Source organism: Idiotropiscis lumnitzeri, unplaced genomic scaffold (assembly GCF_059441095.1).
Source record: "Idiotropiscis lumnitzeri isolate Australia: NSW breed Sydney's pygmy pipehorse unplaced genomic scaffold, RoL_Ilum_1.0 HiC_scaffold_90, whole genome shotgun sequence".
In the NCBI taxonomy this organism is placed as follows: Eukaryota; Metazoa; Chordata; class Actinopteri; order Syngnathiformes; family Syngnathidae; genus Idiotropiscis; species Idiotropiscis lumnitzeri.
Window position 1 is genome coordinate 574,257 of NW_028283628.1, and position 72,089 is coordinate 646,345.

The 72,089-nt window shown below is 40.2% G+C and overlaps 1 protein-coding gene across 4 annotated transcripts; it reads right to left on the reverse strand.

Moving 5' to 3' along the window:
• Positions 1 to 28,139: 28,139 nt before the first annotated feature.
• On the reverse strand, positions 28,140 to 57,870 carry LOC148315584 (uncharacterized). Of its 4 annotated transcripts, XM_088287462.1 has the most exons (11): positions 57,779 to 57,870; positions 57,616 to 57,701; positions 54,289 to 54,389; positions 54,126 to 54,211; positions 43,386 to 43,453; positions 42,606 to 42,725; positions 41,835 to 41,998; positions 41,304 to 41,492; positions 38,938 to 39,033; positions 37,725 to 37,878; positions 37,253 to 37,617 (listed from the first exon to the last, which is right to left on the reverse strand). In XM_088287462.1, exons 2-6 carry the CDS (start codon positions 57,620 to 57,622, stop codon positions 42,721 to 42,723), a joined length of 267 nt encoding a protein of 88 aa, XP_088143588.1. In that variant the 5' UTR covers positions 57,623 to 57,701; positions 57,779 to 57,870; the 3' UTR covers positions 37,253 to 37,617; positions 37,725 to 37,878; positions 38,938 to 39,033; positions 41,304 to 41,492; positions 41,835 to 41,998; positions 42,606 to 42,720. The 4 variants fall into 4 exon arrangements, with proteins under 4 accessions (XP_088143585.1, XP_088143586.1, XP_088143587.1 ...); XM_088287461.1 differs by lacking the exons at positions 37,253 to 37,617; positions 37,725 to 37,878; positions 38,938 to 39,033; ... (2 more) ...; positions 42,606 to 42,725; positions 43,386 to 43,453 and adding exons at positions 30,160 to 30,202; positions 30,296 to 30,396; XM_088287459.1 differs by lacking the exons at positions 37,253 to 37,617; positions 37,725 to 37,878; positions 38,938 to 39,033; ... (2 more) ...; positions 42,606 to 42,725; positions 43,386 to 43,453 and adding an exon at positions 28,140 to 28,467.
• Between the last annotated feature and the right edge of the window lie 14,219 nt (positions 57,871 to 72,089).

A 72,089-nucleotide genomic window follows, 5' to 3' on the forward strand; every position in this document is an offset into this window, starting at 1 on the left:
TGCCTCACATAGCAAATGTGTACAGCGCGAGCTGAAAATGCATTTACAGCACTAAAAAACCAAACTTTTATAACAGCTAAACCAAACGTTTCCAATGTAAATTTCCACCTTTATATAGTGTAGAAAGGCATCCTGAAGCCTGGAAAGTGATTAATTTGATTGTCCAGTATTTCCTTCATGAGATATTGCAACACTTAGAAAAAGTGTACAGCGCCAGCAGACAATGAATTTTCAGCACTAAAAAACCGAAACTTCATTAACAGCTAAACTAAACGTTTCCAATGTAAATTTCCACCTTTATATAGTGTAAAAAGACATCCTGAAGCCTGGGCAGTCATTAATTTGATTGTCCAATATTTCCCTTATGAGATAATGCCTCTCATAGCAAATGTGTACAGCGCGAGCTGAAAATGCATTTACAGCACTAAAAAACCAAACTTTTATAACAGCTAAACCAAACGTTTCCAATGTAAATTTCCACCTTTATATAGTGTAGAAAGGCATCCTGAAGCCTGGAAAGTCATTAATTTGATTGTCCAGTATTTCCTTCATGAGATATTGCAACACTTAGAAAAAGTGTACAGCGCCAGCAGACAATGAATTTCCAGCACTAAAAAAACGAAACTTCATTAACAGCTAAACTAAACGTTTCCAATGTAAATTTCCACCTTTATATAGTGTAAAAAGACATCCTGAAGCCTGGGCAGTCATTAATTTGATTGTCCAATATTTCCCTTATGAGATAATGCCTCTCATAGCAAATGTGTACAGCGCGAGCTGAAAATGCATTTACAGCACTAAAAAACCAAACTTTTATAACAGCTAAACTAAACGTTTCCAATGTAAATTTCCACCTTTATATAGTGTAGAAAGGCATCCTGAAGCCTGGAAAGTCATTAATTTGATTGTCCAGTATTTCCTTCATGAGATATTGCAACACTTAGAAAAAGTGTACAGCGCCAGCAGACAATGAATTTTCAGCACTAAAAAAACGAAACTTCATTAACAGCTAAACCAAACGTTTCCAATGTAAATTTCCACATTTATAGAGTGTAAAAAGGCATCCTGAAGCCTGGGAAGTCATTAATTTGATTGTCCAGTATTTCCCTTATGAGATAATGCCTCACATAGCAAATGTGTACAGTGCGAGCTGAAAATGCATTTTCAGCACTAAAAAACCAAACTTTTATAACAGCTAAACCAAACGTTTCCAATGTAAATTTCCACCTTTATATAGTGTAAAAAGACATCCTGAAGCCTGGGCAGTCATTAATTTGATTGTCCAGTATTTCCCTTATGAGATAATGCCTCACATAGCAAATGTGTACAGCGCGAGCTGAAAATGCATTTACAGCACTAAAAAAACAAACTTTTATAACAGCTAAACTAAACGTTTCCAATGTAAATTTCCACCTTTATATAGTGTAAAAAGACATCCTGAAGCCTGGGCAGTCATTAATTTGATTGTCCAATATTTCCCTTATGAGATAATGCCTCTCATAGCAAATGTGTACAGCGCGAGCTGAAAATGCATTTACAGCACTAAAAACCCAAACTTTTATAACAGCTAAACCAAACGTTTCCAATGTAAATTTCCACCTTTATATAGTGTAGAAAGGCATCCTGAAGCCTGGAAAGTCATTAATTTGATTGTCCAGTATTTCCTTCATGAGATATTGCAACACTTAGAAAAGGTGTACAGCGCCAGCAGACAATGAATTTTCAGCACTAAAAAATCGAAACTTCATTAACAGCTAAACCAAACGTTTCCAATGTAAATTTCCACCTTTATATAGTGTAGAAAGGCATCCTGAAGCCTGGAAAGTCATTAATTTGATTGTCCAGTATTTCCTTCATGAGATATTGCAACACTTAGAAAAAGTGTACAGCGCCAGCAGACAATGAATTTTCAGCACTAAAAAAACGAAACTTCATTAACAGCTAAACCAAACGTTTCCAATGTAAATTTCCACATTTATAGAGTGTAAAAAGGCATCCTGAAGCCTGGGCAGTCATTAATTTGATTGTCCAGTATTTCCCTTATGAGATAATGCCTCACATAGCAAATGTGTACAGTGCGAGCTGAAAATGCATTTTCAGCACTAAAAAACCAAACTTTTATAACAGCTAAACCAAACGTTTCCAATGTAAATTTCCACCTTTATATAGTGTAAAAAGACATCCTGAAGCCTGGGCAGTCATTAATTTGATTGTCCAGTATTTCCCTTATGAGATAATGCCTCACATAGCAAATGTGTACAGCGCGAGCTGAAAATGCATTTACAGCACTAAAAAAACAAACTTTTATAACAGCTAAACTAAACGTTTCCAATGTAAATTTCCACCTTTATATAGTGTAAAAAGACATCCTGAAGCCTGGGCAGTCATTAATTTGATTGTCCAATATTTCCCTTATGAGATAATGCCTCTCATAGCAAATGTGTACAGCGCGAGCTGAAAATGCATTTACGGGACTAAAAACCCAAACTTTTATAACAGCTAAACCAAACGTTTCCAATGTAAATTTCCACCTTTATATAGTGTAGAAAGGCATCTTGAAGCCTGGAAAGTCATTAATTTGATTGTCCAGTATTTCCTTCATGAGATATTGCAACACTTAGAAAAGGTGTACAGCGCCAGCAGACAATGAATTTTCAGCACTAAAAAACGAAACTTCATTAACAGCTAAACCAAACGTTTCCAATGTAAATTTCCACATTTATAGAGTGTAAAAAGGCATCCTGGAGCCTGGGAAGTCATTAATTTGATTGTCCAGTATTTCCCTTATGAGATAATGCCTCACATAGCAAATGTGTACAGTGCGAGCTGAAAATGCATTTTCAGCACTAAAAAACCAAACTTTTATAACAGCTAAACCAAACGTTTCCAATGTAAATTTCCACCTTTATATAGTGTAGAAAGGCATCCTGGAGCCTGGAAAGTCATTAATTTGATTGTCCAGTATTTCCTTCATGAGATATTGCAACACTTAGAAAAAGTGTACAGCGCCAGCAGACAATGAATTTTCAGCACTAAAAAAACCAAACTTTTATAACAGCTAAACCAAACGTTTCCAATGTAAATTTCCACCTTTATATAGTGTAAAAAGACATCCTGAAGCCTGGGCAGTCATTAATTTGATTGTCCAGTATTTCCCTTATGAGATAATGCCTCACATAGCAAATGTGTACAGCGCGAGCTGAAAATGCATTTACAGCACTAAAAAAACAAACTTTTATAACAGCTAAACCAAACGTTTCCAATGTAAATTTCCACCTTTATATAGTGTAGAAAGGCATCCTGAAGCCTGGAAAGTCATTAATTTGATTGTCCAGTATTTCCTACATGAGATATTGCAAAACTTAGAAAAAGTGTACAGCGCCAGCAGTCAATGAATTTTCAGCACTAAAAAAACGAAACTTCATTAACAGCTAAACCAAACGTTTCCAATGTAAATTTCCACATTTATAGAGTGTAAAAAGGCATCCTGAAGCCTGGGAAGTCATTAATTTGATTGTCCAGTATTTCCCTTATGAGATAATGCCTCACATAGCAAATGTGTACAGCGCGAGCTGAAAATGCATTTACAGCACTAAAAAACCAAACTTTTATAACAGCTAAACCAAACGTTTCCAATGTAAATTTCCACCTTTATATAGTGTAGAAAGGCATCCTGAAGCCTGGAAAGTGATTAATTTGATTGTCCAGTATTTCCTTCATGAGATATTGCAACACTTAGAAAAAGTGTACAGCGCCAGCAGACAATGAATTTTCAGCACTAAAAAACCGAAACTTCATTAACAGCTAAACTAAACGTTTCCAATGTAAATTTCCACCTTTATATAGTGTAAAAAGACATCCTGAAGCCTGGGCAGTCATTAATTTGATTGTCCAATATTTCCCTTATGAGATAATGCCTCTCATAGCAAATGTGTACAGCGCGAGCTGAAAATGCATTTACAGCACTAAAAAACCAAACTTTTATAACAGCTAAACCAAACGTTTCCAATGTAAATTTCCACCTTTATATAGTGTAGAAAGGCATCCTGAAGCCTGGAAAGTCATTAATTTGATTGTCCAGTATTTCCTTCATGAGATATTGCAACACTTAGAAAAAGTGTACAGCGCCAGCAGACAATGAATTTCCAGCACTAAAAAAACGAAACTTCATTAACAGCTAAACTAAACGTTTCCAATGTAAATTTCCACCTTTATATAGTGTAAAAAGACATCCTGAAGCCTGGGCAGTCATTAATTTGATTGTCCAATATTTCCCTTATGAGATAATGCCTCTCATAGCAAATGTGTACAGCGCGAGCTGAAAATGCATTTACAGCACTAAAAAACCAAACTTTTATAACAGCTAAACTAAACGTTTCCAATGTAAATTTCCACCTTTATATAGTGTAGAAAGGCATCCTGAAGCCTGGAAAGTCATTAATTTGATTGTCCAGTATTTCCTTCATGAGATATTGCAACACTTAGAAAAAGTGTACAGCGCCAGCAGACAATGAATTTTCAGCACTAAAAAAACGAAACTTCATTAACAGCTAAACCAAACGTTTCCAATGTAAATTTCCACATTTATAGAGTGTAAAAAGGCATCCTGAAGCCTGGGAAGTCATTAATTTGATTGTCCAGTATTTCCCTTATGAGATAATGCCTCACATAGCAAATGTGTACAGTGCGAGCTGAAAATGCATTTTCAGCACTAAAAAACCAAACTTTTATAACAGCTAAACCAAACGTTTCCAATGTAAATTTCCACCTTTATATAGTGTAAAAAGACATCCTGAAGCCTGGGCAGTCATTAATTTGATTATCCAGTATTTCCCTTATGAGATAATGCCTCACATAGCAAATGTGTACAGCGCGAGCTGAAAATGCATTTACAGCACTAAAAAAACAAACTTTTATAACAGCTAAACTAAACGTTTCCAATGTAAATTTCCACCTTTATATAGTGTAGAAAGGCATCCTGAAGCCTGGAAAGTCATTAATTTGATTGTCCAGTATTTCCTTCATGAGATATTGCAACACTTAGAAAAAGTGTACAGCGCCAGCAGACAATGAATTTTCAGCACTAAAAAAACGAAACTTCATTAACAGCTAAACCAAACGTTTCCAATGTAAATTTCCACATTTATAGAGTGTAAAAAGGCATCCTGAAGCCTGGGAAGTCATTAATTTGATTGTCCAGTATTTCCCTTATGAGATAATGCCTCACATAGCAAATGTGTACAGCGCGAGCTGAAAATGCATTTACAGCACTAAAAAACCAAACTTTTATAACAGCTAAACCAAACGTTTCCAATGTAAATTTCCACCTTTATATAGTGTAGAAAGGCATCCTGAAGCCTGGAAAGTGATTAATTTGATTGTCCAGTATTTCCTTCATGAGATATTGCAACACTTAGAAAAAGTGTACAGCGCCAGCAGACAATGAATTTTCAGCACTAAAAAACCGAAACTTCATTAACAGCTAAACTAAACGTTTCCAATGTAAATTTCCACCTTTATATAGTGTAAAAAGACATCCTGAAGCCTGGGCAGTCATTAATTTGATTGTCCAATATTTCCCTTATGAGATAATGCCTCTCATAGCAAATGTGTACAGCGCGAGCTGAAAATGCATTTACAGCACTAAAAAACCAAACTTTTATAACAGCTAAACCAAACGTTTCCAATGTAAATTTCCACCTTTATATAGTGTAGAAAGGCATCCTGAAGCCTGGAAAGTCATTAATTTGATTGTCCAGTATTTCCTTCATGAGATATTGCAACACTTAGAAAAAGTGTACAGCGCCAGCAGACAATGAATTTCCAGCACTAAAAAAACGAAACTTCATTAACAGCTAAACTAAACGTTTCCAATGTAAATTTCCACCTTTATATAGTGTAAAAAGACATCCTGAAGCCTGGGCAGTCATTAATTTGATTGTCCAATATTTCCCTTATGAGATAATGCCTCTCATAGCAAATGTGTACAGCGCGAGCTGAAAATGCATTTACAGCACTAAAAAACCAAACTTTTATAACAGCTAAACCAAACGTTTCCAATGTAAATTTCCACCTTTATATAGTGTAGAAAGGCATCCTGAAGCCTGGAAAGTCATTAATTTGATTGTCCAGTATTTCCTTCATGAGATATTGCAACACTTAGAAAAAGTGTACAGCGCCAGCAGACAATGAATTTCCAGCACTAAAAAAACGAAACTTCATTAACAGCTAAACTAAACGTTTCCAATGTAAATTTCCACCTTTATATAGTGTAAAAAGACATCCTGAAGCCTGGGCAGCCATTAATTTGATTGTCCAATATTTCCCTTATGAGATAATGCCTCTCATAGCAAATGTGTACAGCGCGAGCTGAAAATGCATTTACAGCACTAAAAAACCAAACTTTTATAACAGCTAAACCAAACGTTTCCAATGTAAATTTCCACCTTTATATAGTGTAAAAAGACATCCTGAAGCCTGGGCAGTCATTAATTTGATTGTCCAGTATTTCCCTTATGAGATAATGCCTCACATAGCAAATGTGTACAGCGCGAGCTGAAAATGCATTTACAGCACTAAAAAAACAAACTTTTATAACAGCTAAACTAAACGTTTCCAATGTAAATTTCCACCTTTATATAGTGTAAAAAGACATCCTGAAGCCTGGGCAGCCATTAATTTGATTGTCCAATATTTCCCTTATGAGATAATGCCTCTCATAGCAAATGTGTACAGCGCGAGCTGAAAATGCATTTACAGCACTAAAAAAACAAACTTTTATAACAGCTAAACCAAACGTTTCCAATGTAAATTTCCACCTTTATATAGTGTAGAAAGGCATCCTGAAGCCTGGAAAGTCATTAATTTGATTGTCCAGTATTTCCTTCATGAGATATTGCAACACTTAGAAAAAGTGTACAGCGCCAGCAGACAATGAATTTTCAGCACTAAAAAAACGAAACTTCATTAACAGCTAAACCAAACGTTTCCAATGTAAATTTCCACATTTATAGAGTGTAAAAAGGCATCCTGAAGCCTGGGAAGTCATTAATTTGATTGTCCAGTATTTCCCTTATGAGATAATGCCTCACATAGCAAATGTGTACAGTGCGAGCTGAAAATGCATTTTCAGCACTAAAAAACCAAACTTTTATAACAGCTAAACCAAACGTTTCCAATGTAAATTTCCACCTTTATATAGTGTAAAAAGACATCCTGAAGCCTGGGCAGTCATTAATTTGATTGTCCAGTATTTCCCTTATGAGATAATGCCTCACATAGCAAATGTGTACAGTGCGAGCTGAAAATGCATTTTCAGCACGAAAAAAACCAAACTTTTATAACAACTAAACCAAACGTTTCCAATGTAAATTTCCACCTTTATATAGTGTAAAAAGACATCCTGGAGCCTGGGCAGTCATTAATTTGATTGTCCAATATTTCCCTTATGAGATAATGCCTCTCATAGCAAATGTGTACAGCGCGAGCTGAAAATGCATTTACAGCACTAAAAAAACAAACTTTTATAACAGCTAAACCAAACGTTTCCAATGTACATTTCCACCTTTATATAGTGTAGAAAGGCATCCTGAAGCCTGGAAAGTCATTAATTTGATTGTCCAGTATTTCCTTCATGAGATATTGCAACACTTAGAAAAAGTGTACAGCGCCAGCAGACAATGAATTTTCAGCACTAAAAAAACGAAACTTCATTAACAGCTAAACTAAACGTTTCCAATGTAAATTTCCACCTTTATATAGTGTAAAAAGACATCCTGAAGCCTGGGCAGTCATTAATTTGATTGTCCAATATTTCCCTTATGAGATAATGCCTCTCATAGCAAATGTGTACAGCGCGAGCTGAAAATGCATTTACAGCACTAAAAAACCAAACTTTTATAACAGCTAAACCAAACGTTTCCAATGTAAATTTCCACCTTTATATAGTGTAGAAAGGCATCCTGAAGCCTGGAAAGTCATTAATTTGATTGTCCAGTATTTCCTTAATGAGATATTGCAACACTTAGAAAAAGTGTACAGCGCCAGCAGACAATGAATTTTCAGCACAAAAAAAACGAAACTTCATTAACAGCTAAACCAAACGTTTCCAATGTAAATTTCCACCTTTATATAGTGTAAAAAGACATCCTGAAGCCTGGGCAGTCATTAATTTGATTGTCCAGTATTTCCCTTATGAGATAATGCCTCACATAGCAAATGTGTACAGCGCGAGCTGAAAATGCATTTACAGCACTAAAAAAACAAACTTTTATAACAGCTAAACTAAACGTTTCCAATGTAAATTTCCACCTTTATATAGTGTAGAAAGGCATCCTGAAGCCTGGAAAGTCATTAATTTGATTGTCCAGTATTTCCTTCATGAGATATTGCAACACTTAGAAAAAGTGTACAGCGCCAGCAGACAATGAATTTTCAGCACTAAAAAAACGAAACTTCATTAACAGCTAAACCAAACGTTTCCAATGTAAATTTCCACATTTATAGAGTGTAAAAAGGCATCCTGAAGCCTGGGAAGTCATTAATTTGATTGTCCAGTATTTCCCTTATGAGATAATGCCTCACATAGCAAATGTGTACAGCGCGAGCTGAAAATGCATTTACAGCACTAAAAAACCAAACTTTTATAACAGCTAAACCAAACGTTTCCAATGTAAATTTCCACCTTTATATAGTGTAGAAAGGCATCCTGAAGCCTGGAAAGTGATTAATTTGATTGTCCAGTATTTAATTCATGAGATATTGCAACACTTAGAAAAAGTGTACAGCGCCAGCAGACAATGAATTTTCAGCACTAAAAAACCGAAACTTCATTAACAGCTAAACTAAACGTTTCCAATGTAAATTTCCACCTTTATATAGTGTAAAAAGACATCCTGAAGCCTGGGCAGTCATTAATTTGATTGTCCAATATTTCCCTTATGAGATAATGCCTCTCATAGCAAATGTGTACAGCGCGAGCTGAAAATGCATTTACAGCACTAGAAAACCAAACTTTTATAACAGCTAAACCAAACGTTTCCAATGTAAATTTCCACCTTTATATAGTGTAGAAAGGCATCCTGAAGCCTGGAAAGTCATTAATTTGATTGTCCAGTATTTCCTTCATGAGATATTGCAACACTTAGAAAAAGTGTACAGCGCCAGCAGACAATGAATTTCCAGCACTAAAAAAACGAAACTTCATTAACAGCTAAACTAAACGTTTCCAATGTAAATTTCCACCTTTATATAGTGTAAAAAGACATCCTGAAGCCTGGGCAGTCATTAATTTGATTGTCCAATATTTCCCTTATGAGATAATGCCTCTCATAGCAAATGTGTACAGCGCGAGCTGAAAATGCATTTACAGCACTAAAAAACCAAACTTTTATAACAGCTAAACTAAACGTTTCCAATGTAAATTTCCACCTTTATATAGTGTAGAAAGGCATCCTGAAGCCTGGAAAGTCATTAATTTGATTGTCCAGTATTTCCTTCATGAGATATTGCAACACTTAGAAAAAGTGTACAGCGCCAGCAGACAATGAATTTTCAGCACTAAAAAAACGAAACTTCATTAACAGCTAAACCAAACGTTTCCAATGTAAATTTCCACATTTATAGAGTGTAAAAAGGCATCCTGAAGCCTGGGAAGTCATTAATTTGATTGTCCAGTATTTCCCTTATGAGATAATGCCTCACATAGCAAATGTGTACAGTGCGAGCTGAAAATGCATTTTCAGCACTAAAAAACCAAACTTTTATAACAGCTAAACCAAACGTTTCCAATGTAAATTTCCACCTTTATATAGTGTAAAAAGACATCCTGAAGCCTGGGCAGTCATTAATTTGATTGTCCAGTATTTCCCTTATGAGATAATGCCTCACATAGCAAATGTGTACAGCGCGAGCTGAAAATGCATTTACAGCACTAAAAAAACAAACTTTTATAACAGCTAAACTAAACGTTTCCAATGTAAATTTCCACCTTTATATAGTGTAAAAAGACATCCTGAAGCCTGGGCAGTCATTAATTTGATTGTCCAATATTTCCCTTATGAGATAATGCCTCTCATAGCAAATGTGTACAGCGCGAGCTGAAAATGCATTTACAGCACTAAAAACCCAAACTTTTATAACAGCTAAACCAAACGTTTCCAATGTAAATTTCCACCTTTATATAGTGTAGAAAGGCATCCTGAAGCCTGGAAAGTCATTAATTTGATTGTCCAGTATTTCCTTCATGAGATATTGCAACACTTAGAAAAGGTGTACAGCGCCAGCAGACAATGAATTTTCAGCACTAAAAAATCGAAACTTCATTAACAGCTAAACCAAACGTTTCCAATGTAAATTTCCACCTTTATATAGTGTAGAAAGGCATCCTGAAGCCTGGAAAGTCATTAATTTGATTGTCCAGTATTTCCTTCATGAGATATTGCAACACTTAGAAAAGGTGTACAGCGCCAGCAGACAATGAATTTTCAGCACTAAAAAAACGAAACTTCATTAACAGCTAAACCAAACGTTTCCAATGTAAATTTCCACATTTATAGAGTGTAAAAAGGCATCCTGAAGCCTGGGAAGTCATTAATTTGATTGTCCAGTATTTCCCTTATGAGATAATGCCTCACATAGCAAATGTGTACAGTTCGAGCTGAAAATGCATTTACAGCACTAAAAAACCAAACTTTTATAACAGCTAAACCAAACGTTTCCAATGTAAATTTCCACCTTTATATAGTGTAGAAAGGCATCCTGAAGCCTGGAAAGTCATTGATTTGATTGTCCAGTATTTCCTTCATGAGATATTGCAACACTTAGAAAAAGTGTACAGCGCCAGCAGACAATGAATTTTCAGCACTAAAAAAACGAAACTTCATTAACAGCTAAACTAAACGTTTCCAATGTAAATTTCCACCTTTATATAGAGTAAAAAGACATCCTGAAGCCTGGGCAGCCATTTATTTGATTGTCCAATATTTCCCTTATGAGATAATGCCTCTCATAGCAAATGTGTACAGCGCGAGCTGAAAATGCATTTACAGCACTAAAAAAACAAACTTTTATAACAGCTAAACCAAACGTTTCCAATGTAAATTTCCACCTTTATATAGTGTAAAAAGACATCCTGAAGCCTGGGCAGTCATTAATTTGATTGTCCAATATTTCCCTTATGAGATAATGCCTCTCATAGCAAATGTGTACAGCGCGAGCTGAAAATGCATTTACAGCACTAAAAAAACCAAACTTTTATAACAGCTAAACCAAACGTTTCCAATGTAAATTTCCACCTTTATATAGTGTAGAAAGGCACCCTGAAGCCTGGAAAGTCATTAATTTGATTGTCCAGTATTTCCTTCATGAGATATTGCAACACTTAGAAAAAGTGTACAGCGCCAGCAGACAATGAATTTTCAGCACTAAAAAAACGAAACTTCATTAACAGCTAAACCAAACGTTTCCAATGTAAATTTCCACATTTATAGAGTGTAAAAAGGCATCCTGAAGCCTGGGAAGTCATTAATTTGATTGTCCAGTATTTCCCTTATGAGATAATGCCTCACATAGCAAATGTGTACAGTGCGAGCTGAAAATGCATTTTCAGCACTAAAAAACCAAACTTTTATAACAGCTAAACCAAACGTTTCCAATGTAAATTTCCACCTTTATATAGTGTAAAAAGACATCCTGAAGCCTGGGCAGTCATTAATTCGATTGTCCAATATTTCCTTTATGAGATAATGCCTCTCATAGGCAAATGTATACAGCGCGAGCTGAAAATGCATTTACAGCACTAAAAAACCAAACTTTTATAACAGCTAAACCAAACTTTCCAATGTAAATTTCCACCTTTATATAGTGTAAAAAGGCATCCTGAAGCCTGGGAAGTCATTAATTTGATTGTCCAGTATTTCCCTTATGAGATAATGCCTCACATAGCAAATGTGTACAGTGCGAGCTGAAAATGCATTTTCAGCACTAAAAAAACGAAACTTCATTAACAGCTAAACCAAACGTTTCCAATGTAAATTTCCACATTTATAGAGTGTAAAAAGGCATCCCGAAGCCTGGGAAGTCATTAATTTGATTGTCCAGTATTTCCCTTATGAGATAATGCCTCACATAGCAAATGTGTACAGTGCGAGCTGAAAATGCATTTTCAGCACTAAAAAACCAAACTTTTATAACAGCGAAACCAAACGTTTCCAATGTAAATTTCCACCTTTATATAGTGTAAAAAGACATCCTGAAGCCTGGGCAGTCATTAATTTGATTGTCCAAAATTTCCCTTATGAGATAATGCCTCTCATAGCAAATGTGTACAGCGCGAGCTGAAAATGCATTTACAGCACTAAAAAACCAAACTTTTATAACAGCTAAACCAAACGTTTCCAATGTAAATTTCTACCTTTATATAGTGTAGAAAGGCATCCTGAAGCCTGGAAAGTCATTAATTTGATTGTCCAGTATTTCCTTCATGAGATATTGCAACACTTAGAAAAAGTGTACAGCGCCAGCAGACAATGAATTTTCAGCACTAAAAAAACGAAACTTCATTAACAGCTAAACTAAACGTTTCCAATGTAAATTTCCATCTTTATATAGTGTAAAAAGACATCCTGAAGCCTGGGCAGTCATTAATTTGATTGTCCAATATTTCCCTTATGAGATAATGCCTCTCATAGAAAATGTGTACAGCGCGAGCTGAAAATGCATTTACAGCACTAAAAAACCAAACTTTTATAACAGCTAAACCAAACGTTTCCAATGTAAATTTCCACCTTTATATAGTGTAGAAAGGCATCCTGAAGCCTGGAAAGTCATTAATTTGATTGTCCAGTATTTCCTTCATGAGATATTGCAACACTTAGAAAAAGTGTACAGCGCCAGCAGACAATGAATTTTCAGCACTAAAAAAACGAAACTTCATTAACAGCTAAACCAAACGTTTCCAATGTAAATTTCCACATTTATAGAGTGTAAAAAGGCATCCCGAAGCCTGGGAAGTCATTAATTTGATTGTCCAGTATTTCCCTTATGAGATAATGCCTCACATAGCAAATGTGTACAGTGCGAGCTGAAAATGCATTTTCAGCACTAAAAAACCAAACTTTTATAACAGCTAAACCAAACGTTTCCAATGTAAATTTCCACCTTTATATAGTGTAAAAAGACATCCTGAAGCCTGGGCAGTCATTAATTTGATTGTCCAGTATTTCCCTTATGAGATAATGCCTCACATAGCAAATGTGTACAGCGCGAGCTGAAAATGCATTTACAGCACTAAAAAAACAAACTTTTATAACAGCTAAACTAAACGTTTCCAATGTAAATTTCCACCTTTATATAGTGTAAAAAGACATCCTGAAGCCTGGGCAGTCATTAATTTGATTGTCCAATATTTCCCTTATGAGATAATGCCTCTCATAGCAAATGTGTACAGCGCGAGCTGAAAATGCATTTACGGGACTAAAAACCCAAACTTTTATAACAGCTAAACCAAACGTTTCCAATGTAAATTTCCACCTTTATATAGTGTAGAAAGGCATCTTGAAGCCTGGAAAGTCATTAATTTGATTGTCCAGTATTTCCTTCATGAGATATTGCAACACTTAGAAAAGGTGTACAGCGCCAGCAGACAATGAATTTTCAGCACTAAAAAACGAAACTTCATTAACAGCTAAACCAAACGTTTCCAATGTAAATTTCCACATTTATAGAGTGTAAAAAGGCATCCTGAAGCCTGGGAAGTCATTAATTTGATTGTCCAGTATTTCCCTTATGAGATAATGCCTCACATAGCAAATGTGTACAGTGCGAGCTGAAAATGCATTTTCAGCACTAAAAAACCAAACTTTTATAACAGCTAAACCAAACGTTTCCAATGTAAATTTCCACCTTTATATAGTGTAAAAAGACATCCTGAAGCCTGGGCAGTCATTAATTCGATTGTCCAATATTTCCTTTATGAGATAATGCCTCTCATAGCAAATGTGTACAGCGCGAGCTGAAAATGCATTAACAGCACTAAAAAACCAAACTTTTATAACAGCTAAACCAAACGTTTCCAATGTAAATTTTCACCTTTATATAGTGTAAAAAGGCATCCTGAAGCCTGGAAAGTCATTAATTTGATTGTCCAGTATTTCCTTCATGAGATAATGCCTCACATAGCAAATGTGTACAGTGCGAGCTGAAAATGCATTTTCAGCACTAAAAAACCAAACTTTTATAACAGCTAAACCAAACGTTTCCAATGTAAATTCCACCTTTATATAGTGTAAAAAGACATCCTGAAGCCTGGGCAGTCATTAATTTGATTGTCCAATATTTCCCTTATGAGATAATGCCTCTCATAGCAAATGTGTACAGCGCGAGCTGAAAATGCATTTACAGCACTAAAAAACCAAACTTTTATAACAGCTAAACCAAACGTTTCCAATGTAAATTTCCACCTTTATATAGTGTAGAAAGGCATCCTGAAGCCTGGAAAGTCATTAATTTGATTGTCCAGTATTTCCTTCATAAGATATTGCAACACTTAGAAAAAGTGTACAGCGCCAGGAGACAATGAATTTTCAGCACTAAAAAACCGAAACTTCATTAACAGCTAAACTAAACGTTTCCAATGTAAATTTCCACCTTTATATAGTGTAAAAAGACATCCTGAAGCCTGGGCAGCCATTAATTTGATTGTCCAATATTTCCCTTATGAGATAATGCCTCTCATAGCAAATGTGTACAGCGCGAGCTGAAAATGCATTTACAGCACTAAAAAACCAAACTTTTATAACAGCTAAACCAAACGTTTCCAATGTAAATTTCCACCTTTATATAGTGTAAAAAGACATCCTGAAGCCTGGGCAGTCATTAATTTGATTGTCCAGTATTTCCCTTATGAGATAATGCCTCACATAGCAAATGTGTACAGCGCGAGCTGAAAATGCATTTACAGCACTAAAAAAACAAACTTTTATAACAGCTAAACTAAACGTTTCCAATGTAAATTTCCACCTTTATATAGTGTAAAAAGACATCCTGAAGCCTGGGCAGCCATTAATTTGATTGTCCAATATTTCCCTTATGAGATAATGCCTCTCATAGCAAATGTGTACAGCGCGAGCTGAAAATGCATTTACAGCACTAAAAAAACAAACTTTTATAACAGCTAAACCAAACGTTTCCAATGTAAATTTCCACCTTTATATAGTGTAGAAAGGCATCCTGAAGCCTGGAAAGTCATTAATTTGATTGTCCAGTATTTCCTTCATGAGATATTGCAACACTTAGAAAAAGTGTACAGCGCCAGCAGACAATGAATTTTCAGCACTAAAAAAACGAAACTTCATTAACAGCTAAACCAAACGTTTCCAATGTAAATTTCCACATTTATAGAGTGTAAAAAGGCATCCTGAAGCCTGGGAAGTCATTAATTTGATTGTCCGGTATTTCCCTTATGAGATAATGCCTCACATAGCAAATGTGTACAGTGCGAGCTGAAAATGCATTTTCAGCACTAAAAAACCAAACTTTTATAAACAGCTAAACCAAACGTTTCCAATGTAAATTTCCACCTTTATATAGTGTAGAAAGGCATCCTGAAGCCTGGAAAGTCATTAATTTGATTGTCCAGTATTTCCTTCATAAGATATTGCAACACTTAGAAAAAGTGTACAGCGCCAGGAGACAATGAATTTTCAGCACTAAAAAACCGAAACTTCATTAACAGCTAAACTAAACGTTTCCAATGTAAATTTCCACCTTTATATAGTGTAAAAAGACATCCTGAAGCCTGGGCAGCCATTAATTTGATTGTCCAATATTTCCCTTATGAGATAATGCCTCTCATAGCAAATGTGTACAGCGCGAGCTGAAAATGCATTTACAGCACTAAAAAACCAAACTTTTATAACAGCTAAACCAAACGTTTCCAATGTAAATTTCCACCTTTATATAGTGTAAAAAGACATCCTGAAGCCTGGGCAGTCATTAATTTGATTGTCCAGTATTTCCCTTATGAGATAATGCCTCACATAGCAAATGTGTACAGCGCGAGCTGAAAATGCATTTACAGCACTAAAAAAACAAACTTTTATAACAGCTAAACTAAACGTTTCCAATGTAAATTTCCACCTTTATATAGTGTAAAAAGACATCCTGAAGCCTGGGCAGCCATTAATTTGATTGTCCAATATTTCCCTTATGAGATAATGCCTCTCATAGCAAATGTGTACAGCGCGAGCTGAAAATGCATTTACAGCACTAAAAAAACAAACTTTTATAACAGCTAAACCAAACGTTTCCAATGTAAATTTCCACCTTTATATAGTGTAGAAAGGCATCCTGAAGCCTGGAAAGTCATTAATTTGATTGTCCAGTATTTCCTTCATGAGATATTGCAACACTTAGAAAAAGTGTACAGCGCCAGCAGACAATGAATTTTCAGCACTAAAAAAACGAAACTTCATTAACAGCTAAACCAAACGTTTCCAATGTAAATTTCCACATTTATAGAGTGTAAAAAGGCATCCTGAAGCCTGGGAAGTCATTAATTTGATTGTCCGGTATTTCCCTTATGAGATAATGCCTCACATAGCAAATGTGTACAGTGCGAGCTGAAAATGCATTTTCAGCACTAAAAAACCAAACTTTTATAACAGCTAAACCAAACGTTTCCAATGTAAATTTCCACCTTTATATAGCGTAAAAAGACATCCTGAAGCCTGGGCAGTCATTAATTTGATTGTCCAGTATTTCCCTTATGAGATAATGCCTCACATAGCAAATGTGTACAGTGCGAGCTGAAAATGCATTTTCAGCACGAAAAAAACCAAACTTTTATAACAACTAAACCAAACGTTTCCAATGTAAATTTCCACCTTTATATAGTGTAAAAAGACATCCTGGAGCCTGGGCAGTCATTAATTTGATTGTCCAATATTTCCCTTATGAGATAATGCCTCTCATAGCAAATGTGTACAGCGCGAGCTGAAAATGCATTTACAGCACTAAAAAAACAAACTTTTATAACAGCTAAACCAAACGTTTCCAATGTACATTTCCACCTTTATATAGTGTAGAAAGGCATCCTGAAGCCTGGAAAGTCATTAATTTGATTGTCCAGTATTTCCTTCATGAGATATTGCAACACTTAGAAAAAGTGTACAGCGCCAGCAGACAATGAATTTTCAGCACTAAAAAAACGAAACTTCATTAACAGCTAAACTAAACGTTTCCAATGTAAATTTCCACCTTTATATAGTGTAAAAAGACATCCTGAAGCCTGGGCAGTCATTAATTTGATTGTCCAATATTTCCCTTATGAGATAATGCCTCTCATAGCAAATGTGTACAGCGCGAGCTGAAAATGCATTTACAGCACTAAAAAACCAAACTTTTATAACAGCTAAACCAAACGTTTCCAATGTAAATTTCCACCTTTATATAGTGTAGAAAGGCATCCTGAAGCCTGGAAAGTCATTAATTTGATTGTCCAGTATTTCCTTCATGAGATATTGCAACACTTAGAAAAAGTGTACAGCGCCAGCAGACAATGAATTTTCAGCACAAAAAAAACGAAACTTCATTAACAGCTAAACCAAACGTTTCCAATGTAAATTTCCACATTTATAGAGTGTAAAAAGGCATCCTGAAGCCTGGGAAGTCATTAATTTGATTGTCCAGTATTTCCCTTATGAGATAATGCCTCACATAGCAAATGTGTACAGTGCGAGCTGAAAATGCATTTTCAGCACTAAAAAACCAAACTTTTATAACAGCTAAACCAAACGTTTCCAATGTAAATTTCCACCTTTATATAGTGTAAAAAGACATCCTGAAGCCTGGGCAGTCATTAATTTGATTGTCCAGTATTTCCCTTATGAGATAATGCCTCACATAGCAAATGTGTACAGCGCGAGCTGAAAATGCATTTACAGCACTAAAAAAACAAACTTTTATAACAGCTAAACTAAACGTTTCCAATGTAAATTTCCACCTTTATATAGTGTAAAAAGACATCCTGAAGCCTGGGCAGTCATTAATTTGATTGTCCAATATTTCGCTTATGAGATAATGCCTCTCATAGCAAATGTGTACAGCGCGAGCTGAAAATGCATTTACAGGACTAAAAACCCAAACTTTTATAACAGCTAAACCAAACGTTTCCAATGTAAATTTCCACCTTTATATAGTGTAGAAAGGCATCTTGAAGCCTGGAAAGTCATTAATTTGATTGTCCAGTATTTCCTTCATGAGATATTGCAACACTTAGAAAAGGTGTACAGCGCCAGCAGACAATGAATTTTCAGCACTAAAAAAACGAAACTTCATTAACAGCTAAACCAAACGTTTCCAATGTAAATTTCCACATTTATAGAGTGTAAAAAGGCATCCTGAAAGCCCCGGAAGTCATTAATTTGATTGTCCAGTATTTCCCTTATGAGATAATGCCTCACATAGCAAATGTGTACAGTGCGAGCTGAAAATGCATTTTCAGCACTAAAAAACCAAACTTTTATAACAGCTAAACCAAACGTTTCCAATGTAAATTTCCACCTTTATATAGTGTAAAAAGACATCCTGAAGCCTGGGCAGTCATTAATTCGATTGTCCAATATTTCCTTTATGAGATAATGCCTCTCATTGCAAATGTTTACAGCGCGAGCTGAAAATGCATTTACAGCACTAAAAAACCAAACTTTTATAACAGCTAAACCAAACGTTTCCAATGTAAATTTCCACCTTTATATAGTGTAAAAAGGCATCCTGAAGCCTGGAAAGTCATTAATTTGATTGTCCAGTATTTCCTTCATGAGATAATGCCTCACATAGCAAATGTGTACAGTGCGAGCTGAAAATGCATTTTCAGCACTAAAAAACCAAACTTTTATAACAGCTAAACCAAACGTTTCCAATGTAAATTCCACCTTTATATAGTGTAAAAAGACATCCTGAAGCCTGGGCAGTCATTAATTTGATTGTCCAATATTTCCCTTTTGAGATAATGCCTCTCATAGCAAATGTGTACAGTGCGAGCTGAAAATGCATTTTCAGCACTAAAAAACCAAACTTTTATAACAGCTAAACCAAACGTTTCCAATGTAAATTTCCACCTTTATATAGTGTAGAAAGGCATCCTGAAGCCTGGAAAGTCATTAATTTGATTGTCCAGTATTTCCTTCATGAGATATTGCAACACTTAGAAAAAGTGTACAGCGCCAGGAGACAATGAATTTTCAGCACTAAAAAACCGAAACTTCATTAACAGCTAAACTAAACGTTTCCAATGTAAATTTCCACCTTTATATAGTGTAAAAAGACATCCTGAAGCCTGGGCAGCCATTAATTTGATTGTCCAATATTTCCCTTATGAGATAATGCCTCTCATAGCAAATGTGTACAGCGCGAGCTGAAAATGCATTTACAGCACTAAAAAACCAAACTTTTATAACAGCTAAACCAAACGTTTCCAATGTAAATTTCCACCTTTATATAGTGTAAAAAGACATCCTGAAGCCTGGGCAGTCATTAATTTGATTGTCCAATATTTCCCTTATGAGATAATGCCTCTCATAGCAAATGTGTACAGCGCGAGCTGAAAATGCATTTACAGCACTAAAAAACCAAACTTTTATAACAGCTAAACCAAACGTTTCCAATGTAAATTTCTACCTTTATATAGTGTAGAAAGGCATCCTGAAGCCTGGAAAGTCATTAATTTGATTGTCCAGTATTTCCTTCATGAGATATTGCAACACTTAGAAAAAGTGTACAGCGCCAGCAGACAATGAATTTTCAGCACTAAAAAAACGAAACTTCATTAACAGCTAAACTAAACGTTTCCAATGTAAATTTCCACCTTTATATAGTGTAAAAAGACATCCTGAAGCCTGGGCAGTCATTAATTTGATTGTCCAATATTTCCCTTATGAGATAATGCCTCTCATAGCAAATGTGTACAGCGCGAGCTGAAAATGCATTTACAGCACAAAAAAACCAAACTTTTATAACAGCTAAACCAAACGTTTCCAATGTAAATTTCCACCTTTATATAGTGTAAAAAGACATCCTGAAGCCTGGGCAGTCATTAATTTGATTGTCCAATATTTCCCTTATGAGATAATGCCTCTCATAGCAAATGTGTACAGCGCGAGCTGAAAATGCATTTACAGCACTAAAAAACCAAACTTTTATAACAGCTAAACCAAACGTTTCCAATGTAAATTTCCACCTTTATATAGTGTAGAAAGGCATCCTGAAGCCTGGAAAGTCATTAATTTGATTGTCCAGTATTTCCTTCATGAGATATTGCAACACTTAGAAAAAGTGTACAGCGCCAGCAGACAATGAATTTTCAGCACTAAAAAAACGAAACTTCATTAACAGCTAAACCAAACGTTTCCAATGTAAATTTCCACATTTATAGAGTGTAAAAAGGCATCCTGAAGCCTGGGAAGTAATTAATTTGATTGTCCAGTATTTCCCTTATGAGATAATGCCTCACATAGCAAATGTGTACAGTGCGAGCTGAAAATGCATTTTCAGCACTAAAAAACCAAACTTTTATAACAGCTAAACCAAACGTTTCCAATGTAAATTTCCACCTTTATATAGTGTAAAAAGACATCCTGAAGCCTGGGCAGTCATTAATTTGATTGTCCAGTATTTCCCTTATGAGATAATGCCTCACATAGCAAATGTGTACAGCGCGAGCTGAAAATGCATTTACAGCACTAAAAAAACAAACTTTTATAACAGCTAAACTAAACGTTTCCAATGTAAATTTCCACCTTTATATAGTGTAAAAAGACATCCTGAAGCCTGGGCAGTCATTAATTTGATTGTCCAATATTTCGCTTATGAGATAATGCCTCTCATAGCAAATGTGTACAGCGCGAGCTGAAAATGCATTTACAGGACTAAAAACCCAAACTTTTATAACAGCTAAACCAAACGTTTCCAATGTAAATTTCCACCTTTATATAGTGTAGAAAGGCATCTTGAAGCATGGAAAGTCATTAATTTGATTGTCCAGTATTTCCTTCATGAGATATTGCAACACTTAGAAAAGGTGTACAGCGCCAGCAGACAATGAATTTTCAGCACTAAAAAAACGAAACTTCATTAACAGCTAAACCAAACGTTTCCAATGTAAATTTCCACATTTATAGAGTGTAAAAAGGCATCCTGAAAGCCTGGGAAGTCATTAATTTGATTGTCCAGTATTTCCCTTATGAGATAATGCCTCACATAGCAAATGTGTACAGTGCGAGCTGAAAATGCATTTTCAGCACTAAAAAACCAAACTTTTATAACAGCTAAACCAAACGTTTCCAATGTAAATTTCCACCTTTATATAGTGTAAAAAGACATCCTGAAGCCTGGGCAGTCATTAATTCGATTGTCCAATATTTCTTTTATGAGATAATGCCTCTCATAGCAAATGTGTACAGCGCGAGCTGAAAATGCATTTACAGCACTAAAAAACCAAACTTTTATAACAGCTAAACCAAACGTTTCCAATGTAAATTTCCACCTTTATATAGTGTAAAAAGGCATCCTGAAGCCTGGAAAGTCATTAATTTGATTGTCCAGTATTTCCTTCATGAGATAATGCCTCACATAGCAAATGTGTACAGTGCGAGCTGAAAATGCATTTTCAGCACTAAAAAACCAAACTTTTATAACAGCTAAACCAAACGTTTCCAATGTAAATTCCACCTTTATATAGTGTAAAAAGACATCCTGAAGCCTGGGCAGTCATTAATTTGATTGTCCAATATTTCCCTTTTGAGATAATGCCTCTCATAGCAAATGTGTACAGCGCGAGCTGAAAATGCATTTACAGCACTAAAAAACCAAACTTTTATAACAGCTAAACCAAACGTTTCCAATGTAAATTTCCACCTTTATATAGTGTAAAAAGGCATCCTGAAGCCTGGAAAGTCATTAATTTGATTGTCCAGTATTTCCTTCATGAGATAATGCCTCACATAGCAAATGTGTACAGTGCGAGCTGAAAATGCATTTTCAGCACAAAAAACCAAACTTTTATAACAGCTAAACCAAACGTTTCCAATGTAAATTCCACCTTTATATAGTGTAAAAAGACATCCTGAAGCCTGGGCAGTCATTAATTTGATTGTCCAGTATTTCCCTTATGAGATAATGCCTCACATAGCAAATGTGTACAGTGCGATCTGAAAATGCATTTTCAGCACTAAAAAAACCAAACTTTTATAACAGCTAAACCAAACGTTTCCAATGTAAATTTCCACCTTTATATAGTGTAAAAAGACATCCTGAAGCCTGGGCAGTCATTAATTTGATTGTCCAATATTTCCCTTATGAGATAATGCCTCTCATAGCAAATGTGTACAGCGCGAGCTGAAAATGCATTTACAGCACTAAAAAACCAAACTTTTATAACAGCTAAACCAAACGTTTCCAATGTAAATTTCCACCTTTATATAGTGTAGAAAGGCATCCTGAAGCCTGGAAAGTCATTAATTTGATTGTCCAGTATTTCCTTCATGAGATATTGCAACACTTAGAAAAAGTGTACAGCGCCAGCAGACAATGAATTTTCAGCACTAAAAAAAACGAAACTTCATTAACAGCTAAACTAAACGTTTCCAATGTAAATTTCCACCTTTATATAGTGTAAAAAGACATCCTGATGCCTGGGCAGTCATTAATTTGATTGTCCAATATTTCCCTTATGAGATAATGCCTCTCATAGCAAATGTGTACAGCGCGAGCTGAAAATGCATTTACAGCACTAAAAAACCAAACTTTTATAACAGCTAAACCAAAACTGGGTTTAGCTAGTCAGTAAAACACTCTTTATAGTGTAGCAACGTTAGTAACGCTAAATTCTTACCTAGTTTATGAGACGAGTGCTGTACTTGACTATTTTTTGTAATTTATTATTATTTTTTTTTTTAATGCTTTATAGAGCAAATTGCACCTATGACAGTTGTTATTACCACAGAAGCCATCTCAAATGGTTGCAAACTCTGAGGGTGACTTTGAACCGGAAGTCCCGCCTCAATCGTCATCTGATTGACAGCGGAATCCTGGAGCCAGAGAAGAGAAAAGAATCAGACACGAAGTTGAAGAAGCGAAAAAAAATAAACATCGAATCTTCAAGTTCTCGCAACGAGGGTGACTGTTGGGGTCTGGAGAAGTGACCGGGAGATGGGGAGCCCCGTATTTTGGTCTTGGTAAGAGGGTAACTCACTTGATGTTGACGAGGGAACCTATGCCGCTATGCTATATACCGTCGTGAGAAAACTACGGCCTGGGGGCCACATGCGGCCCGTTAAACGTTTTAATCCGGCCCGCCGAATTTGAAAAAAAAAAAAATAAACCTTGTTAATGTTTTATTTTCAAAATAGTGTGGTTTTTCAAAGACAAGCTTTTGTTCACTTTCATTTAAAATTAAATGTTTTTTTTTTCTCAGATGAGATGAGGTTACCAAAACACTCCATCCATCTGCTCCTGGTCCAGCCCCTCTGTCAAATTTTAGAACCCATTGTGGCCCGCCAATAAAAAAGTTTTCCCACCCCTGCTATATACTATAAACTATGTTAATGTCGTCAGGCCATTATAGAGTATTTCTTCTGACATTTTGAAGGAGAAATAATACTCAACGTTTTATTTTTTTATGATGTTTGAGGCATTCTGACTGAAATACAGTTAAATTGAGGTTACCAGTAGTCATTTCCATTACCTGTAAATGTAAATTAGAATGTAACTTACTACAGTGAACCCTCGGTTATCGCGGTTAATGGGGACCGAGACCACCCGCGAAAACTGAAAATCCGCGAAGTAGCGGCGCACCTTCAAAAATGCTTAAAAAAAAAAAGTGCGAAGTAGCGGCGCACCTTCAAAAATGCTTAAAAAAAAAAAGTGCGAAGTAGCGGCGCACCTTCAAAAATGCTTAAAAAAATAAATAAATAAAATAATATATATATATATATATATATATATATATATATATACGGGTAGAGAGAGAGAGGGTGAAATTCATGTTATAACAAAAAAAAAAATTATTAAAACATTTTTTTATTCCCCAGCCATTATTTTTGTATTTATTCAATTACTTCTTTTTGTATTTATTTAATTACTTCGACTTTTACCTGCTGGTACGCCGTCCGGTGTGCCCTGGCATTCTTCATTTATGTATTCATTTATTCATTCATAACTGACAGCCTCGCGCTCCGCTCATGCCCGGGCGGAAGGTGTTCCTCTTCGGCTTAACAACCACGCACGCCGGCCGGTCTCCTCCGGAGCTCTCGCACGGTCCCGAACGGAGCGAAATGTCACCCCGCTAGTGCCCGGGCGGAAGTTGTTCCTCTTCGGCTTAACTGCCACGCACGCTGGCCGGAGCTCTGGTACGGTCCGAACCGCGCGAAACGTCGCCCCAAATCGTGCCCGGGGGAACGTGCTCTTCTTTGTCCACTCTCCTCTTCGCCCACGTTCTTCTTCGGCGCACGCCGGCCGTCTAACCACTCCAGCGCCCCGTCGTGCCGCTCGGCGAAACTACAATGCCCCCGAATATTTTTTAGACCCGCGAAGCACTGAACCCGCGAAAGGTGAACCGCGAAGTAGCGAGGGTTCACTGTATTGCAGCCAGATACCTATAAAATGTCATTTAATTTGCACTGTTTTGATCGCCACTGTTTTGCTCATTGAACAACAAATGAAAAGATGAATCATACACAGTGTTTGTAAAGATAATTGTCAATGTTTTATTAAATGAAATTCCAATGTAAAATTGTGTAATATTGTGTTATATAATGGGTCTACAACATACATTTCTCACAGACAAGTAGAGCTTTTTCTCATGAAATGTGTTGAAAAAAAACTAACATTTGAACATTGTTTTGCGTTACAACATCCGTGTTTACTGGTCATAAATTATTAACTTAAGTTTAATATACACTACACGAGCTGGGTAGCCACCACGCCTCAACCACCATAACAAGTTCGCTAACCCTTTAAGTCGAACGAGGTAGCTAACATATCGGGTTCAATTTGTACCAAAAATATGCTGTTGTGCCTTGTGTCTCTGTATATGTCGTCATGACGTGTCATTTGACAAAGCCTTGTGTCGATGTTAGTTGTCGATGTAACAGTCTTTGTTAGATGTCAATGTATGTCTATGTTAGATCTCAATGTGTCGATGTTAGATGTCAATCTATGTGTCTATATTAGATGTGTTTATGTTAGATGTCTATGTAAATGTTTGTTAGATGTCGATGTGTGTAAGATGTCTATGTAAAGGTTGGTTAGATGTCGATGTCTATGTAAATGTTTATGATGGATGTCGATGTGTCTGTTAGATGTCCGTGTTTGTTAGATGTGATTGTAATGGTTTATGTTATAGACGTCAATGTAAGTGTCAATGTTAGATGCCCATGCATGTTTGTTAGATGTCGATATATGTGTCATTGTTACATTTCAACGTAAATGTTGTTCGTGCAAGTTTCCAGTCCTCCAGCCACGTGACATCATGCGCGTCAAAGTGATAACTCGTACATTTCACGGAGGGAAAAAAAACAGACACCATTGGTAGTTTTGACCGGGAAAAAAAAATCATTTATTTTTTTCGAACACCTCATGTCTCTTTCAGCGTAAGAATAAACATGACACGACCAAAATAAAATATACCAACACAGGCAAATATTTAAGGAGCACTCAAGAGATACACTTCAGCTCATTTAATCCCACCTATTTTTACTAACGCAAACCCTTCAATTCTAGCGCCCACAGAATAGTGTGCTATAATGCTATAAAAATATGGAGCCTTTACCTGACAGCGTTTGAATATAACTGAATTCCCATTGCTCACGAAAAACTGAGAAACTAAGAACAAACATTTCAAGCACAAGCTTGACTTGACTTCAACAGTTCTATTTTTTCTTTTGTGACAGCTCAGACATCAAAATAATGCTTTCCTTCTATAAAATAAAAAAAAAACAGCATGACAAAAGGTGCTGAAATAAACTATATACGGAAGTGCGTGAGTGACAGTGTGTGCATGTGTTTTTGCAACGCATGTGTACACCCCGCCATACAAATTACACAATTCGTTGGGTATGTGGTATACACTTAAAAACAATTGCCTTGGAGCAAGTGAACACAACACGTCTCACACTGTATACATGCTGTAGAAGGGCTGGGCGATATGACCTCAAATCAATATCGCGAGAAATCGAGCAATTTTACCTCGATAACGATAAATGCACAATAAATTCCCACGTGGACTAAAATCAAAATAAATGCAGGAATTGCATATTGACTGTTTTTTTTATTGACCAACTGGTACACTTTACTTTCAATGAAAAATAAAAGTACAAAAATCATTTGTATGAACATTCCAAATAGCTTGCAGGGTTCGCGGTTAACTTTAAAAACTGCTTGCCCATAGGGCAAGTGCCACTAAAATTTGCCTTGCCCGAGTGGCCAAATTACTTGCCCGACTTGGGCAAGTGACAATTTTTTTTCTCTAAGAATAAAATGTTTATGGTTGTAAAATGTGCGCCACAAATGTAAATAAACATATAATCTGATAAGCATAAATTAATCTTGTTTTCATCGTCAACCATGAAACCCTACTCACAAGAGCAAATGTATCATCCTGTGCAGTTATTGAAAATGTTAATTGTAGTTTTAATAATTAACAAATCTGCATGTTAAATTGGGAAAATGATATTACAGCAATCCAGATGATCAATTTTAAGTCCAGGAGAGCGTATTAATTGAGGAATCACATGAGTAAATTATGAGTGTGGCAAATTTGTGTATTCCTTTAAGACCAGTGCCTGTGGTGCTGCCTCCATAAGTTTCATAGCATAAACAGAACACAGTCACTGACACTATGTCAGGTCACATCATGGAGCTAATGAATTAACAGCCAATAATCAAATATTACTCCCTTCCTTACTCACAACTGAATTGTCTACTTAAAAATATTCGAGCTATTTTAGTCATGTCAGAGGAATCCGAAATGTTCGGATTTGAACGAACTCGTCGCCAATTTTCGGCCAAAATATCGTAGGTTTTTGTTGTGTTTTTCAAACTTCAAATGAGGATGCTACGACAGCGAGTTCCAATACTGCGGGATTTATTGACGTCCACTTTAACTCGACATTCACTGAACTAACTGATCCCCGTAGCGCCCGCCCATTGCCCCCGATAAGGCCAATGGACCATACCAAAACATAAGGGGTTGTCTGGGTTAAACCATCACCATACAGTGCACACAAACAGATCACACCACCGTTTTCGTCAAAATTAAAGATATTTGGCTGCTTTAAAAAATGCTTGCCCGGTCGGGCAAGTTGCCCATAATTTTACCTTGCCCGTGGCCAAATTTCACTTGCCCCGGGCAATCGGGAAGCGGTTAACCGCGAACCCTGAGCTTGCTTTGCATGACTTGAACAATGTCACAAAGAAAAAGGGTACCTCTTGCGAAATCTTTTTCTGCAAATAGATTGCGCCAAGATGCTCTCATGATGTAAATAATGGCAAATAAAAAAACGCTAAATAAAATGAAAGAAAATGTCAATGCAAGCCAAATAAACAAGTGGGTATTATCGGGGAAAATGTGCCGTCTCGAGTACTCTGCTGCGCAGTCGCCACTTGTCATCTATGTAATGCACAGTTAGGCTCAATCAGGGATCCATGTTGCGACCCGACCACAAGTCGGATGTAGATGCAAAATGCTTGACATGTCTAAGCTCCCGGCCCGATGTAGTCCATATCGGGAAATACGGCTTTCATGAAGCGTTTAAATCCTGTGCGCGCCACGTAACTAGAGGAGCTTTATCTTTAGCTATGTGCTAAGCTATCGCGTCCACCTCTGAGACGTTCTCTCGTATGGTGTCCGTTCATGGGCTGTTGTCACTTGTCGAACCTTGCTTCTCACTTTGAACTTTCAGCACAGCATGGTTGTGTTGTGGGTGGTGAGAAAGCTTCTGGATTTGAATCGCCAGCAACGAGAGCGACAGACGGGTGGAGTCACATGACTAGAGGCGCTGTAGCGGTCTTAAAGGGGCATGAACATTGCCGCAGACAAAAGGCTTTTCTTTTTTTATTCATCGAATTTACCGACATGGGCAAAATGATTTCGGTCATTGTAATAAATTTCGGTAACGGTAAATTTTCGGTTTATCGCCCAGCCCTATGCTGTAGCATGGCTTTTTTTGCCGTGGGTGTCAAATATTTTACTTTGTTTTCAGAGTGCTTACAGACCTCTTGGTTTTGCCTCAAAATAATTGTCTGCAAAGCAGTCTGTGCCATCCGCATCATTGATGTGCAGGAGTAGCTTGTTGGTAATAAATAGCTGCAAGAAGTCCGCTGTTTGCCGCAGCATCCAGTGGTCCAGCGCTCGCAGTGAAAGTCTTGTCTGGCAGCCCGAACCATCCCCAAACATTTCGAGATGCACGCCCACTAAATTCCAGAAATATAAACATGGACAAACTTGACATTCTTCCAGATTCTGTCTCTTTGCATTGTTTTGAAGTTACTCCTGCAACTTTTCCACTTCTTCGATCCTCCCCATTGTCTGAAAAAGAAGTGTATATTTTGATTTGAAATAATGACCTCAACATACCAATACATTTGTTTATCATCTGAACTGGATTATTTTGAAACAACATTTGGGTTGGACATCTGGGATTTGTTGTTGTGTATATTCAGAGTAATCCTTTTCTTGTATATAGCTAAAGCAATAGTCGCTGGCCTTGAAAATGGGTACAAGACTTGACCAAATTAAGATGCCATAAGGTCTAATTTGCCCCTTCTCTACCACAACTGATTTAGAGGCCATTAGTAACAGATTTGAGAAGACCACTTTTAAAGATATGAAGCCAGAGCTCGGCACCGGACCCATTTTAATTATTTATTATAATTTTAATGTATTATTGAGCAAATGACACAATATGTCAGTAGTGATTACCACAGAAGTCATGTCAAAATAGTGCAAATTCTGAGGTCGACTTCAAATCAGACAGGCGGAGACGAGCGCCAGAGAAGAGATGAGAATCAGAAGAGATGTTGAAGAAGCTAATAACAAAAAAAACAAAAAAACACATCAAATCTCCATGTAGTAGCAACGGGGATGGCTCATGGGGTCAGGAGAAGTGAGCGGGAGATGGGGAGTATGAGGTGCCGTTGGGGACAAAAGTCAGGAATCGCTTCACACTTCTGAAATGCACTCTTACACACCAGTGAAATTGTTGTTGCTCATGCATACTTATGAAACGCTATCATACATACGAGTGAAACGCTCTCATACACACTAGTGAAATAGTTGTTGCTCATACACTCGTCAAATGCGCTCATACACATAGGTGAAACATTCTCATACACACCAGTGAAAGGCGCTCAGGCACAATTGTGAAATTATTGTTATTCATAAATACAACTGAAACATGCTCATGCCCATACACGAGTGAAATGCTTTCATACAAACACCCACACTGTTGAAAATGCTGTCATGAACACAAGATCGCTTACAAATACTAAAATGTAAAAATTAATCATTTATTTAGCAGGGATGCATGGTGGGCGACTTGTTAGCACGATGGTCTCACAATGCAGAGGTCGCGGGATTGATTCCGGCTTTCCTGTTTGGAGTTTGCATGTTTCCCACACGCCTGCGTGGGTTCTCCGGTTTCCTCCCACATTCCAAACACATGCATGGCAGGTTGTTTGGACACCCTAAATTGGTGTGAGTGTGAGCGCGGATGGTTGTTTGTCTTTGTGTGACCTGCGATTGGCTGGCAACCAGTTTAGGGTGTACCCCACCTACTGCCCCAAGATAGCTGGGATAGGCTCCAGCACCCCCCGCAACCCTTGTGAGGAGAAGCCGTACAGATAATGGATGGTGGGATGGCATTCATAATGGACGGCCGCCACGGTGGGCGACTTGTGAGCACGATGGTCTCACAATGCAGAGGTTGTGGGATCGATTCCGGCTCCGGCCTTCCTGTGTAGAGTTTGCATGTTCTCCCAAGCCTGCGTAGTTTTCTCTGAGTTCGCCAGTTTCCTCGCACATTGCAAAAACATGCATCCATTTACTCTGATGCCAATGTTTTCTGTACCTTATGGCAGATTTTTCTCTTTGCCGAAGACTATTAGCACTTGTAGAGCGAGGACCTGTGCCACAGTCGTCAACTGCACCCTAAAATCTGATCATTTTGTATTTTAGACATTACACACTACACAGTTAAAGATGGTCCAAAAAAGAAAAATGGATTAATGTATTTCAACTTACATAATACTCTTTAAAGAGCTGACCAGCTCATTCCCAGAGGTACGTATTGGGGCGTATTGGTCGTCTTTACAGAAGACTCCAGGAGGTAACTCAGGTTTGACCTTCAGCCACAACAGAGTGTTGGGTGTGAGTGCTTCCAAGTCGTTGAGGTCGGAAGATGTCCTTGTGATAGGCCTGCTGTTTATAACTGCTTCAGCCTCACCAAGCAAGGTATATTGACTTTCTTCACCCGAAATTTGTTCTTTTACAGTGACATTCAGGATTTTTCTCACAGACCAAATAAGTCGCTCACAGCTTCCTCCGTGGTGGGAACCTGCTGGGGGATTGCTATGCCACTGAATACCTTTTTGCAGCAAGTGTTTCTCGATTTACTTAGTGTTCCATTCTTTGATTGATTTCTTCATTTCACTGTCAGCTGATCTAAAGTTGGTTCCGTTATCAGAATACATCTCTCTCACTTGTCCTCTTCTGACAAGAAATCTTCGGATTGCGTTGAGACAAGCATCTGTGTCACGTGAAGATGCAATTTCCAGATGTACGGCTCGTACAGCGAGACATGTAAAAATCACGCCGTATCTCTTTACTTGTCCTCTAACCCTACTTACTTAGAATGGACCAAAATAATCAACGCCAATTCTCTTGAAAGGCGGATCGTCAGGTAGCACTCTTCTGATGACTCTAGCAGCTCGAGGTATCCAAAACTGTTGATGCAGATTAGCCATCATGTGGTTCCTTCCAGCGTGAGCTGTAATCTCATGAATGTATCTCAGGACTAGCTTTGTGTTATGTGAATCCTTGGCAAGATGGCTTGCTGTTTTGCTGTTTCAGGCATGGCTGCGTGGCTCAACTGTCCACCAACCCTCATGACACCATCTTGAAGTACTATATTGAACTTGTAAAGTGGGCTACTTTTCTTCACCCTTTTTTGTTTTTCAAATATGGCTAAATCTTTTTTGAAACTTCGCCTTTGACAGTATTTCACAAGTTCTCTTTCTGCTTTATCCAAGTCGTCGCAGGTCAAATACTTTCCTTTGACAGTTCTCTTGAATAAATTCATCTTGCCTTCTTCACCTAATGTGATTAACTCCTTTCTATTTTCCTTTACTCTGTCAGTAAGTCTTTCAGCTTTAGAAACCAGGCTACGGCCTGCTTCAATGCTGTCCAAGACGAATAATGGTTCATCCACTGGCCCAGAGAATCTTTGGGCTACAGTGACTGAATTACATGCACTTGAGTCACTCATTTGACCTCCAGGTCATTAATTGGTAATTTGAAGTGGTTTTTGTGTTTAACTAAATTCCTGGACACTGCCTGATTTTTTTCAGAGCTGTACAACCACTAGAAAGGGTGGTTCCCACAATGTGAGTTTTGCTCAGGTGGCCCAACAATGTCACAAAAACAAGTAGGGGTGTGTGTGTGTGTTTGTATAAGCTACATGTTGGGGACCAACATCGGACAGCACACCCACTGTAGGGGACCAAAATTTTTGTGGGGACCAAAAATCTGGGCCCCACAAAAAAGAGCATTGAATTCAGTGATAAGAAGCTCAGGGGGAGGTCCTGTCAAAGTTTCAGGGCTTCCCAGGAAGGTCACAAAAACAAGACGAGTGTGCTAGAAATGTGTGTGCGGAAAAATTACTCAGGATCGCTGTCTAGTGGTCGGTCCCGGTACTGCACTTACGCACACTTCACATACTCGGCTGGTCTGCGCATGTGCAGGACAGTCTGCTTTATGTCAGGCAGCCACCCTCCCCTCCCCCACAGCCCAACCCGAAAAATTGAGATGTTAGTTAAGTATTTATTCCTATTATTGAGTGAGATTACATATTTTTACTTGGCAGCTGGCACAACAGCTAAGCTTGGAGCACAGTTATTGCAAAATAAAATAAATAAACAGTAACAACAATAACGATTGTTAATATTGTTATACTTTATAGCGTAACCTATTTATACTAATTTTCTGTATGCAATTTCAAGTGCAACTAATATAGTTGTGCATATAGATAGCCACCAAACTCCATACATTAGATAAAAATAAGAGCCACGATGTTAACCAATTAACAGTTCAAGAAAAAAGCAGACATCCAAGAACTTGCTTTGTTACTTTTGCGTGGCCAGAACTACAAACCCCAAAGCAGAGCAAACCCAAAACATCAGAGAAAGTACAATACTTTTGTCAAGGAGTGGTGCTGCTGCTTTGCGATCGCTGCCACCATAGTGAACGCGCTCCCACATTCGTGCACACGCACACATGCCACACACCTGTTTTCCACGTCCTGTCAGTCCACTCCGTCGGTCCGCATTTATTTCGTTGGTCAGCCATCACGGTTGGGTGCGCACTAGATCGCTGTTAAACCATCTTCTACGCCACAGTCCTCGTGTTCAACAAACATTTCTCCCGAATTCGCCTACCATGCACAACTCTCCACTTTCAAACCGAGCGCCGCTGTTACTTCCGGGTTTTTAGCGCCAAGCACTTGACGCTAGCGTGTGACGTCATGGCGAAATACTAGGTTTTAAAATAAAAATTTTCTTTTTTTTGTACAGTCTAAGTGCATGGGGTTATGATAGATCGAATGAGTATACCTTTATGTACTCACTAACATTTATGTTGATCATAAAATGTTGTTTTGATGAAGAAAACTGTTATTTTTTAGAATCAATTGGCTTAGGGCACTTGGGCAAACTACGGCCCGGGGGCCACTTGTGGCCCGTTAAACGTTTCAATCCAGCCCCCCAAACTTGAAAAAAATTAAATGAATAAGCCTTGTTAATGGTTTATTTTCTAAATACTGTGGTTTTTCAAAGACATATATATTGTTGTAATGCTTTTGTTCACTTTCGTTTAAAATTAAATGTATTTTAGGACTCATTGTGCCCCCCCCCTCCCAATCAAAAAGTTTGCCCATCCCTGGCATAGTGGATGGGCCGAGGAGTTTAAAAGGCACACATCATGCATTTTTCAGTCAGTTTTAGCCAGGGCTTGGTATGGGGAAGACCAGCTGGTTTACATGTAATCATTAAATTTTCCCAAGTTTTATTTAAGTTAATTGGACAAAACAAAAAAAACGCAATATTCTTCTGCCAGAGAGTATGTAATATTCTTCTGCCATTTTATTGTAGAGGGCCATTTTGAGCCCCTAACAATATTATTCAACCAAGAGATCATGAGTCGTCGCCCACTTACTTTCTGAAGTCAGCTGGGATGTCACGGCTGTGACCCTCGTGAGGATAAAGTGGTTCAGATGGAAAAGTAGGACTAAGGGCTTTTTCTCAGGTTTCCATGCGCAAATCCATGTATATTAGGTTAATTGGAGACTCTAAATTCTCTACTCATCAAATGACATTCGTGACCCTGATGGATAGATAAAATAGATTATTAATCTGCCATGGGAAGTCCAAGGTGTCTGGTAGAAAGAAATGCATTCATACACTCATTACACAGTCAACCAAGCAAAGACACAAAGCCTAGGGCAGGGGCGGGCAAACTTTTTGATTGGAGGACCACAATGGGTTCTAAAATATGACAGAGGGGCCGGACCAGGAGCAGATGGATGGAGTGTTTTGGAAACCTCACCTCATCTGAGAAAAAAAATACATTTAATTTTAAATGAAAGTGAATAAAAGCATTCCAACAATAATATTTGTCTTTGAAAACCACAGTGTTTAGAAAATAAAACATTAACAAGGTTTATTCATTAAATTTTTTTCAAGTTCGGCGGCCCGGATTAAAACTTAACGGGCCGCATGTGGCCCCCGGGCCGTAGTTTGCCCTCGCCTGGCCTAGGGCATAAACACATACATGTAATATCCAATCCGCTTATTCTCACAAGGATAGCGTGCTGGAGCCTACCCAGCTGTCAACGGACAGTAGGCGGGGCACACCCTGAAGTGGTTGCCAGCCAATCGCAGGGCACGCAAAGACGAACAACCATCTGCGCTCAAACTCACTCACAAATGCAACCTCCACACAGGAAAGCTGGGTCCCGGGATCGAACCCTGCACCTTGGGACTGCGAGCCGGATGTCCTAACCAGTCTTAACTCATTAAATACCAGCCATTTTCACTGGAGCAACCCGCTCAATCCCAGCGTTTTCCTGGGTTTTGACTAATATTGCAAGGCCCACAGAATATAGTATTCTAATGCTATATAGACATGGAGCACACCCGAAGAAAGATGAGACTCTCTTCTTTCAACAGAAAAAAATGTTTGTTCCTATCTTTTTCCATTCTTGAGCAATCGGCATTTGAAAATAGCTAAATTTCATGAAAACTCCAATCCCTGGGGAAAAAACTGAGAAAATGAGCTTTTTGTAAACTGATGCATTTTGACCATAATTTGAATTTTGACACTATTATTTATGGCTTTTATGACACCTCTAACATCTAAATAATGCATGCCTTCTATAAAATAACAAAAAAAAGCACAAAAAATGTTTTTGATAAAATAAATTTATTTGCACATAACACTAAACGACTGAACTGTTGAACTATGTACAAAAATGAAATACATCAGTGTCATACATACTTTTTTTTTGTGTGATATAAAATAAAACAGTTGCCTTGATGCAAGGGCACACAACATAGTTCACACCACATTCTTGTTTCACTCCGTTTGCCTTTGCACAAACAGACCCGACACTTTCGTTGTGGTCTGGCTTTGCTGGTCCGTGGAAAATAGGCGAGCTTGTGTTTGTCCACTGGGGTTTGTGTGAAAATAATTGTCTGGGAAGTGATTGCTGGCATCCGCGATGTGCTGCAGAAGCTCATCCGTGAGAAACAGCTGCAGGAAATCAGCTGGCTCCTCAGACTCCAAATGGGCAGCGGCATTCAGTGGTCCAGGGGTTGCTGTAAAGTCGATTTTCCTCGGTTGCCATCCAGTGTGACGCCATCCGGAACCACTGCTTCCTGATGCACAACCTGTAAATTACAGAAATACAAACAATTGGAAATATATATTTATTGCTGCATTTTATTGCTGGCGTGTGAAGTTTCATATTATAATTTACCTTTCTTTACACCAACAAGACGAGGAGGAACTTTCTTGCCGCGGGATGCACAATCTGTGAATTTTAGAAAGTATGCATGATTACCACACCATTCAGTATTGTTGTTTCCTCGTCGGGGAGGAGATGCGCTCGCGCGTAACTGCACATTTACGCGACATTTTCTGCCCGCAAGATGCATGATATGTACAATAAAAGCATGAGGGCTAAAACCACATGTTCAATGGTAACTTGCGAGCGTTTACTTCCTCGTCGGCGAGGACTTACGCTCGCGTGTAATTGTGCAATAGGCGCCCGGACGAGAAAGTCAGCGAGCAAGCTTGCGTCTAACTGCACATTTACGCGACATTTTCTGCCCGCAAGATGCATGATATGTACAATAAAAGCATGAGGGCTAAAACCACATGTTTAATGGTAACTTGCGAGCGTTTACTTCCTCGTCGGCGAGGACTTACGCTCGCGTGTAATTGTGCAATAGAGGCGGCCGGATGAGGAAGTCGGCGAGCAAGCTCGCGTCTAACTGCACATTTACGCGACATTTTCTGCCCGCAAGATGCATGATATGTACAATAAAAGCATGAGGGGTAAAACCACATGTTCAATGGTAACTTGCGAGCGCTTACCTCCTCGTTCGGGGGGATCTGGTGAGGACTCTCAGCTGCTTTGGCTATTGTCCGAAGGCAGGCGATGCAGGCCGCAAGGCACGCGCACCCTCTTTAGACGCCGTTTTGTTGTGACGACGACGAAGCGTCATCCTCTCAACCAAAGCGTCTCCATCGCCTTGATGCTTTTAGGAAGCTTTTTTTTTACAAAAAAGCATTCCTCGATCGTCATTTGCTTGGAGGATTTCATTGCTAACGCTACTAATGCGACTGCTGCTAGTGCTGTCGATGCTGCTGCTACCCACGCTGCTCTCCACACTTATAAGTCTACCCCAGGATCCCGCCCCCCCATTTGTACCTCTGGCGCAGATTCAAGGCGGATCTTTTGCACCTCTGCCCCCTGCTGGGTGATTTTTACATGATTCACAATGCGGACAAGGCTGATTCTCAGTCAGAGGTTGCATCAGACCCTTATGTACACTATGACGTAAAAAAGACAGGAAACGTACTTATACGTCTTTGGTAGAGGGCGCCATTGCATTAAAAGACGTCTTTGTACGTCTAAGGGAGTAAATGAGTTGAACAAAGTACAGGGTCCTTCACCTGACTACAGATGATCTTCTGGGGACTTTATTTGGTTTTAATCACTTTTGGGGTCTGTATCTATGCACACTCCCTGGTTTTGCTACCTTCCCGGGTACCACATACACACTGCTTAGTTTCTCTGCCTTCGTGGGTACCACATACATATTGCTTGGTTTCTCTGCCTTCCTGGGTACGACATACACACTGCCTGGTTTTGCTACCTTCCTGGGTACCAGTCACACAAACGTCAGACGACTCAGCACATACCGACTGTCTCAGCACTACACACTTTCACTCCAAGGCAGTGCTGTGAACCAACTTACTGACAAGAGGTAGTATTTAGAATTTTAAAAAGTGCTTGAAAGGTTTTGTTCATGTAAAACCAACAGATTATGACATTATTATTATTATTTAAATCAGTATTAAACAGCATCAGCATAGGTTAAAGATATTATACAGACTATATACGATAAAAAAATACTAAACCACCCTTGCTTTTCCGTCATTTCTTGTATAAGTTAACACACAGATGTATAACATTTGTTTATACAAATATAACGATTAAAAAGTAGCTGATTAGAGTTTTAATTTTGTATTCATTAATCTGTAATAAAAATGGACATATTTTGGTTAATAAAATTAACAAGAAATAAAAGTAAAGGGTGTTCTAATACTTTTTTCAAGATTGTCCTAACATACATTTAATGTTTACAGTATATGTCTTCGGAAGAAGCGCAGCATTAGATTTTTTTTTTTGTTCTCTCTCTTTGACTTCTGAATTTGAATTTCTGTCACAGATGTGCTTGAATTCTATTTTGGATGATTTGTGTTAAACTGCACAAATATTTGAAGAGCCATAGAATTCAAGAATCACACCAGTGCTGCTACTCCTCCGAACGGGTGAACGCCCTTGATTAACAACCTGCGTTGAGGTGGCTTTTGAGATTCGTGGTGTGGGAGAAAAATCTCTGAAGGCATTCTTAGACTTCAAGAGAGGGTCCACAATTTTCAAAGATTCACTTCCGTCTGAATCAGAGGCCTCACTTGTATCCGGAATATATTCATCTCCACTGTCATCTGAGTTGGAGTAATAATGCTTATCCATTCCAAAGTCAGCCTGTTTTTTTAATCTAAAAAACAACAACAACAACGAAATATAAAGGATAGAAGGCAGGAGACCAATAAAATATATGCAATTTGCTTGTAAGATTCCCTGAAATCTATATGGGTTGTTTACCTGTATACTTTTGGTCCTCCTGAGCCTTGGGATAGTAATATGGTCTTGGGTCTGAGGCACAAAGTTCAGGGGCAGGATTTGACAATGATTCGTCAGAATCTGTGTCGTTATTCCAAGGAAGATTCAGCCCATATTTTTTGTCCAAGGGAGGAGACTGGGTTGCATCAGAGTCCAAGAGAAAATTGAGAACCCATTAAATACTTAATCCCCAGAGGAATCTGCACAGAAAAAGGTCTTAATTCTATTTGAAAAAAAAAAAAACTAAAATATTGATGAATGATATTATGACAAAATAATGTAATAACAAAATTAGAATGATTTTAGGAAATTATTTGCAAAACCAAAACATTGTGGTACGATAATAATGCATATAATTATTCTACGCAGCTATATTTAACAAAAACACTTAATTGACCGTAACAAAAAGCTCCCGGGAGGAAAACTACATTAAATGTTTTTTTAACAGGGCAGTGAAAATATTGGAAAATAAAAAAAATAATGAATAAAATAATATGAAAAAAGAATTCAATGTGTATCGATGGACCCATATGAAATACTTATATCGCTATGTACTTATCAGCCATATCGCCCAGCCCAATATGTAACTGCAACTTCAAAACCTCGGGCCATAACAGGATTGTAACATGGGATGCATATCTTCATTCCTAAATTTGTAGATCCCGAGGAGGCTGCTCAATGGTCCTGGTAATGTAAACCTCAACCAATTCGGTCACAGCCAATGTTCTCCATCCTTGTTAAGAAGTTTTGAAATGATTTAATAGATATACTATTGCAAACTATACCAGAATTTTATACATTTTAAACTTTTGATCACAATTTTACCTATTTTCTAAAAATCTGAAGAATCCACATGCCAAATCACCTGCTGTGGACACATAGGTTCTGTTCTGACAGATAATTCAGTTACAGGTTGTGTACTTAAAGCCAATAAGAGGGCAATGCAGCAGTCGACAGCCTGACGAAAGCTTAAGTCTCCCAATGAGAGAACTGTAGTGGCTGGTAGGTTCTTAGATTGTAACATAGTAAAGACATACACTACGCATAACTGTATATCATATGATGATGAGGGAAAATATTATTAGCTACGATTTATGTCCAGATATATTAGAAAACTTGTCCAACCAGCACAGGTCTATCTAACTGTAATTTTAACATCTCAAGACACGACAGGATGACCACATGATACGCATACCTCCTTTTCAGAGTCTGTCAAACCTTGAGAAGGCTGCTTCGATGTTCTGGTGGCATCAACCTCAGCCGATTCAGTCATTGTCGGTTGTCCTCCATCCTAATGAACAAGTTGAATATTAATTTAATGAATTAAAAAAAAGAAAATGGATCAGAATTTTACACATTTTAACGAACAAGTTCACGAATGAAACAAAACCAATTACTTTAGCGCATGACAATTAATCTTCAGTAGAGATATGTTGTGACTGATATTTCAGTCACAGGTTGTCTTTTGAACGCCACCAGGGCCGCAATGGAGCACAGGACAGCCAAAAGTCTTCTTGTCGGACAGCTGTAGTGGCTGGTAGGTTCTAAGATAATAACATAGTAAAGGCACATACAACTCCTAACTGTATTTCATATGATAATGAAGGAAAAGATGATTAGCTATGATTTATGTCAACAATAAAAATGGCTCTACGGGGTCCCCACGAACGCAAACCTGACAGTTGGGTGTCAGATGGCCAACATACCTGACTCGCAATTCAACTCAACTGGACCCCACAACACAAGAAAAAGCTGAGTGAGCCTCAAACCAGACATACACATTCACTGACAAATATCCTGTGACACCAGATATATTAGAAGTCTTGTCTAATCAGCACACGTCTATCTAACTGCAATTTTAACATCTCGAGACACGACAGGATGAGCACACGATACGCATACCTCCATTTCTGAGTCTGTAAAGCCTGGAGGAGGCTGCTTCGATGTTTTAGTAGCATCATAAATTTATTGAATTAATTATATTTGAGGTTGGATTAGATTTTTACACATTTTAAGCCTTAGCCACCCAAAACAAAACATAAGCTCATGAATGAAATAAAACTAATTAATTTCGCCCATGCCAATTAATCTTCTGTAGACACGTGTTGTGACCAGTGTTGTTTTTGGCAGGCATTTTAGATTTTGTCCAAGTCATTTGGACAAAGTGCTGATTTGTTTACATCAGATTTAGTCATCCCAATTCGTTATAGTTTTAGTCCAGTTTTAGTCAACGAAAACTAAAAAAAGGGTTTTAGTCCAGCTTTAATCGACGGAAACGCAAAAAAAGTTTTACCCTAGTTTTCGTCAATTTATTCACAAAGGTTTTAGTCCAAGCGGCACGGTGGCCCAACTGGTTAGCATGATGGCCTCACAATATTGAGGTCGTAGGTACGATTCTGGCTCCGGCCTTCCTGCGTGGGTTTCCTCTGGGTAATCCGGTTTCCTCCCATATTCTTAAAACATGCATGGCAAGTTGCTTGGACACTCTAATTGCCCCGAGGCATGAGTGTGAGCGTGGATGGTTGTTCGTCTATGCATGTCCTGCGATTGGCTGGACACCAATTCAGGGTGTACCTCGCCTACTGCCGAAGACAGCTGGGATAGGCTCCAACACCCCCCGCGACCCTAGTGAGGAGAAGCGGTACAGATAACGGATGGATGGATGGATGGGTTTAAGTCCATTTGAGTTAAAACAAGGCATTCAAGGTTTCCACCCAATAACAAAGACTTTTGGATGGACTACTAAGGATTCTTCATTACAAACAGAAAAAAGTGGCAACAGTGGAATCAATACTCACTGCTCCAAAATAAGCAGAGAAGCAAAACATTTTGTTGGGCAACTGTTGTGGCTTTATTTCACTAAAAGCAACATAAAATAATTTATGAACCACATGCTAACAATTTTGTCTAGTCAACGAAAAAAATTCATGTACATCACGTCATGTTTTCGTCATAAAAGAACCTCGTATAGCTTGTCATCGTCATTAAAAAAGGGGCGTTAACGAAGTATTTTCGTCATAGTCATCAGTGACGAAAACAACACTGGTTGTGACTGATATTTCAGTCCCAGGTTGTCTCCTGAACACCACCAATTGGGCAAGGGCGCGCAGGAAAGCCTGGGGTCTTCTATTTTTACAGTATAGAAAGGCTAAATATCAAATTGAAACAGTGTTTTATATCATGAATATACAGGGTTGGTGCTGGTTCTGGTAGGGAAACCACAACATAAAGATGTCCTTAATTAGTCCCACAATGGGGATATTTGCAATATGGCATATGATGGCCTAACAGGGCCACCGCCCAGAAAGGAGTAACGCAGAACTTTGTAATACTGTCACTCCCTGACCAGTTCGTTGTTCCTGCAGAGCCAAACTTTGACTCAGACCCACAAATTTGAATTACAGATAGTGGACAATGGAGAACTCCCCCAGTCAGTCATCATGTTCAACTTCCATAGAAACTTCACATACATTTATTAGATTGCCAAACTAATTGGAAACTACATCACCAGAACACCACAAGTGGGCTCTGTTATTGTACTTAAAGATGCATCTTACAAACCTGTGTTCTCCAAGGCCAGCTGGTCCATAGTCTTAAGTTATTTCTTCGCCAACATCAATGTCTCGGAGCGCAAACAGACAGAGGTGTGGTCTGTCCTCTGTTGTCATCTTCTTCATTTTACAGTTGGGGTGCATGTGGTCATCATTAACCAGTCTTCCCAGACTGCCATCTTCTTGAGCTGCATCAACACTTAAAATAGATTAAAAAAAAAAAAAACAATTATTCAATCAATGTCAGAAATTAATCTTTGAGACAATCTTGTGTACACAAAACATAAAAATAGGAAATCCACAATTTTTAAATCTAAATCAAATCATACAAGAAATTTCTATTGGAATCAGACCCTATTAACAGCTTGTCTTTGAGACTTCATGATCTATATTTTCATTTGTACAGATTCAACGCATGAATAAAAGTAATTATACATTTTTGCTTAGAGAATGATTTTTCCCCTAACACTTATGGGATGAGTATGTGTTTATTTTTTTAAATAAAAACAAAAATAAGATAACATCTCAATCTTTGCCTCACCTCCAAGTTTTTTCTTGCCGGCGGAAGTCAAACAAAAAGACAGTGCCTCTTCCATCCATCTTCCTGCGTTGAGATTCATCAGAATCTATCAATTTTCCTCTGTACTCCATAATAAAGAATAAAGTCGTCTTTCCTGAAAGGGGCCTTGGTAAATACTCCTCGACCTAGTTAACAGGGAAATCAAGTTAGCTTCGTCATATTTTTAAGCACACAAATAAGGAGTCATCATATTCATTTGGGCCACTATACTAATGTAGGGTGGTTTGAAACATTGCTTCTTGTGAGGGATAGAGCAGAGCCCTTCTTTATGATTTTAAAGGAACAGACCAGCCAAAATTCATTTTCCAGCATTGCATTAGCCAGTATGTATTAGGACTGAAAGTACAAATGTCAATTGCACCTGGTTACGTAAAAAAAAAACTTTAAGATTATTTAGTTTCAAAACAATGACATACACTGTACACAGTCATATTGGATCGCGTCACGTGATCTCTGTGACGTATTACGTGCTTTACACTAGACTATCAATATCGGACTTGTTCACCGGTCTATTGTGGTATAAAAATGCCGGAGGGCGTCATCAAGTACAGCCTTAATTTAGATAGAACTCCTACCATCAGGTTTCACACTCACTGAAATAACTTGAAACTGACAAAAGTGGCAAAAGAAAAGGTCAAGACACTCTTAATGTAAAATAACCACTTAAAAAACGATGTCAGCTTGGTTATCAGAAAACAATAATATATCTTAGCAAAAGCGTTAACATCATACCTTTAAATTAGTTTATATACTTCGCTTCTAACTCTGCAGTCTTGTCCAGACCCTTGACTGCATGTTCAATAGTATCCTGCTTTGGGGACTTCCTGCATCTCAGGGAAGGCATTGTTTATTCTATAAAGAAAAAAGACAGTATTGTGTTGAGAATTATTAATACTATGGGCTAAATGGAGTTTTAACAATATCAGTGTAAGAAAAATAAATTATAAATTAAAAAAATATCAATTCCTCCATCCCAATTAACGATTTCAACCATAATAGTTTATATTGAAGTTTAAACAACAGACACAGACAGATTTATGCAGTGTGACTACAAAAATCTTACCAAAATTGCATTCACAGTAACCTTTGCTTTAAGAATCATGTAATTAACCAGTGAACATCGTGTCTTACACAAAAATTAATGACAGAAATTATCATGGTACTTGCATTCTGTGGTTCTATAACAAAAGTGCAAGCTGTTAGCTCCGCAAAGCTAACGCAACAAGCTAGCGTCCCTCGTGCTCACATTCAATGCAAACCTGACCACCGGATGACAATACGCGTCGGTTTAGTTCTTTAAATGAGTAAAAGCACCATGACGTTTTATAATTATTCAATGCTTAACTGGAGCTCGTCAATTATGTCGATGTAGGAGCACATGTTTGCTAGGCCAGTGTTGTAGGCCCACATCCATGGTGCTACTTTGTATAGTGTTTTCCACACAACTATCTCTAACTATGAACAAATGCACTCGACGCATGTTTTGAAAAAAACCCAACGAAAAACACTTACCTCTCCGTTTCAACAGCAGTTCGAACTTCGAAGTGGTGATATTCTCCAGCGTTAAGCACCTGCTCGAACTGCGAATAGGTCAAATTCAACAGCGTCTTTTTTCTGTCTTAATAAGGACGCGATGAGAGGAGGAGCGCTTGCCTTTTCGTCAGCACGCCCCGCGCGGGTGGTGCTGCTTTATCACTCTCTATCTGTGCCCGCCCGCCGGCACGTCGATAGAAAAATAATATTCCTTCAAACATTACTTTCATCTTCTTAACGTTTTGTAGTGAATTTAACAGGTTTACCACTTTTTTCAAATACACCAATGGAAAACAGGTCTTAATTGAGGAAACATACAAAGAGCGTCTCACAAACACCTTATAATGAGCAATGTAATTTGATCACGTTTTTTGTCACTGCCTGGACGTTGGGTTCACTGGCCTGGTGGCAGTGGCTTGTAGACACTGTCACTGAGTGGGAACGGATCTCAAGGTGGGTCAAACTAACCCAAGCAGTGGATCGGTCCGTTTTTTAAATTTATTAATTTTTTTATTTTATGTATTTATTTATTATTTAATACAAGGGCTTCGGCTCACTACCAGTGGGCGGGACCAAAGAATTTGGGTTTCCTTTGAGCTAGGAGGCAGTCAAAGGCAGTCCAATCCCCGGCAACATAAAGCGCCTAGCTCTGGGGACATGGAATGTCATTTCTCTGGTAGGGAATGAACCCGAGCTGGTGTGTGACTAGACCAGTGGTTCTCAATTATTTCCTGTCATGCCCCCCCTACCAAGAAGAAAACAATTCGCACCCCCCCACCACAATTTTCTTTTACATTTCGTACTAATGTACATGTTCTTTGCATATTAATGTTAGATTGTCAATAAAATATCTTACCTTAACAAAGCTAAATTGATAAAAATAAAATATCATTTTGAGAACGACTATTGTGAGGATCTCGAAACTCAGTACTCTGTGGTGCTAATATTGATGAGATGATAAATATGTTGAAGCCACAGAACAAAAAGATTAGATATTGTTTGGAAATTAATGACGTACATAAAGGAATATCAGCCTTGATTGGAGTACATTACTGCATTTAAATTTTTAATAAAAATGAAACAATTATTGATGTTATGACCACTATGAAGAATTTAAAAAACAATATATAGGGATAATTATAGTTTTCATTTTGTTATGTGTAGTCTGTTCATGTTGCATTATTTTTATGACAAAGACGATGGTTAATCGTAGGTTTGTTGCCCAAATGTACCATTACAACCTGATTAATGTTGAGAATGACGAACTCAAACTGGACACTGAAACGTAAAAACACATGGACTTCTTGCCCCTGTCCTCACACGTGCACACACACACACACCATACACGAAGATCCGGGAGGTAAGGACGGCTGTCCTACAGGATGCGGATGGAAGAACAACTGCAGCGGAACAATGCCAGGGATGTCTGGAGGGGCCTGAAGACCATCTCAGGCCACGGACAAGCAGGTAAGACGCAGAAGGGGGGGGGGGGCTTCAGTGGGCAAATGAGTTGAACCTATTTTTCAATAGGTTTGATCAAATGTCTGACCCCGCTCAGGCTTCCCTGATGCAGCCCCCACCCACCCCTCCTGCCACTGCGAACAAGACCCTCTCTCCCCCTCTCTCGCCCCTCTCTCTCTCCACAGGCTCCAGTTCCCAGCCTCATCAGACAACCACCACTTCCTCCTGCTCAGCCTTGTTCCTCACAACATCTCAGGTGAAGAACCAGCTGAGGAAGATGAAGGCGAGGAAGGCGGCAGGCCCAGATGGGACCAGCTCCCAGCTCCTCAAATCCTGCGCAGACCAGCTGTGTGGAATCGTCCAGCACATGTTCAACCTGAGCTTGAAGCTGGGCAGAGTCCCCCAGCTGTGGAAAACATCCTGCCTGGTTCCGGTTCCAAAGACACCCCATCCGAAGGAGCTCAACAACTTCAGACCAGTGGCGCTGACGTCTCATCTGATGAAGACCCTGGAGAGACTGGTCCTCGTCCATCTGCGCCCCCTGGTCAGCTCCTCAATGGACCCACTCCAATTTGCATACCAGCCTGGCATCAATGTGGATGATGCCATCATCTACCTGCTCCACACTTCACTCTTCCACCTGGAGAAGGCGGGGGGCACGGTGAGGATCATGTTCTTTGATTTCTCAAGTGCTTTCAACACCATCCAGCCCGCCTTATTGGGAGACAAGCTGGAGCAGGCGGGAGTGGCCCACCACCTCATCACATGGATTCACAACTACCTCACAAACCGGCCACAGTACGTGAGAACACAGGACTGTGTGTCTGACGTGCTCCTCTGCAGCACGGGAGCGCCGCAGGGAACTGTGCTGGCTCCCTTCCTGTTCACCCTCTACACCTCGGACTACAAATACAATTCCACAACCTGTCACCTGCAGAAGTTCTCTGATGACTCTGCGATTGTCGGCCTCATCACTGACGATGACGATCGGGAGTACAGAGGGGTTACGCAGGGGTTCGTGGACTGGTGTCAGCAGAACCGCCTCCAAATCAACGCTGGGAAATCCAAAGAGCTGGTGGTGGATTTCCGCAAGCGTCGGCACTCTCCACCTGCACCAGTGAATATCCAGGGAACAGACGTTGAGAGGGTCTCAACTTACAAGTACCTGGGTGTTCATCTGAACAATAAACTGGACTGGAGCGACAACACAGACGCTCTCTATAGGAAGGGTCAGAGCAGACTCTTCCTACTCAGGCGGCTGAGGTCCTTTGGCGTTCGGGGAACACTCCTCAGGAACTTCTATGACTCGGTGGTTTCATCAGTCATCTTCTATGGAGTGGTCTCCTGGGCAGGAGGCATCTCGGGCCGAGACAAAAAGAGACTGGACAAACTGGTGAGGAGGGCCAGCTCTGTCCTGGGCTGCTCCCTGGACTCTGTGGACTCAGTGGGGGGCAGAAGGATGACGGCAAAACTGTCATCAATGCTGGACAAACCAGCCCACCCATTCAATGACACTCTGAGAACACTTTACAGCTCCTTCAGTGACAGACTTTTACACCCTCGCTGTACCAAAGAGAGATTTCGCCGCTCCTTCCTGCCAACTGCTGTCAGACTTTTTAACAAGAACATTGGGTCAGGCCTACAAACGGGAGGGCATTAGTGCAATTGTGCAGTCCTAGGATGCAATATTAACTACTACTGTACTTTCAGCCAAGGGTGTACTTAAATATTGACCAATGATGTATTTTGTTTACCATTACAGTATTCTTATTACAATACTTCTATCACTGTAGTATTTCTACCACTGCAGGATGTTCACTATTACAGTACTTTTATCATTGCAGTACTTTTATCATTGCAGTATTTTTCTATCATTGCGGTACTTTTACTATTACAGTACTTTTACCATTGCAGTACTTTTACCATTGCAGTACTTTCATCATTGCAGTATTTTTCTATCGTTGCAGTACTTTTACTATTACAGTACTTTTACCATTGCAGTATTTTCTATCATGCAGTACTTTTCTATCATTTCAGTACTCTTACCATTACAGTACTTTTATCATTGGAATATTTTTATGATTGCAGTATTTTCAATCATTCAGTAGTTTTTATCATTACAGCGTTTCCCCCTCCGTATAATGGACAAACATTAGGAGTGTTTCCTTACACTTAGATACGTTTATACTGTGTATATTTGCATGCTTTTTCTGAATGTCTGCTGCTAATGTTATACATTAACGGCTACATTACGCCGCCGACTCTGTGTGATCTATATCTTTGCTGCTGTAACACCTCAAATTTCCCCATTGTGGGACTAATAAAGGACATCTTATCTTATCTTATCTTATCTTATCTCTCCTACAACGAGGCAAGGGCCTCCACCAAGTCACCCCAGGGACAAGTTTTATTCCCTGATGGTCATCAAATTATGAGGATCTCATTCTACGCCGGAAGGGAGGAGGGGAATTTTTCCCTAATGTGAGGTTTTCGCTCCTCCACTGATGATCACACTGTTGTATGATTTCATTATGATGATCTGTCTTAAAGCCGTAAGGACATGATTTTTAAATCCACAACAGGGGGGAAATGTAAGATGGGCTGAGGATAGGTAATCAGTTTGTGTATTCATAATCATGTTTTTATACACTCATTAATGTTGAACACACACAGAGACACTTACTTGTTATTTTAACACACACACACACAGACACCGTATCCTGAAGATGTGTTTAGTTAAACTGACCTTGGGTTATGATTTTCTGCCTGCTGGAGTCCCTGGTGATTAGTTATTGATGCTTTAGTTAAACTGACCTTTATACCGTGAGTTATTGATGTTTTCTGTCTCTTGGTGATTAGTTGTTGATGCTTTTCTGTCTTCTGGTGATTAGTTATTGATGAGTTAGTTTCAATAAAAAGGCAGAACGGAGGGTGAGAGTCAGAGGGTGTGCGGGATTGAACTGGCAAGACGGCTGTTTCACCTCCTGGCTCCCTCTCCCATTCTGAATGGCACAAAACGAAAACTTTAGTAAGTTATTTCAGTCTAAAAAAGGCGTCAGGGCATTTTTAAACCGGACAGTAAGTCGCCACTGTCTTGGTTCCTTTTTGTGCCTTGACCCATACCGGAATTATTGAAAGGATGCAGTCCTATTTACAGGCCCCAGTGACACCCCAGGTTTCTGTTGTTTGTACGAGGGCGCTTAATAGGTACTGCTATTCACAATCGTCTTAGGCTGTTTCTTTGCAGAAGTTTATGGACAATGTGTAGTGCTGTAGGATGCAGTCTAGAGCATTCTTGACATTGAAGCTTTTGTTTCCAGCAACTGCTAATGCGACCGTGCATCAAACATGCAAAACACAGACCCTTGCTCCTCAAGAAGTCAATCTTATCCTTGTGATGCTTTCTCCTAAATTCCTTACCAATTGTGAGACTGTGTTGCTCTCCATTACAATTAGCACATGGTTTGGCAATAGCATCCACTGAAACAGGTTCTGCCTTTGGCGTGGTGGTTTTGTTGTTTTCCATCTTGGCGGGCACAATGACTGTTGTGAAGACTTTCTTTGATTTTGTTGTTTCTGTGTGTTGTGATTTTGTTTTCTGTTTTATAGAAATCTTTCGTGCTTGTCAACAAAATCCTTAAACTTCACTCTTCTATTTGTTCTTTCTTGGAGATTGCAGGCAAATTTTCTCCAAGATTCTATAAGTCTGTATGGAAGTTTGTTTGCCAATGCCTTTATATTAGCCATGTTGTCCAAGTCCTCCATGTAATTAACATCTGCCATTATGTTCGAACAGCCCATAAGGAATAATGTGAAAGACTGAAGTGCAACACCATCTTCAGACTTGATTGTTGGCCAATCCATGGCTTCCTTTAAATATGCTTCTGCTATCATGAAGTCATCACCATAAAACTCCTTCAAGATTTGTTTTGCTTTGGTATATCCTGTCAGAGGTTCCATATGGATGCAGCTCTTCACCAACTCATGTGGTTGTTCACTAGTATACTGCAGCTAAAATTGAAGATGATCACGGTTATCACTTGTACGGCCTTCAATCCCATGTTCAATGGCACCTATACAGGTTTTATAATGCAGAGGGTCGCCTGTAAAACGTAGGAATGGAAAGTTCGGGAAGAAGCGATGCTTTTTGACTCTTTGCTAAGTATTCTGCGACACTGGCTTGCTGTGAGATTGCGTGGCAAAGGCCATCAAGCACATGTCCCTGTTGTTCTCTACTTTCTGTCTGATGTGGAAATCTAGCCATTGGAATAGTCGAAGTGGGAGCATTTCAGGTCAACACTGCTTGTTGCTCTGATAGGCTGTGATGGTAATTGAATGTTTTTCCTTGTTTAAATTGTAACACACTCATCAGGAATGTGGATACCATCCTCCTGGGTATTTTCATATCTTCTCAAGACATCCAATTTAGCATCAGACTCAGGGAGTGCCGTTTGCATTGCATGCATTTCCTTCTTTGCTTTAATTGCAGCTTCTTCTTGCTCAAGTGCCAACCTTTGTTGTAAATCAGCAGCCTTTGCCTTTAAACATGCTCGTTCCATTTGAGCCTTTAATTTAATTGAAGACGTTGACAGAAGTGAGCTTCTGTCTGTTAGATTCTTTACTTCTACTTCTATGGGTGTAGTTAGTTGATGCAGATCTACTATCAGCAGGTGATATTTGTTTATTGCATCCTTCCTCTGCACGTTTCAAAACGTCCTTCTTCCATTGCTCACATTTCCATTAATTACATTTTTTGGATCAAACCAGTTATTTTGGTCATCGGCAAAATCCTCTTCAGTCTTTAAATTTTGCAGACCGGAATTGAGGTCCACAAATTCTTGCTCCATGCCGCTAAAGCAAACACGAACCTCAGTTTTTTACAGCGTCAACATTTGCATCATCCTCCATCAATTGTTCAATTTGACGTTGCATGGAGGTCAATTGAGCAAATTTGCAGCTGCGTGCCTGCATCCGTTTAGGCTTGTGATCTTCTACAGCTTTTCTCCGTCATTTTTAATGTCCGCTTTCCACTGTCTTGTTCCTCCATGTCAATCCACAATGAAGCAAACAAAAACGTCAAACTGACTGTAGCGTCTCAATTTGTAGGTCAGCCGAATGACGATCAAAGTTTTAAGCAGTTTACTCACGCACCTGTTACGTGCGCGTCCTTGTTAACTCGCGATGCTTGTCAAGTATGGACGCATGCTAACAGCTAGCAGCTCATTGTCCCGACTGGAAAGTTGCTCCTTAGCTGTGATGTGCCTAGGGTTACACTATCTATCATTAACAAACACAGCCAGCCCTCCTCTTTCCTCTTACCGCTTTCCAGTGTCCTGTCCGCAAGTAGTATTTGGAAGCCGTCAAATTCCACAACGGTGTCCGGCGTTAGCTCTGTTAGCCATGAATCCGTGAACATCAGCAAGCTAGCTCATTGGAAGTTCCTCTCGTGCCGCGTTAGCGCTGTTAGCTCGTCCATTTTCTTGGGAAGGTATCTAACATTTCCCATAAAAACGGACGGGAGGACGGGGTGGTCACGCCTCCTCTTTGCCTGGCGTTTCGCCCCCGCGCGACATCCCCCGTCTCTTCCTCCTCAACTCGTGGGGGATATCGGGTCTCGCTCCGGGAGTCGGCACGGGGTTAGCACGAAGTGCTAACAGCTGATCTCTTGTGTAAACGATTGATCCGTAGCTCCCAGTGACATCTCCGGACACGATCACGCAAAAAACAGCCCTCAGCAGCAATAAAACCACCGCAATTTGGATGTCCATTGCTGCGATGAGGTAAAATAAATAAAACTGGGTAAAGGGAAAAACACGCGAAAAAGGCTCAAATAGTGAGCCGTGCTGCTCTAGCAGGTAGCCACTCGCGTGGCGACGGAACCGGAAAAACAAATGTGGTCCCATCAAAATCTGATTGGATATTTAAAAATAAAAGCGTGAAAATTTGCTTATTTGTCTGTCGTCACCAATGATTAAAAAAATTAAAATCATTACAAAATCCTCAAGCTATCGTGATACCAGACGAGTTCTGCGGGACACCAGACCACCCCAGTTGTCCACAAAAAGTGGTCACTTCAAAATTTGATGTGGCATTTCAAAATAAAAAAATCACCTGAAATATGCACTGTGATCAACACTGATTTAAAAGAAAAATCTTTAAAAAATATCCTCAAACTATCGTGATACCAAACCAGGACTGGGGATACTAGACCACACCGGCTGTCCACCAAAAGTGGTCACATCAAAATGTGATGTGGCACTTCAAAATAAAAGTAGCCTGAAATTCGCTTATTTCACGGTCATCACCACTGAGTTAAAAAAAAACATAGCTCGAGCTTTCGTGATACCAGACCAGTTTTGTGGGACACGAGACTACCCCAGCTGTCCATAAAAAGTGGTCCCATTGAAATCTAATTTGTAATTTCAAACTAAAAGTTGCCTGAAATCTGCACATTTCACTGTCATCATGCCTGACTTTAAAATTTCATTAAAAAATATCCTCTAGCTATGGTAATACCAAACCAGGTTTGGAGGACACTAGACAACACAGCTTTCCACCAAAAGTAGTCCCATCAAAATGTAAGGAGGCATTTTAAAATAAAAGAGCTGGAGCTGTCGTAATACCAGACTAGTTTTGTTGGACACTCGACGACCCCAGCTGTTCATCAAAAGTGGTCCCATCAAAATCTGGTGTAATTTCACAATAAAAAAAAAAACACCTGAAATATGCACATTTCATTGTCATCAACACTGATTTTAAAATAATCATTTCAAAATACCCTCGAGCTATCGTGATATCAGACCCATTTTGGGGGACACTATGCTGATGATACGCAATTATACATGCCGTTGGATATAACGAATCCGTGTGATTGCTATAAATTAGAGGCATGCCTTGCCGAAATTAAACTATGAATGTCTTTCAATTTTTTGCGTCTTAACTCAGATAAAACCGAGATGCTGATCATTGGACCAGCGCGTCATCGGTACCTTTTTCAAAGACACCACTATGAGTATCGATAAATTGCCCAAAAGGATTCAACAAGATCAATGTCTAAAGTCATTTTTGGCCAATTTTCAATCAGATTCGTTAAAAGGGCACCGTGCAGTACGTCAAAATGTAAAAAATTATAATTTTTGTCACCACTGGGTGGTGCAAGGTGGTCGCTGCTCAGGCCCTAATAATAATAATAATAATAATAATAATAAAAGTAATAATATTTTCTACAAAAACAATAGGGACCTCGCAGCCGTCGCAGCTCGGGCCCTAATAACAATTTCTACAAAAACAATAGGGACCTCGCCGCGGTCGCTGCTCGGGCCCCAATAATAATTTCTACACAAAGTCCATTGTGGTGACCCGCCCCCTTTTAAGTAAATTCAAAATGGCCGACTTCCTGTAAAACCTAGCTCATTGCTCCAAGAGACTATTTTGTAGGTCTTGGTCTTATACATACAGTGAACCCTCGCTACTTCGCGGTTCACCTTTCGCGGGTTCAGTGCTTCGCGGGTCTAAAAAATATTCGGGGGCATTGTAGTTTCGCCGAGCAACACAACGGGGCGCTGGAGCGGTTAGACGGCCGGCGTGCGCCGAAGAAGAGCGTGGGCGAAGAGGAGAGTGGACGAAGAAGAGCACGTTCCCCCGGACACGATCGGTGGCGACGTTTCGCGCGGTTCGGACCGTACCAGAGCTCCGGCCAGCGTGCGTGGCAGTTAAGCCGTAGAGGAGCCCCTTCCCCGGGCACGGGCGGTTCCAAGCGGCCCCTAAGTTTAACCGAATGGAAGCTCCGGAGGAGGAGGGCATGCTCGCGTCACAGTAAGCCGAAGAGGAGCACCTTCCCCGGGCACGGGCGGTGCCAAGCGGCCCCTAAGTTTAACCGAATGGAAGCTCCGGGGGAGGAGGGCGGGCGTGTGTCACAGTTAAGCCAAATTGGAGCACCTCTTCTGCCCGGGCACGAGCGGAGCGCGAGGCTGTCAGTTATGAATGAATAAATGAATAAATAAATAAAGAATGCCACCTTTCATTTCACAGGGCACACCGGACGGCGTACCAGCAGGTAAAAGTCGGAGTAATTAAATAAATACAAAAAGAATGGCTGGGGAATAAAAAAATAATACGTTTTAATAATAATTTGGTTTTTTTGTTATAACATGAATTTCACTCTCTCTCTCCCCGTATATATATATATATATATATATATATATATATATATATATATATATATATATATATATATATATATATATTTATTATATATATTGTATATTTTTTTTAAGCATTTTTGAAGGTGCGCCGCTACTTCGCGGATTTTCAGTTTTCGCGGGTGGTCTCGGTCCCCATTAACCGCGATAACCGAGGGTTCACTGTACTCCATAAAATTTACAAAAAGCGAGGTGAAACACTCAACCAGAGCTGCTTTTTTTAACATTTCTCGAGGGCCATGGCGAGCCATTTCAAAAAAGCTGCACAACTAACGTATAAAATATTGATAAATTTGCTCGGCCTGATGTGTGTGTAAAGTTTTACGAGTTGTCGTTCATATTTAGAACCTCATAATCAGCTTTGTTTTATTGCCGAACAGTGCAATGCCACTCCCACAACTTTTCACGAAAAAGGACGAATTTCGTATTGTGACATCCTCATGGCCGAAACAGTCATCCGAGCATATATGAGGGCGACCTTGTTGAGTTGCACGGAGAAAAACATCCAAGAAAATAACTTGTATTAGCTTTTACCAGTTGGTGGCGCTACTACTACGATGTAAAATAAGTTGGTAGATGTCTTCAGGGCTGAAGTATCCTCAAATGTGTACAACTTCGAGAAGATAGGATCATCTGAGTCATGTTGCCGGAGCTTTTGTTGCCACAGAGTACAATCGGACTTTTCAGCACCTTAATAGCCACGCCTTTTGCCAAAACGTCACAAAATTCGGCAGAGAGTAAGATCATTGTCTTGAGTCTTTTCTGACTAATTTTCAGTCGGATTCGTCAAAAGGGCACCGTGCAGTACGTGAAAATTAAAATAAAAACAAATTTTTGATTCCACTTGGCGGCACTGTGTGTATAACAAAATAATAACATTACGATGTCTTCAGGTCGGGACGTTTTATTTACAGGTGAAGGTTTGGATTTTTAGGAGCATGTGCAGGGGAGTTATTAAGCATTCATTTATTTGTATTAGGTTCATTTTGTCTTCTTATTATTGATATTTGACTGATTCATTAAAAGCAGACAATTATGTTTTAGGTAAATTTTTTACCTGACATCTTTCGGCGAGTCTTTCGCCTTCTTCAGAGTGTCGCATGATGGTGTCTTGAGCTGATGTTCCATGAGGGTGTGACTTACCTGTCAAAAAAATGAAAAAAATCAGAGCAGTAAAAGAACAAGCACAACATGAACATTACAAATCAGCAATCACTGACCACTGCAAAAGGGAAAACTACATCATGGACCGGGAGAAGGGCAGGGTCATCCGCACAGAAGAGAACAAACAACAGCGCTGGATCAGAGAGGCCATTGAGATCTGCAAGCGAGGCATAAAAACCATGAACAGAGACAAGGGAGCCTTCATCCTCTACCACCTGGACCAGCATCTTGGCGGAGTGAACGGACAGCGGGGGCGTGACTTGCCTTCATTCTTGTGACAGGTAAGTCACGCCCTCATGGAACATCAGCTGATAAAGACGGGTCACAAGACAGCATCATGTGACACTCTGAAGAAGGCGAAAGACTTTCGTATTGTGACATGCTCAAGGCCTAAACACTCATCCGAGCAAATATAAGGTAGATTTTGTTCACCTGCCCGGAGAAAAACATCAACGAAAATAATTTGTATTTGTTTTAACCAGTTGGTGGCGCTACCAATGCGATCAAAAATAAGTTGGCAGCCGTCTTCAGGGCCTGAATATCCTCAAATGTGAAAAATTTCGAGAAGATGGATCATCTGAATCATTTTGCAGGAACTTTTGTTGCCACGGAGAATAATCAGACTCTGCGGCACCGTAATAGCCACGCCCTTCGAAGGAAAGTCACAAAAATAGGGATAGAGTAAGATCAATGTCTTGAGTCTTTTCTAGCCAATTTTCAATCAGATTCGTTAAAAGGGCACCGTGCAGTAAGTCAAAATGTAAAAAATGATATTGATTGGCGCAAGGTGTATAACTGAATATAAACATATAGATGTCTTCAGGTACAGACTTTTTATGTACATGTGAAGTTTTGGATTTTTAGCAGCATGTGCAGGAGAGTTATTAAGCATTTTGTCCATTGCGGCGAAGGAAATCTTAAGTGAAAACTTTGAAGCCCCGCCCCCGTCATATAGTATTTCGGAAACAAAAAATTTTAGCCCCAGTGTTTGTCCCAGGTCTTCAGATGCTACAGACAGAATTTTAAGGCAATCAGATGAAGCCTTTAGGATCAGGGTGCAAAAGAATGACCCCTGTAAACATGCAAAAAAGGGCAAAAGTCGGACTTTCAAAAATTCATAACTCACTTCCTGTTCATATTAGACGTTAAAATAACAAATTTTTCGCCATGCCCGATGAGACTGCCAAGTTTGGTGAGTTTTTGTGCATGTTTCGGGGGTCAAAAATGCGATCGAACAATCGGAAAAATAATAATAATAATAATTTCTACAAAAACAATAGGGACTTCGCAGCGGTCGCTGCTCAGGCCCTAATAATAATAATAATAAAAGTAATAATATTTTCTACAAAAACAATAGGGACCTCGCCGCGGTCGCTGCTCGGGCCCCAATAATAATTTCTACACAAAGTCCATTGTGGTGACCCGCCCCCTTTTAAGTAAATTCAAAATGGCCGACTTCCTGTAAAACCTAGCTCATTGCTCCAAGAGACTTTTTTGTAGGTCTTGGTCTTATACATACAGTGAACCCTCGCTACTTCGCGGTTCACCTTTCGCGGGTTCAGTGCTTCGCGGGTCTAAAAAATATTCGGGGGCATTGTAGTTTCGCCGAGCGGCACGACGGGGCGCTGGAGCGGTTAGACGGCCGGCGTGCGCCGAAGAAGAGCGTGGGCGAAGAGGAGAGTGGACGAAGAAGAGCACGTTCCCCCGGACACGATCGGTGGCGACGTTTCGCGCGGTTCGGACCGTACCAGAGCTCCGGCCGGCGTGCGTGGCAGTTAAGCCGTAGAGGAGCACCTTCCCCGGGCACGGGCGGTGCCAAGCGGCCCCTAAGTTTAACCGAATGGAAGCTCCGGAGGAGGAGGGCATGCTCGCGTCACAGTAAGCCGAAGAGGAGCACCTTCCCCGGGCACGGGCGGTTCCAAGCGGCCCCTAAGTTTAACCGAATGGAAGCTCCGCAGGAGGAGGGCATGCTCGCGTCACAGTAAGCCGAAGAGGAGCACCTTCCCCGGGCACGGGCGGTGCCAAGCGGCCCCTAAGTTTAACCGAATGGAAGCTCCGGGGGAGGAGGGCGGGCGTGTGTCACAGTTAAGCCAAATTGGAGCACCTCTTCTGCCCGGGCACGAGCGGAGCGCGAGGCTGTCAGTTATGAATGAATAAATGAATAAATAAATAAAGAATGCCACCTTTCATTTCACAGGGCACACCGGACGGCGTACCAGCAGGTAAAAGTCGGAGTAATTAAATAAATACAAAAAGAATGGCTGGGGAATAAAAAAATAATACGTTTTAATAATAATTTGGTTTTTTTGTTATAACATGAATTTCACTCTCTCTCTCCCCGTATATATATATATATATATATATATATATATATATATTTATTATATATATTGTATATTTTTTTAAGCATTTTTGAAGGTGCGCCGCTACTTCGCGGATTTTCAGTTTTCGCGGGTGGTCTCGGTCCCCGTTAACCGCGATAACCGAGGGTTCACTGTACTCCATAAAATTTACAAAAAGCGAGGTGAAACACTCAACCAGAGCTGCTTTTTTTAACATTTCTCGAGGGCCATGGCGAGCCATTTCAAAAAAGCTGCACAACTAACGTATAAAATATTGATAAATTTGCTCGGCCTGATGTGTGTGTAAAGTTTTACGAGTTGTCGTTCATATTTAGAACCTCATAATCAGCTTTGTTTTATTGACGAACAGTGCAATGCCACTCCCACAACTTTTCATGAAAAAGGACGAATTTCGTATTGTGACATCCTCATGGCCGAAACAGTCATCCGAGCATATATGAGGGCGACCTTGTTGAGTTGCACGGAGAAAAACATCCAAGAAAATAACTTGTATTAGCTTTTACCAGTTGGTGGCGCTACTACTACGATGTAAAATAAGTTGGTAGATGTCTTCAGGGCTGAAGTATCCTCAAATGTGTACAACTTCGAGAAGATAGGATCATCTGAGTCATGTTGCTTTTGTTGCCACAGAGTACAATCGGACTTTTCAGCACCTTAATAGCCACGCCTTTTGCCAAAACGTCACAAAATTCGGCAGAGAGTAAGATCATTGTCTTGAGTCTTTTCTGACTCATTTTCAGTCGGATTCGTCAAAAGGGCACCGTGCAGTACGTGAAAATTAAAATAAAAACAAATTTTTGATTCCACTTGGCGGCACTGTGTGTATAACAAAATAATAACATTAAGATGTCTTCAGGTCGGGACGTTTTATTTACAGGTGAAGGTTTGGATTTTTAGGAGCATGTGCAGGGGAGTTATTAAGCATTCATTTATTTGTATTAGGTTCATTTTGTCTTCTTATTATTGATATTTGACTGATTCATTAAAAGCAGACAATTATGTTTTAGGTTAATTTTTTACCTGACATGTTTCGGCGAGTCTTTCGCCTTCTTCAGAGTGTCGCATGATGGTGTCTTGAGCTGATGTTCCATGAGGGTGTGACTTACCTGTCAAAAAAATGAAAAAAATCAGAGCAGTAAAAGAACAAGCACAACATGAACATTACAAATCAGCAATCACTGACCACTGCAAAAGGGAAAACCACATCATGGACCTGGAGAAGGGCAGGGTCATCCGCACAGAAGAGAACAAACAACAGCGCTGGATCAGAGAGGCCATTGAGATCTGCAAGCGAGGCATAAAAACCATGAACAGAGACAAGGGAGCCTTCATCCTCTCTACCACCTGGACCAGCATCTTGGCGGAGTGAACGGACAGCGGGGGGCGTGACTTGCCTTCATTCTTGTGACAGGTAAGTCACGCCCTCATGGAACATCAGCTGATAAAGACGGGTCACAAGACAGCATCATGTGACACTCTGAAGAAGGCGAAAGACTTTCGTATTGTGACATGCTCAAGGCCTAAACACTCATCCGAGCAAATATAAGGTAGATTTTGTTCACTTGCCCGGAGAAAAACATCAACAAAAATAATTTGTATTTGTTTTAACCAGTTGGTGGCACTACCACTGCGATCAAAAATAAGTTGGCAGCCGTCTTCAGGGCCTGAATATCCTCAAATGTGAAAGATTTCCAGAAGATGGATCATCTGAATCATTTTGCAGGAACTTTTGTTGCCACGGAGAATAATCAGAATCTGCGGCACCGTAATAGCCACGCCCTTTGAAGGAAAGTCATAAAAATAGGGATAGAGTAAGATCAATGTCTTGAGTCTTTTCTAGCCAATTTTCAATCGGATTCGTTAAAAGGGCACCGTGCAGTACGTCAAAATGTAAAAATTGATATTGATTGGCGCAAGGTGTATAACTGAATATAAACATATAGATGTCTTCAGGTACCGACTCTTTATGTACATGTGAAGTTTTGGATTTTTAGCAGCATGTGCAGGAGAGTTATTAAGCATTTTGTCCATTGCGGCGAAGGAAATCTTAAGTGAAAACTTTGAAGCCCCGCCCCCGTCATATAGTATTTCGGAAACAAAAAATTTTAGCCCCAGTGTTTGTCCCAGGTCTTAAGATGCTCCAGACAGAACTTTAAGGCAATCAGATGAAGCCTTTAGGATCAGGGTGCAAAAGAATGACCCCTGTAAACATGCAAAAAAGGGCAAAAGTCGGACTTTCAAAAATTCATAACTCACTTCCTGTTCATATTAGACGTTAAAAAATATCAAATTTTTCGCCATGCCCGATGAGACTGCCAAGTTTGGTGAGTTTTTGTGCATGTTTCGGGGGTCAAAAATGCGTTCGAACAATCGGAAAAATAATAATAATACTAATTTCTACAAAAACAATAGGGACTTCGCAGCGGTCGCTGCTCAGGCCCTAATAATAATAATAATAATAAAAGTAATAATATTTTCTACAAAAACAATAGGGACCTCGCCGCGGTCGCTGCTCGGGCCCCAATAATAATTTCTACACAAAGTCCATTGTGGTGACCCGCCCCCTTTTAAGTAAATTCAAAATGGCCGACTTCCTGTAAAACCTAGCTCATTGCTCCAAGAGACTTTTTTGTAGGTCTTGGTCTTATACATACAGTGAACCCTCGCTACTTCGCGGTTCACCTTTCGCGGGTTCAGTGCTTCGCGGGTCTAAAAAATATTCGGGGGCATTGTAGTTTCGCCAAGCGGCACGACGGGGCGCTGGAGCGGTTAGACGGCCGGCGTGCGCCGAAGAAGAGCGTGGGCGAAGAGGAGAGTGGACGAAGAAGAGCACGTTCCCCCGGACACGATCGGTGGCGACGTTTCGCGCGGTTCGGACCGTACCAGAGCTCCGGCCGGCGTGTGTGGCAGTTAAGCCGTAGAGGAGCACCTTCCCCGGGCACGGGCGGTGCCAAGCGGCCCCTAAGTTTAACCGAATGGAAGCTCCGGAGGAGGAGGGCATGTTCGCGTCACAGTAAGCCGAAGAGGAGCACCTTCCTCGGGCACGGGCGGTTCCAAGCGGCCCCTAAGTTTAACCGAATGGAAGCTCCGGAGGAGGAGGGCATGCTCGCGTCACAGTAAGCCGAAGAGGAGCACCTTCCCCGGGCACGGGCGGTTCCAAGCGGCCCCTAAGTTTAACCGAATGGAAGCTCCGGAGGAGGAGGGCATGCTCGCGTCACAGTAAGCCGAAGAGGAGCACCTTCCCCGGGCACGGCGGTGCCAAGCGGCCCCTAAGTTTAACCGAATGGAAGCTCCGGGGGAGGAGGGCGGGCGTGTGTCACAGTTAAGCCGAATTGGAGCACCTCTTCTGCCCGGGCACGAGCGGAGCGCGAGGCTGTCAGTTATGAATGAATAAATGAATAAATAAATAAAGAATGCCACCTTTCATTTCACAGGGCACACCGGACGGCGTACCAGCAGGTAAAAGTCGGAGTAATTAAATAAATACAAAAAGAATGGCTGGGGAATAAAAAAATAATACGTTTTAATAATAATTTGGTTTTTTTGTTATAACATGAATTTCACTCTCTCTCTCCCCGTATATATATATATATATATCTATATCTATATATATATATATATATATATATATATATATATTTATTATATATATTGTATATTTTTTTTAAGCATTTTTGAAGGTGCGCCGCTACTTCGCGGATTTTCAGTTTTTGCGGGTGGTCTCGGTCCCCATTAACCGCAATAACCGAGGGTTCACTGTACTCCATAAAATTTACAAAAAGCGAGGTGAAACACTCAACCAGGGCTGCTTTTTTGAACATTTCTCGAGGGCCATGGCGAGCCATTTCAAAAAAGCTGCACAACTAACGTATAAAATATTGATAAATTTGCTCGGCCTGATGTGTGTGTAAAGTTTCACGAGTTGTCGTTCATATTTAGAACCTCATAATTAGCGTTGTTTTATTGCCGAACAGTGCAATGCCACTCCCACAACTTTTCATGAAAAAGGACAAATTTCGTATTATGACATCCTCATGGCCGAAACAGTCATCCGAGCATATATGAGGGCGACCTTGTTGAGTTGCACGGAGAAAAACATCCAAGAAAATAACTTGTATTAGCTTTTACCAGTTGGTGGCGCTACTACTACGATGAAAAATAAGTTGGTAGATGTCTTCAGGGCTGAAGTATCCTCAAATGTGTACAACTTCGAGAAGATAGGATCATCTGAGTCATGTTGCTGGAGCTTTTGTTGCCACAGAGTACAATCGGACTTTTCAGCACCGTAATAGCCACGCCTTTTGCCAAAACGTCACAAAATTCGGCAGAGTAAGATCATTGTCTTGAATCTTTTCTGACTCATTTTCAGTCGGATTCGTCAAAAGGGCACCGTGCAGTACGTGAAAATTAAAATAAAAACAAATTTTTGATTCCACTTGGCGGCACTGTGTGTATAACAAAATAATAACATTAAGATGTCTTCAGGTCGGGACGTTTTATTTACAGGTGAAGGTTTGGATTTTTAGGAGCATGTGCAGGGGAGTTATTAAGCATTCATTTATTTGTATTAGGTTCATTTTGTCTTCTTATTATTGATATTTGACTGATTCATTAAAAGCAGACAATTATGTTTTAGGTTAATTTTTTACCTGACATGTTTCGGCGAGTCTTTCGCCTTCTTCAGAGTGTTGCATGATGGTGTCTTGAGCTGATGTTCCATGAGGGTGTGACTTACCTGTCAAAAAAATGAAAAAATCAGAGCAGTAAAAGAACAAGCACAACATGAACATTACAAATCAGCAATCACTGACCACTGCAAAAGGGAAAACCACATCATGGACCGGGAGAAGGGCAGGGTCATCCGCACAGAAGAGAACAAACAACAGCGCTGGATCAGAGAGGCCATTGAGATCTGCAAGCGAGGCATAAAAACCATGAACAGAGACAAGGGAGCCTTCATCCTCTCTACCACCTGGACCAGCATCTTGGCGGAGTGAACGGACAGCGGGGGGCGTGACTTGCCTTCATTCTTGTGACAGGTAAGTCACGCCCTCATGGAACATCAGCTGATAAAGACGGGTCACAAGACAGCATCATGTGACACTCTGAAGAAGGCGAAAGACTTTCGTATTGTGACATGCTCAAGGCCTAAACACTCATCCGAGCAAATATAAGGTAGATTTTGTTCACTTGCCCGGAGAAAAACATCAACAAAAATAATTTGTATTTGTTTTAACCAGTTGGTGGCACTACCACTGCGATCAAAAATAAGTTGGCAGCCGTCTTCAGGGCCTGAATATCCTCAAATGTGAAAGATTTCCAGAAGATGGATCATCTGAATCATTTTGCAGGAACTTTTGTTGCCACGGAGAATAATCAGAATCTGCGGCACCGTAATAGCCACGCCCTTTGAAGGAAAGTCATAAAAATAGGGATAGAGTAAGATCAATGTCTTGAGTCTTTTCTAGCCAATTTTCAATCGGATTCGTTAAAAGGGCACCGTGCAGTACGTCAAAATGTAAAAATTGATATTGATTGGCGCAAGGTGTATAACTGAATATAAACATATAGATGTCTTCAGGTACCGACTCTTTATGTACATGTGAAGTTTTGGATTTTTAGCAGCATGTGCAGGAGAGTTATTAAGCATTTTGTCCATTGCGGCGAAGGAAATCTTAAGTGAAAACTTTGAAGCCCCGCCCCCGTCATATAGTATTTCGGAAACAAAAAATTTTAGCCCCAGTGTTTGTCCCAGGTCTTAAGATGCTCCAGACAGAACTTTAAGGCAATCAGATGAAGCCTTTAGGATCAGGGTGCAAAAGAATGACCCCTGTAAACATGCAAAAAAGGGCAAAAGTCGGACTTTCAAAAATTCATAACTCACTTCCTGTTCATATTAGACGTTAAAAAATATCAAATTTTTCGCCATGCCCGATGAGACTGCCAAGTTTGGTGAGTTTTTGTGCATGTTTCGGGGGTCAAAAATGCGTTCGAACAATCGGAAAAATAATAATAATACTAATTTCTACAAAAACAATAGGGACTTCGCAGCGGTCGCTGCTCAGGCCCTAATAATAATAATAATAATAAAAGTAATAATATTTTCTACAAAAACAATAGGGACCTCGCCGCGGTCGCTGCTCGGGCCCCAATAATAATTTCTACACAAAGTCCATTGTGGTGACCCGCCCCCTTTTAAGTAAATTCAAAATGGCCGACTTCCTGTAAAACCTAGCTCATTGCTCCAAGAGACTTTTTTGTAGGTCTTGGTCTTATACATACAGTGAACCCTCGCTACTTCGCGGTTCACCTTTCGCGGGTTCAGTGCTTCGCGGGTCTAAAAAATATTCGGGGGCATTGTAGTTTCGCCAAGCGGCACGACGGGGCGCTGGAGCGGTTAGACGGCCGGCGTGCGCCGAAGAAGAGCGTGGGCGAAGAGGAGAGTGGACGAAGAAGAGCACGTTCCCCCGGACACGATCGGTGGCGACGTTTCGCGCGGTTCGGACCGTACCAGAGCTCCGGCCGGCGTGTGTGGCAGTTAGGCCGTAGAGGAGCACCTTCCCCGGGCACGGGCGGTGCCAAGCGGCCCCTAAGTTTAACCGAATGGAAGCTCCGGAGGAGGAGGGCATGTTCGCGTCACAGTAAGCCGAAGAGGAGCACCTTCCTCGGGCACGGGCGGTTCCAAGCGGCCCCTAAGTTTAACCGAATGGAAGCTCCGGAGGAGGAGGGCATGCTCGCGTCACAGTAAGCCGAAGAGGAGCACCTTCCCCGGGCACGGGCGGTTCCAAGCGGCCCCTAAGTTTAACCGAATGGAAGCTCCGGAGGAGGAGGGCATGCTCGCGTCACAGTAAGCCGAAGAGGAGCACCTTCCCCGGGCACGGCGGTGCCAAGCGGCCCCTAAGTTTAACCGAATGGAAGCTCCGGGGGAGGAGGGCGGGCGTGTGTCACAGTTAAGCCGAATTGGAGCACCTCTTCTGCCCGGGCACGAGCGGAGCGCGAGGCTGTCAGTTATGAATGAATAAATGAATAAATAAATAAAGAATGCCACCTTTCATTTCACAGGGCACACCGGACGGCGTACCAGCAGGTAAAAGTCGGAGTAATTAAATAAATACAAAAAGAATGGCTGGGGAATAAAAAAATAATACGTTTTAATAATAATTTGGTTTTTTTGTTATAACATGAATTTCACTCTCTCTCTCCCCGTATATATATATATATATATCTATATCTATATATATATATATATATATATATATTTATATATTTATTATATATATTGTATATTTTTTTTAAGCATTTTTGAAGGTGCGCCGCTACTTCGCGGATTTTCAGTTTTTGCGGGTGGTCTCGGTCCCCATTAACCGCAATAACCGAGGGTTCACTGTACTCCATAAAATTTACAAAAAGCGAGGTGAAACACTCAACCAGGGCTGCTTTTTTGAACATTTCTCGAGGGCCATGGCGAGCCATTTCAAAAAAGCTGCACAACTAACGTATAAAATATTGATAAATTTGCTCGGCCTGATGTGTGTGTAAAGTTTCACGAGTTGTCGTTCATATTTAGAACCTCATAATTAGCGTTGTTTTATTGCCGAACAGTGCAATGCCACTCCCACAACTTTTCATGAAAAAGGACAAATTTCGTATTATGACATCCTCATGGCCGAAACAGTCATCCGAGCATATATGAGGGCGACCTTGTTGAGTTGCACGGAGAAAAACATCCAAGAAAATAACTTGTATTAGCTTTTACCAGTTGGTGGCGCTACTACTACGATGAAAAATAAGTTGGTAGATGTCTTCAGGGCTGAAGTATCCTCAAATGTGTACAACTTCGAGAAGATAGGATCATCTGAGTCATGTTGCTGGAGCTTTTGTTGCCACAGAGTACAATCGGACTTTTCAGCACCGTAATAGCCACGCCTTTTGCCAAAACGTCACAAAATTCGGCAGAGTAAGATCATTGTCTTGAATCTTTTCTGACTCATTTTCAGTCGGATTCGTCAAAAGGGCACCGTGCAGTACGTGAAAATCAAAATAAAAACAAATTTTTGATTCCACTTGGCGGCACTGTGTGTATAACAAAATAATAACATTAAGATGTCTTCAGGTCGGGACGTTTTATTTACAGGTGAAGGTTTGGATTTTTAGGAGCATGTGCAGGGGAGTTATTAAGCATTCATTTATTTGTATTAGGTTCATTTTGTCTTCTTATTATTGATATTTGACTGATTCATTAAAAGCAGACAATTATGTTTTAGGTTAATTTTTTACCTGACATGTTTCGGCGAGTCTTTCGCCTTCTTCAGAGTGTCGCATGATGGTGTCTTGAGCTGATGTTCCATGAGGGTGTGACTTACCTGTCAAAAAAATGAAAAAATCAGAGCAGTAAAAGAACAAGCACAACATGAACATTACAAATCAGCAATCACTGACCACTGCAAAAGGGAAAACCACATCATGGACCGGGAGAAGGGCAGGGTCATCCGCACAGAAGAGAACAAACAACAGCGCTGGATCAGAGAGGCCATTGAGATCTGCAAGCGAGGCATAAAAACCATGAACAGAGACAAGGGAGCCTTCATCCTCTCTACCACCTGGACCAGCATCTTGGCGGAGTGAACGGACAGCGGGGGGCGTGACTTGCCTTCATTCTTGTGACAGGTAAGTCACGCCCTCATGGAACATCAGCTGATAAAGACGGGTCACAAGACAGCATCATGTGACACTCTGAAGAAGGCGAAAGACTTTCGTATTGTGACATGCTCAAGGCCTAAACACTCATCCGAGCAAATATAAGGTAGATTTTGTTCACCTGCCCGGAGAAAAACATCAACGAAAATAATTTGTATTTGTTTTAACCAGTTGGTGGCACTACCACTGCGATCAAAAATAAGTTGGCAGCCGTCTTCAGGGCCTGAATATCCTCAAATGTGAAAGATTTCCAGAAGATGGATCATCTGAATCATTTTGCAGGAACTTTTGTTGCCACGGAGAATAATCAGACTCTGCGGCACCGTAATAGCCACGCCCTTTGAAGGAAAGTCGTAAAAATAGGGATAGAGTAAGATCAATGTCTTGAGTCTTTTCTAGCCAATTTTCAATCGGATTCGTTAAAAGGGCACCGTGCAGTACGTCAAAATGTAAAAATTGATATTGATTGGCGCAAGGTGTATAACTGAATATAAACATATAGATGTCTTCAGATACCGACTCTTTATGTACATGTGAAGTTTTGGATTTTTAGCAGCATGTGCAGGAGAGTTATTAAGCATTTTGTCCATTGCGGCGAAGGAAATCTTAAGTGAAAACTTTGAAGCCCCGCCCCCGTCATATAGTATTTCGGAAACAAAAAATTTTAGCCCCAGTGTTTGTCCCAGGTCTTAAGATGCTCCAGACAGAACTTTAAGGCAATCAGATGAAGCCTTTAGGATCAGGGTGCAAAAGAATGACCCCTGTAAACATGCAAAAAAGGGAAAAAGTCGGACTTTCAAAAATTCATAACTCACTTCCTGTTCATATTAGACGTTACAAAATATAAAATTTTTCGCCATGCCCGATGAGACTGCCAAGTTTGGTGAGTTTTTGTGCATGTTTCGGGGGTCAAAAATGCGATCGAACAATCGGAAAAATAATAATAATACTAATTTCTACAAAAACAATAGGGACTTCGCAGCGGTCGCTGCTCAGGCCCTAATAATAATAATAATAATAATAATAATAAAAGTAATAATATTTTCGACAAAAACAATAGGGACCTCGCCGCGGTCGCTGCTCGGGCCCCAATAATAATTTCTACACAAAGTCCATTGTGGTGACCCGCCCCCTTTTAAGTAAATTCAAAATGGCCGACTTCCTGTAAAACCTAGCTCATTGCTCCAAGAGACTTTTTTGTAGGTCTTGGTCTTATACATACAGTGAACCCTCGCTACTTCGCGGTTCACCTTTCGCGGGTTCAGTGCTTCGCGGGTCTAAAAAATATTCGGGGGCATTGTAGTTTCGCCAAGCGGCACGACGGGGCGCTGGAGCGGTTAGACGGCCGGCGTGCGCCGAAGAAGAGCGTGGGCGAAGAGGAGAGTGGACGAAGAAGAGCACGTTCCCCCGGACACGATCGGTGGCGACGTTTCGCGCGGTTCGGACCGTACCAGAGCTCCGGCCGGCGTGCGTGGCAGTTAAGCCGTAGAGGAGCACCTTCCCCGGGCACGGGCGGTGCCAAGCGGCCCCTAAGTTTAACCGAATGGAAGCTCCGGAGGAGGAGGGCATGTTCGCGTCACAGTAAGCCGAAGAGGAGCACCTTCCCCGGGCACGGGCGGTTCCAAGCGGCCCCTAAGTTTAACCGAATGGAAGCTCCGGAGGAGGAGGGCATGCTCGCGTCACAGTAAGCCGAAGAGGAGCACCTTCCCCGGGCACGGCGGTGCCAAGCGGCCCCTAAGTTTAACCGAATGGAAGCTCCGGGGGAGGAGGGCGGGCGTGTGTCACAGTTAAGCCGAATTGGAGCACCTCTTCTGCCCGGGCACGAGCGGAGCGCGAGGCTGTCAGTTATGAATGAATAAATGAATAAATAAATAAAGAATGCCACCTTTCATTTCACAGGGCACACCGGACGGCGTACCAGCAGGTAAAAGTCGGAGTAATTAAATAAATACAAAAAGAATGGCTGGGGAATAAAAAAATAATACGTTTTAATAATAATTTGGTTTTTTTGTTATAACATGAATTTCACTCTCTCTCTCCCCGTATATATATATATATATATCTATATCTATATATATATATATATATATATATATTTATATATTTATTATATATATTGTATATTTTTTTTAAGCATTTTTGAAGGTGCGCCGCTACTTCGCGGATTTTCAGTTTTTGCGGGTGGTCTCGGTCCCCATTAACCGCAATAACCGAGGGTTCACTGTACTCCATAAAATTTACAAAAAGCGAGGTGAAACACTCAACCAGGGCTGCTTTTTTGAACATTTCTCGAGGGCCATGGCGAGCCATTTCAAAAAAGCTGCACAACTAACGTATAAAATATTGATAAATTTGCTCGGCCTGATGTGTGTGTAAAGTTTCACGAGTTGTCGTTCATATTTAGAACCTCATAATTAGCGTTGTTTTATTGCCGAACAGTGCAATGCCACTCCCACAACTTTTCATGAAAAAGGACAAATTTCGTATTATGACATCCTCATGGCCGAAACAGTCATCCGAGCATATATGAGGGCGACCTTGTTGAGTTGCACGGAGAAAAACATCCAAGAAAATAACTTGTATTAGCTTTTACCAGTTGGTGGCGCTACTACTACGATGAAAAATAAGTTGGTAGATGTCTTCAGGGCTGAAGTATCCTCAAATGTGTACAACTTCGAGAAGATAGGATCATCTGAGTCATGTTGCTGGAGCTTTTGTTGCCACAGAGTACAATCGGACTTTTCAGCACCGTAATAGCCACGCCTTTTGCCAAAACGTCACAAAATTCGGCAGAGTAAGATCATTGTCTTGAATCTTTTCTGACTCATTTTCAGTCGGATTCGTCAAAAGGGCACCGTGCAGTACGTGAAAATTAAAATAAAAACAAATTTTTGATTCCACTTGGCGGCACTGTGTGTATAACAAAATAATAACATTAAGATGTCTTCAGGTCGGGACGTTTTATTTACAGGTGAAGGTTTGGATTTTTAGGAGCATGTGCAGGGGAGTTATTAAGCATTCATTTATTTGTATTAGGTTCATTTTGTCTTCTTATTATTGATATTTGACTGATTCATTAAAAGCAGACAATTATGTTTTAGGTTAATTTTTTACCTGACATGTTTCGGCGAGTCTTTCGCCTTCTTCAGAGTGTCGCATGATGGTGTCTTGAGCTGATGTTCCATGAGGGTGTGACTTACCTGTCAAAAAAATGAAAAAAATCAGAGCAGTAAAAGAACAAGCACAACATGAACATTACAAATCAGCAATCACTGACCACTGCAAAAGGGAAAACCACATCATGGACCGGGAGAAGGGCAGGGTCATCCGCACAGAAGAGAACAAACAACAGCGCTGGATCAGAGAGGCCATTGAGATCTGCAAGCGAGGCATAAAAACCATGAACAGAGACAAGGGAGCCTTCATCCTCTCTACCACCTGGACCAGCATCTTGGCGGAGTGAACGGACAGCGGGGGGCGTGACTTGCCTTCATTCTTGTGACAGGTAAGTCACGCCCTCATGGAACATCAGCTGATAAAGACGGGTCACAAGACACCATCATGTGACACTCTGAAGAAGGCGAAAGACTTTCGTATTGTGACATGCTCAAGGCCGAAACACTCATCCGAGCAAATATAAGGTAGATTTTGTTAACATGCCCGGAGAAAAACATCAACGAAAATAATTTGTATTTGTTTTAACCAGTTGGTGGCGCTACCACTGCGATCAAAAATAAGTTGGCAGCCGTCTTCAGGGCCTGAATATCCTCAAATGTGAAAAATTTCGAGAAGATGGATCATCTGAATCATTTTGCAGGAACTTTTGTTGCCACGGAGAATAATCAGACTCTGCGGCACCGTAATAGCCACGCCCTTCGAAGGAAAGTCACAAAAATAGGGATAGAGTAAGATCAATGTCTTGAGTCTTTTCTAGACAATTTTCAATCAGATTCGTTAAAAGGGCACCGTGCAGTACGTCAAAATGTAAAAAATGATATTGATTGGCGCAAGGTGTATAACTGAATATAAACATATAGATGTCTTCAGGTACAGACTCTTTATGTACATGTGAAGTTTTGGATTTGTAGCAGCATGTGCAGGAGAGTTATTAAGCATTTTGTCCATTGCGGCGAAGGAAATCTTAAGTGAAAACTTTGATGCCCCGCCCCCGTCATATAGTATTTCGGAAACAAAAAATTTTAGCCCCAGTGTTTGTCCCAGGTCTTCAGATGCTACAGACAGAATTTTAAGGCAATCAGATGAAGCCTTTAGGATCAGGGTGCAAAAGAATGACCCCTGTAAACATGCAAAAAAGGGCAAAAGTCGGACTTTCAAAAATTCATAACTCACTTCCTGTTCATATTAGACGTTAAAATATCAAATTTTTCGCCATGCCCGATGAGACTGCCAAGTTTGGTGAGTTTTTGTGCATGTTTCGGGGGTCAAAAATGCGATCGAACAATCGGAAAAATAATAATAATAATAATTTCTACAAAAACAATAGGGACTTCGCAGCGGTCGCTGCTCAGGCCCTAATAATAATAATAATAATATTAATAATAATAAAAGTAATAATATTTTCTACAAAAACAATAGGGACCTCGCAGCCGTCGCAGCTCGGGCCCTAATAACAATTTCTAGAAAAACAATAGGGACCTCGCAGCGGTCACTGCTCGGGCCCTAATAATAATAATAATAAAAATAATAATAATTTCCACAAAAACAATGGGGACCTCGTAGCGGTCGCTGCTCAGGCCCTAATAATAATTTCTACAAAAACAATAGGGACCTCGCCGCCGTCGCTGCTCGGGCCCCAATAATAATTTCTACACAAAGTCCATTGTGGTGACCCGCCCCCTTTTAAGTAAATTCAAAATGGCCGACTTCCTGTAAAACCTAGCTCATTGCTCCAAGAGACTTTTTTGTAGGTCTTGGTCTTATACATACAGTGAACCCTCGCTACTTCGCGGTTCACCTTTCGCGGGTTCAGTGCTTCGCGGGTCTAAAAAATATTCGGGGGCATTGTAGTTTCGCCGAGCGAAAATAATTTGTATTTGTTTTAACCAGTTGGTGGCGCTACCACTGCGATCAAAAATAAGTTGGCAGCCGTCTTCAGGGCCTGAATATCCTCAAATGGGGCGCTGGAGCGGTTAGACGGCCGGCGTGCGCCGAAGAAGAGCGTGGGCGAAGAGGAGAGTGGACGAAGAAGAGCACGTTCTCCCGGACACGATCGGTGGCGACGTTTCGCGCGGTTCGGACCGTACCAGAGCTCCGGCCGGCGTGCGTGGCAGTTAAGCCGTAGAGGAGCACCTTCCCCGGGCACGGGCGGTGCCAAGCGGCCCCTAAGTTTAACCGAATGGAAGCTCCGGAGGAGGAGGGCATGCTCGCGTCACAGTAAGCCGAAGAGGAGCACCTTCCCCGGGCACGGGCGGTTCCAAGCGGCCCCTAAGTTTAACCGAATGGAAGCTCCGGAGGAGGAGGGCATGCTCGCGTCACAGTAAGCCGAAGAGGAGCACCTTCCCCGGGCACGGGCGGTTCCAAGCGGCCCCTAAGTTTAACTGAATGGAAGCTCCGGAGGAGGAGGGCATGCTCGCGTCACAGTAAGCCGAAGAGGAGCACCTTCCCCGGGCACGGGCGGTGCCAAGCGGCCCCTAAGTTTAACAGAATGGAAGTTCCGGGGGAGGAGGGCGGGCGTGTGTCACAGTTAAGCCGAATTGGAGCACCTCTTCCGCCCGGGCACGAGCGGAGCGCGAGGCTGTCAGTTATGAATGAATAAATGAATAAATAAATAAAGAATGCCACCTTTCATTTCACAGGGCACACCGGACGGCGTACCAGCAGGTAAAAGTCGGAGTAATTAAATAAATACAAAAAGAATGGCTGGGGAATAAAAAAATAATACGTTTTAATAATAATTTGGTTTTTTTGTTATAAAATGAATTTCACTCTCTCTCTCCCCGTATATATATATATATATATATATATATATATATATCTATATATATATATATTGTATATTTTTTTTAAGCATTTTTGAAGGTGCGCCGCTACTTCGCGGATTTTCAGTTTTCGCGGGTGGTCTCGGTCCCCATTAACCGCGATAACCGAGGGTTCACTGTACTCCATAAAATTTACAAAAAGCGAGGTGAAACACTCAATCAGGGCTGCTTTTTTGAACATTTCTCGAGGGCCATGGCGAGCCATTTCAAAAAAGCTGCACAACTAACGTATAAAATATTGATAAATTTGCTCGGCCTGATGTGTGTGTAAAGTTTCACGAGTTGTCGTTCATATTTAGAACCTCATAATCAGCGTTGTTTTATTGCCGAACAGTGCAATGCCACTCCCACAACTTTTCACGAAAAAGGACTAATTTCGTATTGTGACATCCTCATGGCCGAAACAGTCATCCGAGCATATATGAGGGCGACCTTGTTGAGTTGCACGGAGAAAAACATCCAAGAAAATAACTTGTATTAGCTTTTACCAGTTGGTGGCGCTACTACTACGATGTAAAATAAGTTGGTAGATGTCTTCTGGGCTGAAGTATCCTCAAATGTGTACAACTTCGAGAAGATAGGATCATCTGAGTCATGTTGCCGGAGCTTTTGTTGCCACAGAGTACAATCGGACTTTTCAGCACCGTAATAGCCACGCCTTTTGCCAAAACGTCACAAAATTCGGCAGAGAGTAAGATCATTGTCTTGAGTCTTTTCTGACTAATTTTCAGTCGGATTCGTCAAAAGGGCACCGTGCAGTACGTGAAAATTAAAATAAAAACAAATTTTTGATTCCAC

Bases quoted from the DNA above. Each gene is read 5' to 3' on its own strand.
- LOC148315584 (XM_088287459.1), bottom strand. The intron at 54,212-54,288 runs GTCAGTGATTGC...TTTTTTTGACAG, and splicing joins TAGTTTTCCCTTTTGCAGTG to GTAAGTCACACCCTCATGGA. The intron at 28,468-54,125 runs GTAAAAAATTTA...TCTGGAATTTAG, and splicing joins GACTCGCCGAAAGATGTCAG to TGGGCGTGCATCTCGAAATG.